A 71298-nucleotide genomic window follows, 5' to 3' on the forward strand; every position below is an offset into this window, starting at 1 on the left:
TATAATGAAAAACATGTTAGAATCATAGAATCATAGAACTGGAAGAGACCTCAGAAGGTCATCAAGTCCAGCCCACACGTTAAGCCAAACGGTGTGACAACATGCCCAGCACCCCTCATTTCAGCAATTATGTGTGTTTTTGTGACTTCTTTGAGTATCTAGGGATAGGCTCTCAGCTTATGTGAAACCATGGAAACACAAATAGCAAAATATGTTTGAATTTTAAAGTTGTACCTGTTTCCCAGGTTCACAGTAGAATGATTGCGGGGGGGAGGGGGGGGAATTATATTAAAAAAAAATCCATCTTTTCAAAATTTGCAATTTTCTTTTCTCTCTACTCCTGTTTTTAAAAACACCAATTAAAGTAAAATGTACAATGAGGTTTAAAAGAACCAGCACGTCTCCCCACCAATTTTCACTGCTGCTCAGTTGAGGAAAACTTTGAAAAAGTTGTAGAGCAGAGAAGAGAAAGGAGTAAGTGGGGAACCCTGGACCTTTTCCATGTCACTAAAGACAGTGCCCCTCCCTGAAAAAGATAAAAAGCAGGAGAGGGTAAAAATACAGAACTTTGAACACATTTTCACTGCTGAAAATAAAACCCAAATAAAAAATTTCAATTCAACATGAATGAAAGTAAAGACATTTGTTTAATTAATTTCAAAGTTCCCTCCCCAATAAAACTGGTGTATTTTGTTGGGTTTTTGTTTTGCTTTGCTTTCTACAAAATCCCATTTTTCTGTGGGGGAAAAGAAATTCAGTCATAAAATGTGGACTATCCCTAGTCATCCTTAATGTGTCCTTTATAGCTTACAAATGAGGACTGGGAAATGTAACTCATACTTCAACTTGCTGCATTGCCACTCCCTGACTCCAATTCTCCAGAGGGTCGTTAGGCAAAAAGAGAGGTGTAATATAATAATAAAAGCAAGGAGAAAAATATACTCAGAAACAAAGTAATTCACTTTTCCGATACCTTGTGAATCCCGAAAGGGTATGAAATAGCACATACAAACTTTCCTCACCCCCAGGGGTTCCTTCCTTGTTCACCTCTATGCTGGTCCAAGTACGGTCCCCCTACCCTTCACTCTAGGTAAGAGAATCTGTTTATCATTTATCATTGCAGCCAAATTCCAAAAGACAAGCCAGGCAATTACACACAGCCATTGACTAAGAGATAGAATTTGACACCATTGCAGCCTACAGAATCAGCCAGCAAACTCCCTGCATGTAATCACTACCTAATCCCAAACCCATTTCCATCAACTTCATGTGCATCACCTGCTGCATGCAATGAACCTGGGATCCCTGAACACAGGAAATGAGAATCCAAAAGTGGCTTGCATTCCAAATCTCTACTTGCATTCACACAGGTGCAAGTCTACTGCATATGTTACTACCGTTACTCCTCGTTTCACTAGGAAGCCTAGTCTGAACTACCTAGTCCGTGCCGCGTGTAGCCGCGCGGCAGGGAGTCCGCACCAGCGGACATTTAAAAATGGCGGCGCCCAGCTTTATGCAAATGAAGCCCAGGAAATTCAAATCCCGGGCTTCATTTGCCACTCCGGTTGCCTACATTACCACCCTAGTTCGAACTAGGGTGGTAGTGTAGACATACCCTCTGTGTGTCTGTCTGAACAAGAACTTCTCCTAAACGGCAAGGGTACATCTACACGGCACGCTTAGTTCGAAATAAGCTATTCCGGAATAGTTATTTCAATATTGCTTATTTCACGATAGCACGTCTACACTGCAGGGAAGCCTCCAAATTAGTCTGAGGCAGTCATGCTGTCTCGATTTAGAGCCCCAGGAGGCACTGGGGAGGAATAACTTAGAATGGCGCTGGTGAGGGGCTATTTCGAAATAGCAACAGTGGAGTGTCTACACAGGCCTTATTTCAAAATAACTATTTTGGAATAGGCGCTATTCCTCATAGAATGAGGTTTACAGATTTCAGAATAAGTCATCCCTTATTTTGAAATTTTTTTGAAATAACAGAATGGCTGTGTAGATGCTTGCATTGTTATTTCAAAATAACGCTGGTGCAGTGTAGATGCACCCAGAGAGCTAGGACCACCAAATTTGGAATACAGCTTCCTCTTATGGGCTGTGTCTAGACTGGCAAGTTTTTCCGCAAAATCATCTGCTTTTGTGGAAAAACTTGCCAGCTGTCTACACTGGCCGCTTGAATTTCCGCAAAAGCACTGACGATCTCATGTAAGATTGTCAGTGCTTTTGCGGAAATACTATGCTGCTCCCGTTCGGGCAAAAGTCTTTTTCCGAAAAACTTTTGCGCAAAACGGCCAGTGTAGACAGCTGAGATTTGTTTTCCGCAAAAAAGCCCCAATCGCGAAAATGGCGATTGGGGCTTTTTTGCGGAAAAGCGCGTCTAGATTGGCAACGGACGCTTTTCCACAAAAAGTGCTTTTGCGGAAAAGCATCCTGCCAATCTAGACGCTCTTTTCCGAAAATCATGCCAATGTAGACGTAGTCATGATGACTGAAAGCAAGGTCAGGGTTTGGTTGTTCCAGGGAAACAGAACGTGCCTGGAATGGGATTGCTTCTCATAAAACTAAACAGAAAAGAGACAGAATCACCATATCAAGTAAAGTCCTCAAAAGTGGCATGACTGAGTGAATATGCAAGAGACTGAACCAGAAAAATATGATGAACCTGGAACACTAGGATTGCTTCTCAATAACATTAACAGAAAGAGATAAAAAAAAGAAATTTGGAGTAGTGCTCTGTTTTGGAACAGCTAAAACAACATGACAGCTACGTCTAGTCTGGCATGATTTTCCGGAAATGCTTTTAACGAAAAAGTGGCCAGCCTTAAGGTTTGAAAACGAGAAGAAAAGATTACTGAAAGCTAAATTGACTATAACCTTTTTTTGTTCAAACATAGTGAACGATAAGAGTTTATAGGGATGAAGAAAAAAATACACTTGATGGAATTCCCGTTTTAGAAAATTACTAAAAAAATTAAATGGAAATAATTAAACGCTTCCTTTTTAAGACATCCAAAATAAAAATTAACTTCATACAAATATCAGCGTATTTTTGAAAAATACATTTAAATGAATCATGTTCATTTTCCTTTTATTTTCCAAAAAAAAAAAAACTTAATTGAGATAAGGACCTGAGCAACTGTTAGTTTTGTATAATTGAGTGAACAAGTGTTTGCAGCGGCAATGTGTGGTGTGTGTATGGAAAGAGCATAGAGAGACTGGACAGGCTCTGGAGGCGAGTGACAAAGCTGATGGAAGGGACGGAACGCAAGCCAGAGAAGCAGAGGCTGAAGGAGCCAACTATTTTTGGCTTGGGTAAGAGGAGATGGGGGGACATGATAGTGATCTCCAAATACTTGAAAGGCTACTGTAAAAAAGATGGAGGAAAGTTGTCCTCTCTTGCCACAAAGGGCAGGACAAGAAGCAGAGGGTTCAAACTATAGCACGGCAGATTGAGATTAAATCGTAGGAACCCGTCCTTACTGTAAGGACAAGGGGGCTATGTCTAGATTGCATCCCTCTGTCGACAGAGAGATGCAAATCAAGCACGTCAAAATTGCTAATGAAGCCAGGATTGAAATATCCCATGCCTCATTAGCATAAATATGGCCGCCGCTTTTTTTCGAAACGGAGTTTTTTTGAAAAAACGTCCGTCTAGATGCAGATCTGTCGAAAATAAAGCCTTTTTCGACAGATCCTGTATTCCTCAAAAAATGAGGTTTACAACTCCGTTTCAAAAAAATGCGGCGGCCATGTTTATGCTAATGAGGCGCAGGATATTTAAATCCCGGCTTCATTAGCAATTTCGACATGCCTAATCTACATCTCTCTGTCGACACTCCCGGGGACAGACACCTAGGGAGTTTGTGGATGCTCCTTCACTGGAGGTTTTCAAAAGGAGACTGGACAACATCTGCCTTGGATGGCTTAGATCGGCGGGTTTCAAACTTTTTTTCTCATGACCCAGTTGAAGAAAATTGTTGATGCCGCGACCCAACATCATGTGTCTGGAGTGTGGGCTGCGGGGTGGGGCTGAGGATGAGCTTTTAAGTGCAGGGGGGGCCCTGGATTGGGGGGAGGGGCTGGGGTGGGAGGTGCTTACCTCGAATGGCTCCAGGGCAGCGGTGCTGCAGGGGGCATCTTCCTGCCTCTCCTGGCACCACAGACCAGGCTGCCCCTAGAAGTAGACGGCAGCAGGTTCCCAGCCAGTGGGAGTGAGGGGCTAGCGATGGGGGCAGAGGCAGTGCATGGAGCCCTGTATGCTCCCCTTCTTCTCTTCTCCCCACCTAGGACCATAGTCTGCAGTGCCAGGACAGGCAGGGAGCTACCTCAGCCCCCCACTGCTCACCTGATCCCCCTGCAGCCACAAGCCCCAGCGCCCGACATTCCTGACTCAGGACTAGGGCGCAACCCGTCGTGTGAAAACCCCTGGTCTGAACTAAGGATGTTCAGGACTAGTTGATCAGTCAACTATCCGATAAGCAAATGCTTATCGGATAGTCTAGTCGACTAGTCGCTTCCCCCTCCCCTGCTGCCTCTATCACAGAGATGGGGGGACGTGTCGGGCGGAGGGGGCGGGGCCTCGGGTGGAAGGGGCGGGGTTCAGAACTACCCTGATGAAGCAGATGAAGCGTTTTAAATTTCTCATGTTAGTTTATCAAACTTCATTTTAAATAAAGTAAAATGTTATGTCCAACACAAAAGGTTTCAATGTTTTCTTATGGAGGGAAGGGGTCGGGGGTCACTCACCCACAAAAAAATCAGTTGGGGACCACACAAGTGAGAAGCAAAAAAACTCCAAAACCCCCCAAAGCTCACTGATGTGGCCCCAACTGAGACACCTCACTCCTCTGGTGCCCCAGCCTCACAGGGTGAGGGGAAGGGAACGGGGGGACTGAGGTTCAGGGCTTCCCAGAGACCAGATTTACTTTTCTGGGGTTCTGGAGTAAGTGGATTGATGGATCTCCTTAGGCTCTGGGGTAGGGGCAAAAATGAGCGGTACAAGTGCGCAAGACAGGGCTGCCAGCAAGTAGGATAGGGATGGGATGCAGGATCTGCAAGGGAGCTGGGGTGCAGAAGCAGGCTGGAAGTAGGGTGTCTGGCCAGGTGAGGGGATCAGGAACAAGGGAGGGTGCAGTGTGTGGCCAGGAGAGAGGTGCAAGAATAAGAGAGGGTGTCGGAGCAAGCTGAGGGTGTTGGGTCTTGGGGGGGAGGGGGAACCTTACCCAGCGTAATGCCCCCTTACAGCAACGGCTGCAGCCATGCTGTCCCGGCCGCCCTGCAGGGAGGCCCTGCTGCCGCGGGGGCCACACAGTCCAGGGCCGGCCCCGGAGGCACCGCTGCTGCACCTGCCTCCAGTCTCCGGGGCCGGCCCCAGACCATGTGGCAGCGGCGCCTCCAGCCTTCAGGGCCAGTCCTGGACCACATGGCCGAGGTGCCACTGAGGAGCCTCAGCCCCAGTGCTGTCTCCCTCACTGCAGCCTCACCTGCTGCAGGAGGAGGATGCGTTCTCCAGCGGCTGCGTGGGGGGAAGAGGGGCAGGGCTGAGCTCCTTCCCCCACAGCACGTGTGCCACAGGTTGGGCACGCACATCAGGGGGCGGGGCCTGGACCTGCCTCATGGGCCGGATCAAAGCCCTAGGTGGGCTGGATCCGGCCTGCTGAAAGGCTTTTGCCCACCCCTGCCCTGTCAGATAGAGACAGCAAAGCGGGGGGGGGGAGGGGCGGAGAAGCTACTTTAAAGTGGCAGCGTCGCATGGAGCCTGGGGTCAGCTGAGGACTCCCTAGCTGGTCCCAGGCTCCGTGTGGCACCACTTTGAAATGCCACATGGAGCCCGGGATCAGCTGGGACCAGTCTCCGCAGGGCATTTCAAAGCGCCCTTTGACAGCTGTCCTTTCACGTCACAAAGCTTTCAGTGGGCTATTTGTGACCAAACACTCCCACCTGCTGGAGGCTTTGAGGAACTACAGATGCCACACAGATGACAAAGGACAATGAAGTATCAGAGGGGTAGCCGTGTCAGTCTGAATCTGCAAAAGCGGCCAGCAGTCCTGTGGCACCTTACAGACTAACCAAAGTGTTGGAGCATAAGCTTTCGTGGGTAAAGACCCACTTCGTCAGATGCATGTCTGGACAATGAAGTGGCTCTTACCCATGAAAGCTCATCGTACTATATATTTTTGTAGGTCTCTAAGGTGCCATAGGACTACTCGTTTTTCAAGAGTGATTGAGATATGCCCAGCAGTATAGTATGCAATCTACTGGTCACTTCAGTGCAACTCATCCAGACGAAGGGCTGGATTAAGACATGCTGATGTCCGACACGCTAGCCACTAGCCACATGTGGCTATTTGGCCAGTTGAGTGTGGCTAGTTCGCAATATTGGTAGCCACTATATTGGTAGCCGCTATGGTGACTAGTGCTTCAGAACTGGCTGGACACCATGGCCCTAGGCTATGTTAAGTTGAAGAGGCACTAGAGCATTACCAAAAATGTGTATTACTGTAACATAAAGGACAATGAAAATAGAAATAATCAAGTTTTACGTTTCCATATTCACTGGTACCTAGAGAGGATGCAACTAAAAACTAGCACTTTTTTTGGTATTTAGAGGCCCTAAGCAGTTGCTTACTTAGCTTGTGCTAAATCTAGCATTGCCCGGATGTAAAAATCCACCCACACTGCTCCTTGGACAGGGCTGTTCCAGACATAGTACGTGATTGTATTATTATTTAATAACCGCTTTGTTCTCTAAGGACTAGAAGGTACCTTGAATTCTAATGCCATGTATGCTTCTGATTTACTCTGTGTTCATGAGCAAGATGCTAAAATCCTCTCTTTACCCATCCATAAAATGGGGATAATAATACTTAGCTACTTCCGATGGCAGGTCCACTGCTTCCCCTTTAATTTTACAAAAATATCGTTTTCAGACAAATGTGGCTCTCCAGCAGAAAGGATGGCACCCTGGATGCAAGAAATCTCCTGAATCCAGTGCACCAACAGCATACATCACAGACCAAAGAGCAGAGGGGAAGCCTTCAGAGATCTCCTAAACAACTCCCCGCCTCCCTGCACAGGTGGGCATGCAACAGATCAGGTTGTGACTCCACACTACAGGACACTGTCCAGTACACACAGCAACCAAAGGACAAGTACTCTCTTCAAACGTGCACTACAGGCATGACCCAGAATTTGCTGTGAAACATGCTTCTCGTCTTACCTGGGAAACTGGGGAAAGAAGAAGATGTAAGGCGCTCTTGTGCAGCAGCTGTGCTGAAGGATGTTGATGTCTCGGCTACACCATGGCCAACAGAGGAAGTTGCAGATTTCTCAATGGGTGCAATACTGCTGCCAGTTGCGCTGGATGGAGAGTGGGGAGCACTTGTTGGAGAATATGCCAGTTCGGATCGAAAGCCATTTGAAACAATGACTATGGTCCCTAGCGATAAAGGAGAAATAAAGAAAATCATTTCAATGGCTTGATACTCATCCATCTCATCTGAACTGCAGATGGGACATGAAGTAACCAAAATAAGACTAAACGAATTGTACAAAAGACGGTACCGTTTTCTGGTGCTGAAGTAGCTGTTGTTGCTCCATTACCAGAGGCTGAAGGACTGAGATTGGTATCAGATGAAGAAAACGCAACTTCTGTAGATACTGGTGCACTGGTGCCTTGTGTTGTGCTCGTCTCGGCTACGGGAGAGATCGTAGGGCTTGGCTCTTCCACCGTGCTGGCGGCTAAGGCGGCTGTGCTCTCAAACGGGGTAGCAGTGAGAGGGGCAGCCGTGGTACGATCTGTCATTGTTTCATATACCACTGTGGAGTTGTCTCCTTTTGTGCCCATAGATACAGTTGTGTTTTGCCCTGTGAAGAATCACAGTTGAGAGTTTTTTACTTCTGGTCTATTAGTGGGTGGTTTAAATTTAATCTATAGAATAATTATATTTGTAATAATTATAATTGGTAAATATTTCCTCTTGGAGCTGTTCGGTCTCTGAAATAATTGTAAAGAAGAAATAACATGGCCCACAGCACTGCATACTTCCTGCATTTTTCAGTTTCTCAATCTTATTTTGTACCTTTGTATTTGGTCCAAAAATCAGAACTATATTAAGCCTCCCTGTCCTCTAGCACTAGAAAAACTTACATTAGGCCAGCTGAAATTCTTTTTGAACTGGTCAGTTCTCGAATGCCTAATTATGAAACTGTGTCTGTTATCAGAACTTTGAAATCCCTGCAAATACTAACTTTACTGGTACCTTCTACTCTTTTCTCTTTCCTTCCCTCTAGTACATGCAGCAAGACCAGGCATCCTCATTTTCTAATTATCTACTTGGAGAGTCGGCCATTCTATGTATCATTATGAAAACTATCCACAGGTTTTAAACTAATAATCTCCATTGATTTTAATGGAATTCTCACTCAGTTGAGGCTTGTTAGTGAATTGTTATTTTATTGTAGGTGCAAATCTTTCAGGTGCAGTTAATATTTTCTTGCCAACTGACAAACCCGTTTTGTCTGCTTAATACTGACGTCTAAAATGTATTCCCCTTCAAAAGAGGAATGTAAATGAAGCCATTCGGAAATTCAAAGGAAGCATGGATTTACAAATCTCGTGCTTCATTTGCATAATTGCATGAAAGCGCTTTTTCGAAAAAGGGTTTTTTGAAAAAGAAACCACAGTGTAGACAGGGTTTTTTCGAAAAAAAAAACCTTTTTCAAAAGAACCCATACTCCTGAAAAAATGAGGTGCATGGGTTCTTTCAAAAAAGGGGTTGTTGTTTTTTAAGAACCCCATTTAGACTGCAGTTTCTTTTTCAAAAACCCTTTTCGAAAAAGTGCTCTCACACAATTATGCAAATGAAGCACAAGATTTGTAAATCTTCATTTGCATTTTTGATGAGCCTCATTTACATTCCTTTCTCAAAAGAGGATTGTAGTTTAGACATAGCTCAAAACGTCTGAACACCATGACCAATTCTCTGAATCACCCAGTGTCCTCTATGCAATAACAGACCTGATTCTATTTACAGTGCTTCCTTAGACAGGGCAAGGGGTTCATACTTTGGACGGCTTAAAGCTGCATTTTACATGCTTTTTCCCCAAGGGGGGCTGAATGTTCACCATGGGCTTCATTTGTTACTTGTGCCTAGAGCGGAGGCCAGCTGGGCTGCAAACTCTTTGAGTTCTAGTTCCGCATAGCTGGAAATAGCTACCGGTCCAGAACTTTAGTCAATCAGCACAGCAGCATTGAAGTCAATGACTCTTTGCCATTCCACTAAATAACTTCACCAGGCCACATAATACACTTGGAATAGATTCCTTTAAGAAACCTCGTCACTGTAACCTAAGTTTGCCATAGACAATGTAAACTCGATTCGTGTCTGCTCAATGTTGTCTGTAATTTTAGCTTCTCGTGTTTGTGTTGTGCAGAACTATATGAGGTCAAGATTACGTGTGTGCTGACTGTAGGGCCGGTTCTGTTCTTGCTGTACTGCACTTCCGAGCATAAGAGGTTTGCCTGCCTGTATGAGGTTAGGGTTGTGAGACTTTTCAAGGTGGAGGACCTGTCTTCTCCCTTTCATTTGTGGACATCGTGAGCAATGCCACTGAAGTCAATGGAGAAACTTTGGCTTACTGAGAAGAGAAAAATGAAACTTTGGGAATACAATAGACTCATTCAGAATGACCGTGACTACACATCACACCAGGGAAAGAGAGAGATGATGATTATGACATAGTGGTTCTGCCATTCACCTCAGATGTGGGAAACCCAGTTTCAAATCACTCCTTCTGCAGAAAGACCCATCGCAGAGTACCCATGGCCCAGACACTATCCCTTCCCCATCTCAGGCAGGGGGAGAGCTAACCCTAGGTCTCCCACGTTCCAGGAGACCAGTCACTGGGGTAAAGATCCTACGGGAGGCTCACCCTCCTCCCTTCCATCGCATCTTATACAACATGCCCAAAGTCCACCCAAACAATCCTTGCAGGGTGGGTCCAAACAAAACCTTTTGTTTCAACTTGACTTGAAATGGTTTTTTTCTTTTTTTTCTTTTCAAGAGCTGAAAGTGTTTGTTTTTGGTCTGACCTGAAAAGTTTTTTATATTTTTAAACCCAACTGCCAGAGAACTAAAAAAATCCATTATTGGCCCAGATTTCCTCTTGAGTTCCAAGCCCAGATCTGCTGCTAGCAGGTCTCTTCACCTTCCCCTGTCTCTGTTTCTCCGTCGATAAATAGAGCTAGTCATCTTTACCTTCTAACCAGGGGGTTATAAGGATTAATTAGCTGCTAATGTCTATAAAATACTTTGAAGACATAAAGCGCTAGTTAAATTGTACACATTGGATTCTGCATCCCATAATTCCCAAGCAATATTTTTAGTATAAATGCTTCCAATAACAGAACTGATAAACCCTGCTTGATCTTTTAAGAATCCTGAAGACAATTTTCAAAAGGTCCTAAGTGACTTAGAAGCCTACATTTCACTAAGGGGACTGATTTTAAAAGGTATTTAGGTGCCAAAAGATGAAGATAAGTGCCTAAGGGTATGTCTACACTACAGCGCTATTTCAAATTAACTTAATTCAAAATAGTTAATTCGAATTAAGCTAATTCGAATTAACGCATCTACACACAAAAACTATTTCAAAATAGCGTTTTGCTATTTTGAAATAGCACGTCCACACTGAGTGGATCCTGAACCGAAGTTAAGGCTGCCCGGAACCAGTGCTGCCAGGGCATCAGGTTAGGACTTAGTGTGTGGGGCTTCTGCCTGAGGCTAACTGAGCTCCGTGCTTAAAGGGACCCTACCCCCACCCCGGACAGACAATTCTCAGGATTCCCTGCTTGCTTGTCTACCTTGATGAGGGACAGCAAATCAGTCCTTTCTTGGAGTGCCCTGAGTACCCGCACTCGGGACACCACAGCACTCGGCCCCATGGAGCCAGAGCTGCCCCTGGGCACGCCGGTGCATCTCATGGAGTCATTGCCATCAGCCCAGCTGCACTTGCTGCAGGCTGCCATCTGGGGGGTGCATCAGGGGGCTGTCAGGATCCAGGAGGCCCTGTGGGAGAGCAACCACCCCTCAGAGCCCTCAGAGCCACCCCAGTCCTCCCCACCGGGGGCTCGTGCCCCATTCCTCCCACGTGCCCCTCCCTAGCCCCACATCCTGATGTCAAACAAAAGATACATATGTTCAAAAATAGAAACTGGGTTTATTGAACAAAACTGGGGGGGGGGGGATGAACCTCTGGGGAGACTGGGAAAAGGAGGTGGGAGAGGGGAAGAGAGAGGGTGGGAGAGGGGAGGGGGAAACCTGGGAGGAGGGAGCTGGAAGAGGGAAGCAAGGGGAAGAAGGGAGAGGGGAAGCTCAGGGCCCAGGGTTGGGGGTCTCGCCGGACCAACTGGATTTTTATGCAAACCTGCTCCTGGGTTCGCATGTGGCCTTTGGTGGCCAGGCTGGCAGCTATCCTGCCATAGATGGCCACATTCCTCCGTCTAGTGTGGAGATCATGGACGTTGGGGGCATCCCCCCCAAACCTGAATAAGGACCATAATCTCCACCCTGGACCAGGAAGGCACCCGCCTTCTCCGGCCCGTCAGGCTCCTGAGAGCTGGCAGACTGCTCCTGGGGAGCGGTGGAGGGCTGGCTGCCAGTGGCTTGCGGGCTTATGTTTTGGGGCCACTGGGTCAGGGGCCCCGGTGGCCACCGCTGGTTCTGGGCTGGCAGGCTTAGAGCTGGCACAGGCACTGTGGCTAGGGTCTGCCCCTTTAATGGCTACGGGGCTGGGGAAGAGGAGAGTAAGCTTTCCTGGCTGTGCCCAGAGTGGCCACCAGGGCTCCCTGGGAAGGGCTGGAGGCCCCCTATTTTGAATTAAGTGTCTGCACAGCACTTCATTCGAAATAGCAATTTCAAATTTGACGTTACTCCTCACAGAATGAGGTTTACCAAATTCAAATTAAGTGCTTCGCTATTTCAATTTAATTTCGAAATAGCGGTTTGCATGTATAGACGCTATTAAAGTTAATTCGAAATAATGGCTGTTATTTAGAATTAACTTTGCAGTGTAGACATACCCTAAGGGGATTTCCTAGGTATCTAGGCCCCTAAAATCTGACCTTCATATTTTTGCAGGTTTTTTTCTTTTTCCAATCCAACAATTGATGTGTTCTGTTCTCACTAATCTTCCACGTCCTGCTACTTCTCACTCTCCATGTGAAAACCACCAGCACCACATGTAACTACCATAGCTTCACCATGTTCATTTGCCAGTTCCTCAACATATTCCTGTGTGTGTGTGTCATAGCCCCTTCCCCTATTCTTTGTCCGCTTTGTGTCCTTTAGATGGTAAGTGCCACTGGTGGAAGGTACTGTCTGCTGTCATGTTCGTAGAAAACCCAGCAAGCATGCTGTGGCCCCGTCCCATTTGGCACTTGTGAGTAGGACTATAACAAAGGTATTTGGGCACCCAATTCCCATTAAAACTAGCAGAAATTACACACCCAGAACCACTAAGCAGCTGTGAAAGTCTCAGGTTCAGTGTTAACTAGGGTCAGTACCATACTGCCACATAGAGCAAAATGGATTTCCTTGTCATTACCGAGAGAACAAACCAGAGAAATTAACAGGAGAGTTTCCTAAAGAAATGCCTGCATTTGTGTGTCAATCTGGCCGTAGACTCATAGACATGTCGGGCTGCAAGGGACCTCCGGAGGCTCTCAGGTCTAGCCCCCTGCACACGTATATCTGGCCCATCCCAGACAAGTGTTCAGGCCTGCTGACAAGGGGTGCAAAGGGAGCAATTGCCCTGGGGAGCGGCAATTCCAAGAGGCCTGGGGCTCCCAGCCACTGCCGCCACTGCTACTGCATCAGCAGCGGTGGCTGGCTCCGGGCCCTTTAAATCACCGCCGGAGCACCATGCTGCATGCTCTGAGTGGTTCTAAAGGCTGAGGCAGCGCTGGGCAGCGATGCAGTGATGGAGGTTTCACAAACTCCCTTGGAAACCCGGCCCTGAGCTTCATGAGCCTTATAAAAGCTTTTCCTGCTATCTAACCTACATCTCCCTTGCTGCAGCGCGAGCCCGTTACTCCTTGCCCTGCCTTCAGTGGGCATAGAGAGCAATCAATCGAGCCCTCTATGTGACAGCCCTTAATATATCTGAAGACTGTTATCGGGTCCACCCTGCAGACTTCTGTTCTCGAGACCAAACCTACCCAGGTTTTTCAACTTTTCCTCATACACACATCAGGTTTTCTAAACCATTTGTATTGCTCTCTGGAATCGCTCCCGTTTGTCTGTACGCCCACTGAGGCCTCACTAGTCCCAAGTAGAGTGTCCTGTGTCCTACATACAACATTTCTCTGATACGCCCCAGGATATTTGCCTTTTCTGGCACATCATCACCTTATTGACTTATATTCAGTTTGAGGTCCATTATGACCTCCAGCTCCTTTTCAGCAGTATGACCACGGGGCCAGTGATTCCCCCCTTCTGTAGTTGTGCATTTGGTAGGTCCTTAAGTGATGTATTTTGTCCTTGTCTTTACTGAATTTCATCTTGCTGAATTCCAATCAGATCCCCAGTTTGTTACGGTCCTATCAAATTCTAATCCTGTCCTCTAAAGTCCTCGCAACCCCTCCCAGCTTAGCACAATTTATAAGCATCCCCTCCACTGCATTATCCGAGTCGTTGTTGAAGACAGTGTACCCATCCAATGATCCATAAATAGCAGGGTTTAGCACACATTACTTGTCACCCACCCACTGGCAAACTTACAGCCTGTCAACAGCCTGAGCCGTTTGACAGTGACAAGGACTATCACTGTCAAAACTGAGATGCTGCTCTATGAAAATCTGTGTTAAGCAAATGGCAGAGAACCCTCCCCCCCTCCCCAGGTACAGTGAATCCCAGGTGAGACAGAGATTAACAGCACCAATGAGGCCTAACTGCCGCACAGGCAGGGGATGTGCAAGCAGCTGTCCCACCTAGCTCTCTTGGGGTACGCCACTTCTGAGACCCCACTCGGCTCTGTCAGTGCAGGCCTGCTGCACGCCGGGCCATCCCTTCCCCAGTCTTCCCCGTGGCATTGCCAATGCACCTCATTCCTGACCAATAGAAACCCCCTCATATTCCCATACTAGGTTCCCCAGTTGACTCTCTCGGTCTGCTCCAACCTGGCCTGCTGGTCCAGGCCTGGGCTCAGTCTAACTCTGACATTAGGTCCCAATCTCAACCTGATTGCAAGCCTCGCTGTTCCAGTGCTAAACCCTTGGCATGGTTCTGCCAATGCCCCTGGGTTCTCGTCACACCATTATCCTAAGCCTGACCCCAAACTGGCCACTGGGCTTAGTTGTGTGTGGTGACTTTGAGATGGGGTGCATGCAGCAAGAGAAATCACCACCATCATCTTGAAGAGTTTTGCCGAAAGTTTTGCTGATTTGCCACCTGATGGTCCTCTATGAAACACGACCCGCAGCATTTTATTTGTACAACTGAATTAAAACATGGAGGAAATCACATTTTTTTCAGCACATAAAGCAGTGGCAATGTACAAAAACTCATCTTTATGCATCCCATACTAGTGGGCATTCAATTTCTGTGACTTGGGCATAATAAACTGAAATCAATGGCTAAGTTAGCAATGTAGCAGACTATTTTTATGTAAATGGAATGAACACCTGTACTAAAAGGATAAGAAGCAATGAGCATAACAATGTATTTAGCTTTGCAGACATCCCCGTTAGCTGGGGCATAGAAAATGGAAAAGGGACAGCATAACACGCTTGGTACCGATGAATAAGCATGCACTGCTTTGATTTATTACTCTATGTGGTTATCCTCTGTTAATGAGACAGTACAAAGCATTGTCCACAGCCCCTTTAGCTTTTCTTTTTCTCCTTCTTTTCTCTCTTCCTCTTCCAATTCCCTTCTATACTAAATGTTTACTAGAAAAGCGCCCGGGCTACTGTGCACCTTGATTCAATAGCTCTATACTGTATGCACATTTATGGGAAAATAAACATTTGGAGACAACGTGAAAAATCACAGCCCACTCCGCCGCCTGCACTTCATATTCCCAACCTTGTTAAAAAACCCTCTTCCAAACTTTAGCGCGCATGTACTGTGTCCCTTTGCAGTTCTACACAGTAAATAATAAAGACTCAGAACCTCCTACCTGTCCCACATGTGTGGAAATAAAGCGCCAAGATTATAAATATGTCCCGCAAAAAATACTGCACAGAGTGAAGTTTCCAGTCCATTTCTGTTGCCTGAGATTGTTTCTCCTAATGAGCTGCTGCTTCAGTCTCCTTGTAACCCTGCTCCTCTGCGAGCAGGTTCCAAATGTTGTGGAATTAACTCAGGTAACACAAGCATGTTGTTCTGTTAGCTTAGAGACTGACACACCTTAATGTGCTGCCTAGTGTAATAAGCCTGGGCAAGAAGCCTGTGGCCCAAAAAGCTTGATTTTATAATATTACAAAAATGCAGTTATGCTTCTGCATCTCTTCCAAACTTCCCACAAGGACCAAATCCCAAAACTATCATCCTGTACATGAAAATACAACAGGAGACGGCAGTGACAGAAGAGCCTGTGGCCCAGCAATAAATAAAGGTGTTTATTTGTTATGGCTGGACTTGATTGCTTAGCACAGGGACCCAGCTAGCCCCCCCACACCCCGTGCAATGTAACCATTGTGTTTCTGCAGTGAAGGGACTGAGGGTTGTCTGGTTCTACATAACCTTGTACATTGGGGAACAGTAGGCAAGTCGGGGCTGGACTGGAACAGAGGTGTAGCTACTGGGTCCGTGGATCTAGTGGTCACAACCTTTTGGACCGGGGTTTGGAGAAGGAGCTGCACAGAGGTTCCTCCACTAAGGCCACACTCCGTGTTACTCCCAGTTATTTTGGCTTTGTGCAAAAGCTCATCGTGGCCACTGAAACATGCTGCAATTTAGGGCAGCCTCGAGGACTGCTCTAGCCTGGACCTGGCATCCCAGGGGGAGTGCAAGCTGCCTTGGCTCTGTCTCTGCACTGGCAGTCAGGGGCGAACCTGGAGGAACAGTCCATGGAACTCAGCAGTGGTTCCAACAGATTTCCAATGCCCCTGCTGGGAAGGGAGTGGATTGCACACAGCACTCAGCGTATTTCTGGGGGGACTGGGGTACCCCCACTGACTGGTCCTGTAGCCTTTCCTGAAGAACTGTTGGTGACCAGTCCTGGAACGCAGGCAATACTGGGCAGTAGTTTGGCAAATGCCAAAGTGTCTCCTAGGGTCTAGAATGAGACGCCCCAAACTCGTTAGGCGATACAACAATACCTTTGATCAAGCACACTGATTAAATAAACTGGAACCTATCAGCCGACACAGCCAACGTTTGAATAGTTCAGAATATGGGCGTATCCTTACACAGATCTCAATAATGATGCTAATCTGGGAAATACCTTCTGTGTTTAGTTTTACAGATGAAAAATATTCCGAATATTTTTAGCAGAGAAGAACATTTGGCACAGAGGTTCAGAAGAATCTGCCCACAGCCCCCGTAGGAAGCACGGCTAAGGCTTCTTTTGGCCACTCTGAGCCCTCGCTACCGTAAGGGCATTCAGGGCAGCATCCAGCCATCGGGAAGCTGCTGCAAATCATGCTGAGAGCTGGCTCAGTGCACTGCTAGTTCACAATCAACAGAGCACAGAGGGAGCTTAAAACTACTTTGCAGCCCCTTCATTCATTCACTGCCTGATCCTCAGCGGCAGCGGGAGATCGAGCCCAGAATCTCTCAGCCTTGCTGACATCAAGATTGTCTGTTTCTGTCCGCCTATACGGCCTTTCAGTGAGCTCCCCAATTGTCTTGCACTGTGCATACAAAGAGCTACAGGAAAGGAGGTGATGGATTTTCTGTTTCTGTTTCCAGCTGACTTGCTAGAGGCCAACCCACACCTCCATAAATGCAGGGCTAGAATAACATGCAACAAAGAATAATCAAGGAGGAATTGAAAGCTGAGAAATGATTGAGGCCATCTGGCTGGTTAATGTGCAGGGGGTTCGTTCTTCAGGACTTCCTCATACGTACCAAATTAACCTGCATCAGACAGAAAAATCGGCACGACTGTGGGACTTCTTGGAGTTTCACTTTATCACAACAGCGTGAGTTTGAGGCAAGGGAGGGGGAATTAGGCTGGGCTTGTGTGACGTAGTGGGGGTACCTGGCTGGTTTCTATGCTGCTGGCTCTGGGGTAACCCCCACTGGCTGCCGTGGGTACCACGACCCAGCAAAACAGGATGAGTCACTATGCAAACCAGTGGCCAGACACCCCCCATGGAGAGGAACAAAGGAAGGTGGAATGCTGCCCTGGCTGGGGGGCAGGGCTGGAAGAGAGTTAGGGAGTTCCTGGCTGGAAGGCAGGGAAGAAGGAGCTGGGGAGGGGGCTGGGACTCCCCTATCTCAAGGGGGCACTGAGGCCTCTTAGCCCCAGTTCCTGTAACCAGATTACATCTGTGCTGCGCTGTGCTGGAGGAACAATAAACAACCTCCATTCTACTGGCTGGTGAAGTCTGTTCATGCCATTTCGGGGGTGCAGGAGATGGGAAAATCCCGACGCGTCGTCACAACTTGCGCATAGCCTGATACACAACCAAGCGCTGTCCATCTCCATGGCTCCTTGTCTCGGGCTGGGCATTGACACCAGCAACATCATTTAGAAGCCCTCTTTTCCAAGACCTCAGAACAAGTTGCCTCAGTACCTGACCAGTGCCAAACGTTATGGGATTGGGGGAAACCGGCCACACCCATGACAAGTGGACATCCGGCTAACTCAATCCTGCTGGACCACGGGTGTTGCTAGACCGGAGATTCACCTGTAGATTCATCGAAGGGCTAGACACACAGGTGGCTGATGTGAACATCCACAGTTAAATTAGCTAGGATTTTATTCCAGAAGTGATGTGAATCCTCTTGTTCCAGGCGGGGATGAGAGTTTTGTGGGGCCCAGGGCAGCACAATATCGCAGGGCCCCCCCCTTTGGAGAAAAAACAGAAAAAAAGGCCCCCCCGTGCCCACTCCTCCAGTAGCCCCACACTGATCATGTGAGCTACCCCCTCCTCGTGCCCTCTCCTAACACCTCCCTCTACACACCTACCCTGCCTCTCTCCTCCTGGTGCTGGTCCTTCCCCTGCGGGTGTCTGCCCTTCTGCTTCATCCCCAGAATCCCCTGGCACCTGCACCCTCCTGGTGCCTCCCCCTTCCCTCACTGCCCCTGCACCCTTTGCCCTCTTTTTCCCTGATGCCCACCCCCTCACCACCCTCTGCCCCCATTCCTCTCATGCCCCTGTGCCCTCACACATGCCTTGCTCCATCCCCGCCTTCCTCACGCCCACCCCTCCTTTCAAGCCTTCTCCCAGCACCTTCCCCTCCCCCCTTTAGCCCCAAATCCCTTACCCTCTCCTCCCCCAGCATCACCAGCTGGACATCTCAAGTGCAATTGTAGAGTTACAGGACCTGATTCTCATTTACACTAACGTCCTGGTACAGCACTCTGGAAGTCCAAAGGGACCTTAATGTAAATGAGAATGAGTCTCCTGTACTGTTAAAGGCTGTTAAAATAATCCGCCTGGTGTTTATATGGATCCTTTCCTCCAGGTGTCCTGAAATACTCTTTATCGACATTCGTTCATTCTTACATGACACCTGTGAGGTAGGGCCAAGACTGCTAGCCCCTTGTGACATAGGAGGACGCTGATAGCCAGTTAGTCAAATGACTAGCCCAAGGCCACACAGTAACTGAATTGGGTGAGAAGGAAGCACAACCTGAAATCTCCTGATTCTTAGCTCTCAGCTTTTACCGCCAATAACCCCCCCACTCAAAGACTCCATTGTCCACATCTCCCGTATAGCATCTTCAAGTAACTTTTCTTTCCCTTGCCTTTGGCCTTGTCATTTCAGAAACCCAGCATGGTGCCTTTTCAATATCCACGAGCAGGGCCAGATTGCGAGGGAGGGGTTAGCCAGGCAGCTGCCCAGGGCGCCAACCTATGGGGAGCGCCTGATGGCAGCTGTAAGGGGCGCCGCACGCCTGGCCATGTGGCACCCCTTAGAGCTGCAATCAGGTGCTGTGCTTTAAGTTAGAATAAGAAGAAGCTGCCTGCCGAATTTGGTGGTCTGGCTCTTTTCGTTTAGGAGGAGTTCTTGACCAAATGGAGTGACAGACAGATGCACATTTCTACAATATATAGTTACATTTTTACGTGATGCTTAGTTCCTCAAAGACACATTAGATTTTTCCGGTATTTTTAGAATTGTCGTATTTTCTTTAACTCAGGATAGGAACTAAAAATTGGCTTTTCTGTTTCACTTTAAGCATGTGCGTAAAACTCACGGATGCTCGGTGAGTCCTTACCTGCTGAATCGGAGGCGTAGGATGGTCTTTGTTATGTGGCTGTGGAGCATGGATACGTGACTGCAGCCCCTCGGTGCAACTGTCATACAAATTAATAACAGCAAATATGAATCTTTTAAACAATTCCATTGGAGCAGATTTTAAAAAGCAAGAAAAACGTTGTGCCCCCAAATTAAGATGCGAGTAGGCCCGTGGAAAGCCGCCTGTTGAAAGCTAGTCCAGCCAGCACTGCCGCCAGCTAGGGAGGAGAGAACTCATGGTTCCATAGTCCTCTGCACCTCCATGCCTTCCCAATTTGTTCAGTGAAGAAAGCATTTGGGAGGTAGACCCAGGTGGTACCTGAAACTGAGATCCAGTTAAACCTTACATTGCTGTGCAAGGGCCGGTGAAATCCTTACTCCCGCCCATTCCCTGCATGGCTGTGCTAATAATTTAGCCCTAAATGAACATGTCTTTTAATGAAGTGCTAAATCCTATAAGCAACTTTTCCTGCTCTCACAGTCGTGGGCCCCCTGGAACAACCCAGTGTAACCAGCTGCAGCCAGACTGGCTAAAGTTTGACTCAGGGTACACTTGCACTAAAGTACAGCCTTGGGCACTTTGTTGAGCACATTAATTTCAATGGGACTTACGAACGCTCTTAAAACCAAGCATGTGTTAAGTGCCTTGCTGAATTGGGGCCCAAATAACTGTATAACAGAGCTGCTCAAAGATACATAGGTATTCACCCAGAAACTGTACATTTAATGATCTTTCCCAGCAGTGAGAAAACTGTTGCATGCAGACAAGAGAGAATGAGTAGGGTTTCTGACTGTACTGTATGACAGAAGAGTACAATAACTCTGTGATAACAGGGTAAAGTTATGGCTTTCGATTTCTACTTGCACCTGGCTGCTGCATATATTAGAAACAATGTGCCAAGGGACAGACTGGGTGACACCGATATTGTGACGTTTGGTAAGTTTCACATGCCCCCCTGGATTAGGTTTTGTGTTTGAAATATTGTTCGAGAATTCTGGGATGTGAAATTAGGTCTTTCTTGAAATTATTTGGATACAATATAACCTGGAAGAGTAACGCTTGAATAATTTGTATGTCATCAATAAAACCTTGAATATAAAATACAGTGTTCTCATAGGGTAAAGTTTGGATATATTCTATTGCTCTTGGCTATTAAAAACCCAGACACCCAATTTAAACTTTTTTGTTAAATCCATCTTATGTTATTAATTTTTCTTTAAGTATTTTTCATTTTCTCCCAACTTGCCTCCTTTTTTACTCTGATTGAAAAATTAACCTTGATGAGATTGGTATAAAAGAGTAAATTAAATGAGTAGCCACAATTTAGAATATTAAACGTGAGGTCACTTTATCTAATGAATTCTCCTTGTATAAATGTCATTTTACAGCTTGTGACATTGTCCTCTGCATTAACCCAGTGGGTCCTTAGTTTGTGGCAACAAATTATAAATGCACAAGGTTATATAAATGTGTGCAATTCCAATTGTATGATTATTCTGCCCTGACAAGGGCACTGTAGAAAATTCAATTCTATTCTGTAATACAATTTGGAAGGAAGATTGAGAGAGTGCAAGCTAGTGAGATAACAGGTGCATAATAATTACACAAAGCAATCTTCTTCACCCAACAGTGCAGCCCCAACTAAGTACAGCCTCAAGCTCTTGGTAGGTGCTATTAGAACATCCTTTAAGAACATTCCTTAAGCTAGACAATGTAATGTAAGATATGTCAATAAATTACTTGGCAACAGAAATCTGAACATTGACATTTAAAATGAAACTTGTTTTAAGCAACCACTCAAGGGACTCAGAAATGATTTGTCAGAGTTGATCTAATTGGGGAGGGGGATAGCTCAGTGGTTTGAGCATTGGTCTGCTAAACCCAGGGTTGTTAGTTCAATCCTTGTGGAGGCCATTTAGGGAAATGGGGCAAAAATTTGTCAGGGATGGTACTTGGTGCTGCTGTGAAGGCAGGGGACTGGACTCAATGACCTTTCAAGGTCCCTTCCAGTTCTAGGAGATAGGCAATCTCCATTAATTAAGAAAAAAATAATTTAATTTACTCAGTGTGTTTGGAGACACTTTTTGGCACACTCTTAAAAGAGAAAGTTGACTAACGAAGGTGGTTTCTTGGACAAGTTTCACTGACCTTGTTTCAGGAGTGGTGTGGCAGAAGCCTCTGTGTAAAGTTTGGGTTGTCATCTTTGATGGGATGAGATATTAATGTCCGGCTTATTAGGCGATTCAGCAACATGAACATGTGTTGGAGAAATGTTGAGAAAAAGGCAAACTTCATGGTGGAACTCACTCTTCCCTACTGAATACTCCTTGGGATCCGTGTTTCCTTTCATAGACAGATCCTCTGGTGTTAACCAGGAGAGATCTGGGAGCCATGGAGTTAGGAGTGTCAGAGGTTTCCTTTTGCCTTTTTCTCTCAGTTTTGTCCCATCCTTGTGAAGTCCCCTCCTGACTAACCAAATAGGGCACCGTGCAATGAGAAGAAAGCCCCCAACACTGCCACTCCTTGCTCGCCTAAGGATCACAGGAATACCTGGAACTTGAGTTTGGAATCTCCATCTGAGAGAAACCACACCTTGATTATCAACGTGATCCTGCACCATTAAAGTGTAGGAAGCTTTACCAGCACTGTAGTGCACATTGGATCAAACCCTATCTATCTGAATATATTTAATAGTTACTATAATGTATATGAAATAAACAACTAATGAGTCACTTACCATTTGCAGAGGTGTCCATTTTACTGCTGTGGGGCTGGTTTCTTTAGCTGAAGATGCAGCAGGTCTGGTTTTTTAAAAGCAGCAGCCATACTAGCGACTCCTGTTGTAATAGGTGATGGACTGACCCTGCTTCCTGTTGTATGTCTGTGTTGTACAGCAGCCGCTGTCAGGTCTTCTCTGCTCAAAGGCACTGTGGCAGGGACTGATTCTTCACTTTCATCCAAACTCCTGATGCCGTAAGGGTGGCTGGCGCTGGGTTTCTGATTTCTGGAATGGCGGGTTGGCAGACTTGCAGGGTGAATTGCTGTATGTTTTTAAGGTTTTAGGAACGTGTTCCTGAGGAGGCTTTGATTTCTTTGCTTCCAGTCTTTCCGCTGAGGGTTGGAATAGTGGGGATGGTTTCTTCAGGCGCGGTCTCACTTGTACTTTGGTCGTTTCCTTCTCGGTGGAGATGGATAAAACCTTTTCGTTGTAGTACTTCTTTGTTCAGCTTGGCTTCCTGTGGAGATGACACTTTTGAGCACTGGTGTAGGGCTGGTATTCCCATGAGGCTGTAGGCACCTGCCTCAGGCAGCCGGCGTTCTAAGAGTGCTGGCAAATTCAGAATGTGCTGGTCCTGGGTCCTAGCGAGGGGAAGGCTGGTTGAGGGTGAGGCAGCCTCAAGCTGGCCTGCAGGAGCACTCCTGCCAGCATGAAGGCGAAGCAGCCCCCTGTGGCAGGGAAGGGCCCAGCAATCCAATGCAAGGGGCCCTGCTGGCCAAGTAGGTCAGAGGGAGCCCGGCCTGGCTAGGTCCTGGTCCTGCTTCACACTGCTCCATTTCCCAGGGAGCCAGAGCGACCCCCAGCCATGCTGCCAGCTCTCTCAGCCAGGCAGAGAGAGGCCTCCCAGTGGGGCTGGGGGCAGAGCACAGGAGAGCAGGTCTCTTGGGAGGAGGCTGGGGGGGGCTCTTGAGGAGCACTGGGGGTTGCTCTGGGCGTGAGAGTGCTGAGGAGAAGGGGAGGCTTGTGTGTGTCAGTGTGAGGAGTCTAAAGGGGCCCGGGGCACATGCAGTGTTGGAGCTGGGTATCGGGGCCAAAACTTTAAGAGTGGAGGTGCCCGTCACTTGTGACCCACAGCCCTTCAGAGCTCCAAGCCACAGCAGCCAACGGAGTATCCTGAAGCTCCCAGCTGCTGCTGGAACCCCCCTCCCCCAACTCCACGGATGATGGTGGGACCCCGCAGCTCCAGCCAGGGAGGCAGTGGCAGGAGCTCAGAGCTGGGCCCTTGCCAGATACCCAGCCAGTCAGGGTGAACCATGCAAGGTGTAAATCTGGCTCTGGGTGTAGCTGGGCCTGCACTTTCTGCAGCTGGTGGTTTTCAATTGCTGCTCGTTTGTGAAGTGATTAGGAGGCCATGACTCAGCACTGGGCGTCAGCTCTTCTGTGCGGCTCTCTCCTTGAGCTGGGACAGCACTAAGGGGTGCTCTCCGCATTGGCGGCCATCAGAGCCTTGGCCCTTCCCTCCTTTCAACTTCTTGGCTGCACGGGACTTCAGAATCTGTGGCAATGAGGAGTAAGGCTGGGCCTGGATGACCTTTCTCTGTTGCAGCGGCTGCGGGGGTTACTGTCGCTCCCAATGGGACTGCTGGGATTAACACAGCTACTTTACAAAGTGCCCCGATAGGTGAGTGGTTTGAGCATTGACCTGCTAAACCCAGGGGTCTGAGTTCAATCCTTGAGGGGATCTGGGGCAAATCTGTCAGGGTATGTCTACACTACCACCCTAGTTCAAACTAGGGTGGTAACGTAGTCAACCGGAGTTGCAAATGAAGCCTGGGATTTGAATTTCTGGGGCTTCATTTGCATGTTGCTGGGCGCCACCATTTTTAAATGTCCGCTAGTTCGGACTCCATGCCCGCGGCTACACACGGCACGAACTAGGTAGTTCGGACTAGGCTTCCTATTCCGAACTACCTGTGCTCCTCGTGGAACTACCTGTACTCCTCGGAGTCCGAACTAGCGGACATTTAAAAATGGCGGCGCCCGGCAACATGCAAATGAAGCCCGGGAAATTCAAATCCTGGGCTTCATTTGCAACTCCGGTTGACTACATTACCACCCTAGTTCAAACTAGGGTGGTAGTGTAGACATACCCTCAGGGATGGCACTGGGTCCTGCTGTTAGAGCAGGGGACTGGACTCAATGACCTTTCAAGGTCCCTTCCAGCTCTATGAGATCAGTATATTTCCATAATCTGATCTAATCTCTGTCACCATTCACTGAAGGGACAGAGATAGTGGAGGGGAGGCAATTCCCTGCTTCAGAAATGAGCAGGGGAGTTGGCCCTCAAGATGACATCTCTGTATGAATTTCAGTGACTGCTGGGAAGTTAGGACAATGTCACTCTCAAGATTCTTTATGTGCTGCTACTTGCTGTCTCCAAAAGCCCCAGAGAAGTAGTTCTGACCTATAGATATGAGTCACCAGGGAGCCCTTGTAGCCAAGAAGGCTAATGGCATATTAGTGTGCATTTAGAGCAGCATTTCCAGCAGATCTTGAGAAGTGATTATTCCCCTTTATTCAGCACTAGTGAGGCCACATCTGGAGTATTGTGTACAGTTCTCCCACACACACGATAGAAAGGATGCGGGTGCATTGGAGAGGGTCCAGCAGAGGGCAACCAAAATGATTAGGGGAGAGGCTGAGGGATTTGGGCTTATTTAGTGTACAGAAGCGAAGAGTGAGGGGGGATTTGATAGCAGCCTTCAACATCCTGAAGGCAGGCTCCAAAGAGGATGGAAAGAGGCTGTTTTCAATGGTCTCAAGTTGTAGTTGGGGAGGTTGGATATTAGGAAAAACGGAGGGCGGGGAAGCGCTAGGATGGGTTCCCTAGGGAGGGGGTGGAATCTCCCTCCCTAGAGGTTTTGAAGTCCCGTTTTGACACTGCCCTGGCTGAGATGATTGAGTTGGGGCTGATCCTGCTTTGGACGGGGGGCTGGATTCGATGACTCAACGACTCCAGAGGCCTCTGCCAGCCCTAGAATTCTATGATTCTATACTTAGGGGAAACTTGAGTAAGTTAATGCTGAGACTGAGAGTGGCTCATTAACATTCTAGCGAAAGGCCACTGGAGCTGGGGGAGGTAGTGACAAGTTATTGCAGAACGCGACTGGAGCTAGGGTGGCTCGGCCCATAGCCAGGTTCTCATCTCTATTGCACACACCAGCAGAGGGTCTGAGCTAGAAACCTGAAGCCAGATTCTGCTCTCAGTAACACCACTTTTGTTTACATCAGGGTGATTTCATGGGTGTAATTGAGGGCAGAGTTTGGCCGGTGTCATGTTATTCTTCATGTTCTATTTACAGAAATAAAGGTTGATCAACTATAATACCAACCTCAGTTTCCTCCTTTTCAGTCACAGACTAAATCTCTTTGTCTTTACCTATCAATTGATGGCTTTTCAGAAGGATGAAAACAAAACCTCTCAGTTCTTTATTGTTCTTGGTTTTGGCTTCTCTAACATCTGTATTTGCACTAAAACTGGTTGTGATAGTCTCGGAGAACAGTAGCATGTCTTACCAGTACATGGAAATTCCCAAAACAATGTAATTAAATGAACAACATTCTGTCTTCCTTATCAGCACAAATTGGTGACTTAAAAATCACCAAACACTAAGCATTTTTTTGGAGAGGAAAGGGAAATTCTTACAGATATTGGCTTAAACTATAATTAGAATTAAATTAGTAGCTTTCTATCTCTTCATCTGAGGGAAGATATGTTTAATACCATGGTATCTGAACACCAGAGCTTGAACAGGTATATATATTTTCCAAATCTCCAGCTCAACAACATATCCAGGAGAATGTAGTAAATAATAGATAAGAACTAATCAAACCATTGTGGCAAAGTCAGCCACTTTAATGAATGTGTTCATATATATTAAACTAGCACACTTATGGGTGTGTGCGTGCGTGTGTGTGTGAGAGAGAGAGAGAGCAAAGAGCACAGCTTGTCTGCCCCTTGCACTCCCCAGCCAGAGTGAGAAATGCAGCAAACTGTGCACTTTCTCTTCACTCCCTGGTGAAGGGGAACAGCTAGCAATGTCCCCATATAAATCTGGGGGAAAAGCTTCAGTCCCCCCCCCACACCATCCCTAAAGGGCACCTGTGGAGGGGGATATGGGAGGCTCCTGGAAAGGGGAGGGGTGGGTTAGGGTTAGCCAGCCCTTTTCACCTGCCTGGTAGTTGGGACTCTTTTAGTGGTTTTATGAGCAACAATTCCATTCCAGGCATGTCCCATTGTCCTGGCCCAACCACAGCCAAACTTTGCTTTAAGTTATAATAAGAGGAAGCTGCCTTCTGTATGTGGTGGTCCTAGCTCTTACAGGTCAGGAGGAGTTCTTGACCAAAAAGACAAACAGACTGACAGACAAACTCTCTCAAATATAAAGTAGATCAATCTTGCAAAATTATATGTACTTGCTCATAAAAGCTATTTGTCCTGTGGGACAGATGAGTTGAATTGTCAAAATTTATAAGTGTGTGTCTGCCTAGCTATCTATTCCTATTACTTTACGTTTTAGAAATATGTGCCTGTCTGCCTGTCCATCCATCTGAGTCCATTTATTCAAGAACTCTTCCTAAAAGGTAAGATCTAGGGTGACCAAGTCTGGTAGGCAGCTTCCTCTTTCCTAACTTAAAGCAAGGTCCAGATTTGGTTGGGCCGGAATAATGGGGTGAGCATGGAATTTGATTGTTTCTCATACAATGGAAAGGGATAAGTCCGGTAGGAGGGAGCTGTACTGCTGAATGACTACAGGGGCCAGAGATGGGGACCAGGAAAGCTATAACCACATTGGGCCAACAGGGAGCAGGGGTGCAGAAAGAGACACCAGTCGATGATAGATTTCAGAGAGTTTGTCTGTGTCTCTGTCTGTCCCCAGCAGCTGCAGCGGCCATGGACAGGTGCTTCTTACGTAGCCCCAAGATGCTGCCGTGAAAGAGGGCTGGACTTCTATCACTTCGGGGCCGAGTTAAGATTGTCTGCCCAACCTAACTGTCCATTTTCATACCTTAACGTGTTGGGATTTTTTAAGAGTTTAACCTGAACTCTGAATTTCCTGATTTTATAATGCTTCCCTTTATTTATCTTTAATTTAATTACTGGTATATATTTTCACATTTAACTTCATTTTAACATAGCTTTTCTCTGGTGATTTTGTGGAGATATAGATACAGGGAGCCATACACTAGACTTATTAGCTTCAAAATTTTACAGTAGAATAGATTTTAATTGTTGCACATTTTTGTCTACTTAGGTCTCTTCAAAGTTCAGGCCTATCTGATGTGCATAAACAAACTGTGACAATGACAGGTTTTTACACATGACTGACACAGCACAAGTTGGAATGTGTTATTAGAATTCGCATTTTAATCCTACTAGTGAGACTTCTTTACCTCTGGAATTTTATCAAGAATCAAGGTCACCATGAGAATTAACATCAATAGTGTTAATAGAGTCTTCGGTCATCTGAAGAAGTGGGTTGTGCTCACGAAAGCTCACAATACCATCTACATGTTTTGTTAGTCTTTAAGGTGCTACTAGACTATTTATTGTTAATAGCGTAGTTACTCAGGTTAGGATACGGTCAAATACTCGACAACAATGCAATAATAACTGATCCATTGGCAGTTAGATATGGCAAAAAAAACCTGTAGGGTTTGGGACAAACAGCAACTCTGAAGTTTGGGGGGTTGCCTCTGGAATTTACCGCCTGAATGACATCGGTGTGCAAAGGGCGGCCACACTGACTGCCCCACTCAAGCAAGTTGCTCTTCTAGACAAAGAAAGTACCTTCCTATAGATGTCCATCAGCTGTTGATTTGGCAATCATTTCCTTCCAAACATTGCACTGACTGCTGGAGTAGTGGAAGAGGATATCATTTCTGACCAGGTTTTCCTTACATGTCCCTGGTGATTAAAGCACCCCTGGTAAGGATTCAGGCATGCAAAACACAGCATAGGGTTTTCTTTGGATAGTTTTATCCCCCACAGCAGACTCTGTTATATTACAGTACTAGGAATAACTGCCCTGCCCTTTGCACAAAACCCCATATACAAAGCCCTTTTCAAAAGCAATGCACATCTTTCCTATTTCTGTAAACAAGAATCATCCATCTCTTGAAACTCTGAATACCTATAAAATAACAATGTTATTGAAAATGATAATCATGTGACTGCACAGGGAAATCTTAGCAGATTCAAATCATTCACTTAGTATTTCTTTGACATAGGTGTATAATATAATGATCTGAATTAAGGTGTTTTTTAAATTAATATTTTAGGGTAGAAGATCTCAATGGTGGTTTATATAATTTAATGAGGTTTCTAAAGTGCTTAAATGTCTATCAAATCTTTACTGTAAGGGTACATCTACACAGCAGCATTCTTTTGCAATGGCTGACATTATTTCGAAATAACAAAGCGCACATCTACACAGCAAGCCATTATTTTAAAATAATATCGAGCTGGAGGACTTCTTACGCCAACTCCTATTTCACAAGGAGTAAGGAAGTCGAAGGGAGAGTTTTCTTCCTTCGACTTCCTGCCGTGTAGACAGTACCAAAAATTGAATTGACGTAGCTGAAATTGCATAGCTTAATTCGACTTTTGCCCTGCAGTGTAGACATACCCTAAGTTAATAAAATGTTTTTTTTAATATGACCAACTTTTTAATGCTTATTGCACTTCTGCAAAAGACTCATGGGTACATTCACACTGCACGGCTATTTTGGGATAACAAAGGTATCCCAAAATAGCTACCTCACCTCTACACAAGCTGCCTGTTATTTTGAAATATTTTTCAAAATAACAGGTGTGCTATTTCGCTATCCTGGTAAACCTTGTTTCACGAGGGATAACGGAGGGCCCAAAATAGTGCATTATTTCGAAATTTGGCGCTGTGTAGACATGCCAAATTTCAAAATAAGCTATTTTGAAATACATTTGAAATAAGAATTGCGTATCTTATTTCAAATTTTAGGTGATGTGTAGACACACCCCTAGTTATGTTTTACGATCCTTATTCATTGATTTCCTGTAAATAGAAAAGCCTTCTTCACTGGTAAGAAATAAAGGATGAAGAAACAAGTCTGAATTGAGTAAGAAGAGACTCAGAACCTGATACAAAATGCTAAATATTTCTGAAGTCCCAAACATTTATTTTAAGTAATTTTTGTCTGCCCCCTTTAAAATTTTCATGTGCCTCTCCACTACTTCCTGGTAATGACCAGGAAGTAAATGTCAAGATGCCATCAAAGAAGAGGTTCTCACTAGGTTTCAGCTCTGGTTTATTGATCGAAGACGTGTGGATAAGCATCTGGAACTTTGAGAATTGTTTGGGGTTTGCCCATTAGTCACTAGTCAGAAGTTAGGGCTATCACTCAATAATGTAATTATGAGGTCTGTTTGGTGCCCGCCTCCATGCAACTACCAGATAAGGACCCATTGTTTGTTCACTCATTCAATCACAAATTTGGGAACAGAGAAAATTTATGACTCTTAAGGAAATTGCTAAGACTGAGAACAAAACTCTATTGTTTTTATGGATGGTTAGGTATGAGGCAGACAAAACTGGCTACCTCTTTTTGATCCAAAATTAAAGGATTCATAATGCAAGATTGCTCAGTTGCTTGGGACACCATTGCGGTTTCAAGCCAGGTTTTCTCACACTCAATAATCTTAATTTCGATAAACTGGATGGAGGACAGATCTTGCAGAGTTTCCAGTGGTCTCCAGGCAGGGGTATGTCCAATGCTCAGAGTGCTAAAAGGTTCACCTCTCTTTCTCTACCAAAACACAGCTCTGTACATGACTCTTATCTGTAATGGGTCTGTGAGCATGTCCTGGGGATGCAAGTAAGGCCTCATAAGGCTCATATTAGTATTGGTATTTCGTATTATATTAGTACTGGCAGATTTACCCGACGTGGCCTGGGTCTATAGCAGCCCCTTGGTGTATAACAGCATGCCCAGGCCCCGTGAGGTGCGGGGAGGGTGGAGGGAATCCCCAGGCCCTGGGTGAAGTGGTGTGAGGCGGAGAGGGCAGTATTCCTAGGCCCTGTGAGGAGCTGTGCAGGGGAGGGAGGGCAAAGGGAACCCCCACGCTCCAGGTGAAGTGGCGGGGGGAGGAAGGGGAAATCACTAGGCCCTGTAGGAGGCTTACAGCAGAGAGGGGAATCTCCATGCACCCACATGGAGGGGAAGGGGAGCGTGCAGGCCCCTGTAGGTGGGGGGGGGATCTCCAGGCCCCATAGCAGGGTGGGGGGACAGGACCTTACATGTAGAAAGTGGCCTGGCCAGCAACATGCAGAGCCCCATCCTTGCTGGTGCGGTGTCCCCAGGGCTCACTCTGCAGTATCCTGACCCCGTCACTGCCCCAGAGATGAGTGTGAGGCTCCGCCCCTCCTCTCTCTGCCCCTCCCTTTCCATGTTGGGGGGGAAAAGCCCCGTTCCCACCACTTCCTGTGTGCCTGGCACAGCCCACCCTGGCCTCTCTTGGGGTCAGGGCAAGAGGAAGCTGCCTACAAAGGATGGTGTCCCTAGTCGCTCCCATTTCGGAGGAAGTCTTGCACAAACAGACGGACAGACAAACATTTCACTTCTAAAATACAGATGTAGATTTAGCATCATGGGGCTTACGCCGTTTCCCTGGCAGAAGAGGTACTAGATCAGCAGAATTTCTAATCAAATCCATTCAGATCAAGAGGGACGAGCGAACTGGACTCGTGCAAAAAACCCTGAGCTGCAAATAAACTTGCCAGAGAAAAACACTGGTTGTGTCACGTGGCCCTAAATCCAGGTGAGAGACAAAAATGTGGCTGGTTGTATGAAGGGTTCTTGGTCTTCTCCAGGGCTGGGGCAAGGAAAGAAAACCATAAAGAACATAGGAATTGCTGTACTGGGTCAGACCAAAGGTTAATATAAGCCAGAAACCCAGTGGCCAATGCCAGGTACCCCAGAGGGAATGAGCAGAACAGGGATTCATCAAGTGATCCACCCTCTGTCACCCATTCCCAGCTTCTGACAAACAGAGGCCAGGGACACCATCCCTGCCCAGCCTGGCTAATGGCCATTGATGGACCTATCCTTCATTAATTTATCTAGTTCTTTTTCAAACCCTGTTAAAGCCCTGGCCTTCACAACATCCTTTGGCAAGGAGTTCCACAGGTTGTGTAAAGAACTACTTTTTGTTTTAAACCTGAAACCCTGGCAGGAGGATGACAGTAGCCATTTGGTGCTGAAGCTCCTCTAGTGTCTGCCTGAGGTTTCATGGACCTGTTACACTACGAGGAACAGCGTTTAAGGATCACAGTGCTCCAGGGAGCATGCCAAGGTGAGGGAAGCCAAGTGACGATTACCTTATTTGCTAAACAACTGGGTACCATGGAGAATTGATAATGGAACCTGGAATCCCTCATCTCTGGGCTGCCAAGTCAACTCCAGATCAGTGTCTTCATCCTCCTTTTACTCGCATTTTATGGACTTCAGTGGAGTTACTCAGCCGTGTTAGAGTTAAAATCTAGCCTGAGGTCAGCGGGCCTATTGTGATGGGGAGTTCGTCATCCTGCTTGTCACAAGAGGTATCTCCGGAGGGTCAGAGCAATTTGGGTGTGAACTTGGGAGTCTTTGGGATACCTTTCTTGAATATGTCAAGTGACTAGACCAGCAAGTAAAACCAAAAAGGTTCTTACCTCCAGCACCACATGGGAGGTTCAGAAAACACAAGTCATTTAATCGGGGCTCAATTTGTTACTTCCTAGTGGTCCCTTTACTCCAGAGCTGCCAACACGAAAGGGCCCATGAAGCCAGCTCCTTTGGCCCTGAAATTCTCCTGTCAACCCCCACGGGGCCGAGGCCATGCCAGAGAGGTGTGGACCTGGAAGTGTTACTGTGGACAGTGAGGTTTTAGGGCCATTTTGGTTCTTTGGCCAATCTAGACGCGCTTTTCCGCAAAAAAGCCCCGATCGTCATTTTCGCGATCGGGGCTTTTTTGTGGAAAACACTACTGTGAACAGTTTTCCGGAAAAAGACTTTTGCCCGAACAGGAGCAGCATAGTTTTTTCGGAAAAGCACTGATGATTTTACATTAGATCATCAGTGCTTTTCCGGAAATTCAAGTGGCCGGTGTAGACAGCTGGCAAGTTTTTCCGGAAAAGCGGCTGATTTTCCGGAATAACTTGCCAGTGTAGACACAGCCTCATTGTTTTGTTTTTCTTCATTTCAATCATTGCTCTGGGGCGGGGCTGGGGAGGAGGAGGTCGGTCTGCAGGCTGCCCTGGGGAGAGAGGACAACCCCGGCCCTCTTTCACCGCAGCAGCTTGGGGCCAGGTGAGAAGCTGGGGGAGGAGAGCACGTCCTCCGGCCAGGGCAGGTCCAGGAGCATCTGCTCCCTGCGTTCCCCAGCCAGAGTGAGGAAGGCAGCACTTTCCCCGGCTCCCTCACGAAGGGGAACAGCCGGCAATGTCCCCTATTTGCTAAAATCAAATCTACCACAGCCACCCCTAGTAGCTTTCTCTACATTCCAAGCACTGATTGGATAATCTGTGCCCTGCTGTGTTAGTTTCCCAACAGCTGGCTGAATAGCTGAAGTCCCTCATCACCACCAAGTCTTGCGCTTTGGATGATTTTGTTAGTTGTTTGAAAAAAAACCCTCCTCTCCGTCTTCCTGGTTAAGTGGTCTTGATAGACACCCTACCATGCCATCCCCCTTGTCTTTTACCCTTTTCTGTCTCCTATGTCCATCTCAACCTCAGTCCCAATACATACGTTTTTAATATAGAAGGCAGCAACTCCTCCCTTCTTTCCTGCCTATCCTTCCTGAGCAAGCTGTGCCTTTCTGTATCAATATTCCAGTCGTGTATTATCCTACCAAGTCTCTGTGATACCAACCATGTCATAGTTGCATTTATTTACTAGCATTTCAAGTTCTTCCTGCTTATTCCCCATACTCCTTGTATTTAAACACAGACAACTAAGATACTGATTTGATTTTGCCCCCCCCCCCCGCCCCAGGTCCCTCTTGTCTCCCCTTTATCCCTGCTATTACCGCCCATGCTCTTCCCAGTTTCTGACCCTTCTCCCAGGTCTTCATGTTTTTCACTAACCTGTGGGCTTTGGTCACCGGCCCTCGTTGAACCTTGTTTAAAGCTGTTGTCATTAGGTTAGTCTGTATCCAAATATTCTCTTCCCCTCCCTTGATAGGTGGACCCCGTCTCTGCTTAGCAACCCTTCTTCATGGAACAGCATCCTGTGGTCAAGGAGGCCAAACCCTTCTGGTGGGATGATCTTCGCAGCCAGGCACTGACCTCCAGGATGCATCTGTCTTTGCCTGGGCCCTTATCTTTGACTGGAAAACCAGAAGAGAACACCATCAGCACCTGCACTCCCTCACCCACAGTCCCTCAGAGCCGTGTAGTCACGTTTGCTCTGCTCAGGGTCACACCTGGCAGTATCATTAGTGCCCTCACAGATGAGCAGCATGGGGTAGCAGTCAGAGACCTGGGTGATCCTCGACAACCACCCCAATGTCTTGATACCTCCTGGGCTGTCATGTCAGGCAACAGATGGTTCACTGTGTCCCCTCAGAAGAGAGTCTTGGCCTTGGGTGGAAGATGTCTGCCTAGTTAGTTGGTTAAAGAAAATAAATGCGGGGAAAAGACATTTAATCTGTCATGTGCAGGGCCACATAAGCTGCTTTTAAGGACCTGGGGCAAACACCTCAAAAAATGACCACTGAGGGGCCACCAGGCCACATTTCAGAGTGGCATTATGACCTGGCATGCGGGGTCACAGTGCCACTCAGATATGGCCATTGACACAAGGGTCACATTTCAGTGAGTGTGTGGCAACCCGGAGAGCGAGTCCACCCCACGCTCACCCCCCAGGGCTGGGCTGGCTTCCCGCTTCAGCCATTGTGACCTGGCCCAGGGCTGCTGGGCACGCACGTTAGGCCCCATCAACCTACCATTGTGGCGAAGGGGCCAAGCTTCAGTGAGTGCTACTGCAACCTGGTGTGCAGGGTCACGGCTTCACTCAGGAGTCAGGCCCCTGGGCAAGTGCAGGGGGGGCTGACTCCGCATTTCCTACAGGAGCGTGGCCTTGGGTGGAAGAGGAAGGGTTGGGAAGCCAGCCCTCAGCGCCCCCAGAACGTGCCACGCCAGACCTCGCAGTAGCCCAGAGCGTGGCGCTCCAGTGGCGATTTAAAGGGCCCTTTTGAAACACCAGGCCCCTTCTGCTCCCCCCTCCCCACCCACACACATCGGTGGGCCTGCAAACAGGTGACACAAAGCAAACTAGCCTTTTGCTCTCTCCCTCCCCCCTTCCGGAGCTTTGGCCATTCAAAGATATTTAAATTCTAACAGCAGCAACAACCACAGAGTCATACAGTCCGAGGGGGGAGGCATCAAGTCCAGCCCCCTGCCCAAGGCAGGACCAACCCCAACTCAATCAGCCCAGCCAGGGCCCTGTCAAACCGGGACTTAAAAACCTCTAGGGATGGAGATTCACCCCGCCCCCAGGGAACCCATCCCAGGGTTTCCCCACCTTCCTAAGGAAAGATTTTGTCCTAATCTCCAGCCTAGACCTCCCCCACAGCAGCTTGAAGACCATCGCTCCTCGTTCTGCCATCTGCCACCCCTGAGAACAGCCTCTCTCCAGCCTCTTTGGAACCCCCCCCCCCCCCCCCGCCCCACACACACACACACACTCTTCTCTTCTGTAGACTAAATAAGCCCAAATCACTCAGCCTCTCATAAGTCACATTTCACAGCCCCCTCATCATTTTAGTTGCCCTCCGCTGGACTCTCTCCAATGCAGACACGTCCTTTCTACAGTGGGGGGCCCAGAACTGGACACAATACTCCAGATCTAGCCTTACTGGAGCCGAATAAAGGGGAATAATCGCTCCTCTGGATCTGCTGGCAATGCTCCTCCTAATGCCCCCTAATATGCCATTCGCCTTCTTGGCTACAGGGGCTCCCTGATAACTCATGTCCAGCTTCTCATCCACTGTCATCCCCAGGTCCTTGTCTGTTGAACTGCCTCTTAGCTAGTCAGTCCCCAACCATTCATTGTGTGGAAATGATAAATCTGCTGCTACAAACGATTTCTTTGAATAGAACAGATCACATTTATACTGGAAATTCATATCTCACAGCCAATCTGTGGTAGCCTTTACTCAACATGACTTATCCTAGTCGAACACAAAAGGATACATGTTTAGTTTGTAGGCCAAAGCTGTTCCATGGACTGTATTTCTCTGCAATCTTGGAAGGCAAAATATTTTTTTACTCTTCACATGAGTCTCTAGAGGGCAAAGCAGAGAACTAGAAGTCCCTAGGGGTATGTCTACACTACCCCCCTAATTCGAACTAGGGGGGTAATGTATGCATACCGAACTTGCTAATGAAGCCCGGGATTTGAATTTCCCTGGCTTCATTAGCATAAAGCCAGCGCCACCATTTTTAAAAGCCGGCTAGTGCGAACCCCGTGCCGCGCGGCTACATGCGGCACGGGGTTCGCACTAGCCGGCTTTTAAAAATGGCGGCGCCGGCTTTATGCTAATGAAGCCCGGGAAATTCAAATCCCGGGCTTCATTAGCAAGTTCGGTATGCATACATTACCCCCCTAGTTCGAACTAGGGGGGTAGTGTAGACATACCCTCTGTTCTTTGCTCTCAACGCGTCCGGACGCCGCCCCCGGCAGTCTGAACAGGGTGATGGCTCTGACGAAGGACAATGTGAGCGAGCCGATGACCAGGGGAGGGAGGAAATTAACAAAAGCGAAGACTGGCTGTTGGATCCCAAATACGCTGCAGTGAGCAGACTGCGATGAGGAGCTGATTTAACCTAACCTGCACTGGAGCGCTGGCAGAGCCAGAACCCTAACGCAAAGCAGGGCCGCTGGGCCTGACACGGTAGAGGACGCGTGGGGAGGCCACACAGATGAAGTTCCCGGCTCTCTGTGTGAAGAGTGAAAGTGGGTTCGGATCTGTGCTTTGCATCTTTTCATGGGTAGTACCGCTACGGTGATGGGCAGCTCGAGACCCCTCCCCCCTTCAGGGAGACTAGTCCTCAGCCTCGTCTCTTCTGCCTGGCCCCACCCCACTGCTTCTGCCTCCTTTGCCTGCGGGGGCCCTGAGGGGGGGCCCACCATATCTAGAGGTGCCCCCGGCTGCCCACCCCCAGCTGTCCCAAGCCCTAGCTGGCCAGCCAGCCCACGCTAAGGATGTTAAGTAGCGTGTATTTCTCTAATCGAATAGTCGATGCATTTTTGCATCGCCTATTCGATTAGTCAATAGGGCAGCACTGCCCCTTTGAATCACCACTACAGCATTTCAAAGGGGCAGCACTGCACGGAGCCTGGGATCAGCTGAGGACTCCCCAGCTGGCTCTGGGCTCCACTCAGCGCTGCCTCTTTGAAACGCCACTGCAGCGTTTCAAAGGGGCAGTGCTGCACAGCTGATCCCAGGCTTAGTGCTGCAGGGGATTCCAGCTGACCCCGAGCTCCCTGCAGCACTGCCCCTTTGAAGTACCCACTCTTTCCCCCCTTGCCACCAGCCAGCTTGAGCTACCTCTGGCTTCCAGCTGGTCCGAGAAGCCCCTAACCTCCAGCCAGTCCAAGCTTCCTCTGCCCAGCCACACCTGGGTGCCAGGCAGCCCAAGCTGCCCCCATCGGCCTACACGACCTTTGAGAGACAGGAAAATGAGGGCTGGACCTTGGGGCAAAGTGTGAGTGGGGCACCAGCCTAAGTTTGGGGAGGTTTAGCCTTCTCTAGCCTGTTATACCCCCTACCCATGGTTACTGTGGAACTCCAGAGAGTTTTCAGATTCCTCAGCAGATCGGTTTACCGGTGGTTTGTATGGTTGAATGTTTTCTCTTTCTTTCTTACTGGGTTTCCCTTAATCCTTAGAGCCTCCTCCATCATTGTTTTCTAGTTGATGTGGCTGTTTTTAAATGTCAGATTTAATTTTCTTTCTCTTGCATAACTCTCCCTGTTGGTTTTGCTAATCACTCCGCCTGGGTTTCTTTATATGTGGACACACAAAGGATGCCTAAGTCACAAACTGGTTTATCCTGGGTTTTTGTTCTTTCTCTTGACAATATCTACATCGCTATCAGTCTTCCTAAAATACCAAACCAGCGACATCCAGTTAGAATCCCCTGACATGGTGGCCACTTCACAGCACTTAGTAATAGCCTGTCCCTTCTACTGCTTGAATGTGAAGGTGGGAGCAGCAGCAACTTTCCTTTTGTGAAATTATCACTTACATGGAGCGAAGAATCAAACCCTCTAGGACTGGTCAGATTTATGTGGAGGACAGTCATCTAATGACCAGCTATTGCCACTTATTACATGACTCAAGAATAGGAATAGTCATAGTCTGTATTCATTTGGGCCACAGTGTTTGCATGTGGACATGAATCAGGATCCTGTTTTGACAGGGTCTCAATCTCATGAGCAATCCTTACGATGGGACCCAGCAAAATCAATATTACCAGAGCCGCAACCCACCTGGAGGGGCTGGTTGGGAAGTGGGGATCTAACCACTGCCTAAAATATTATGCTGTGGAGCTCATACATAGAATTCAAGTAATTATCACAAATTTGGAGAAAATGCCTCCTCTCATGCTAGATAAGCAATGACCTTTAGGGCCCCCAGACCTCATTCTCCACTCTCACCTTCTCACTGCGGTGGCTTTTAAAGGCCTCTGGCATGCCTGATGTGAAGTCAGCTGGCCCCAATCTTCCTGGGCCAGCTCCCTGCCGGATGCAGTCACCCACCTCTAATAAGCAGGACTTTTGCCCTTTTGGAGCTGCCTTTTCTGCACTCTGATGCGTCTACACTGCAGGCTTACCTCAAAATAAGCGACACAATTTGAGCAATGGCAATTGTGTAGCTTATTTCGAAATAAGGAGCATCTACACAGTACCTATTTTGAAACAGAGCGCTCGTCTCTGACTTCCTTTATTTCTCGCACAATGCGGGTGGCAGGAGTCGGAGTAAGAAGTCCTCCAGCTTGAGAGTATTTTGACATTATTTTGAAATAACTGCCTGCTGTGTAGACGTGGATGAAGTTATTTTGGTATAGTTTTGCAGTGTAGATGTACCCGCTGGAGCAGCCCTGGGGCCTGACCTTGTCACGCCTTCCACTCCCAATAGTGTAGAACAGCGTTTCTAAACCTTTTTTTATAAAGCGCCCCTTTTTCAAAAAAAAAAAAAAAAGTACCCCTAATACATACAGTTTTCAAACACACACATTTTTTTTCTACCATTGGAACACATTTGCTTAAACAACTTAATCATAGCCGGGCAGGTAATGAAATTTTTGGGTGTAAAAAGTACAATAATAATAAAACACTGTAAAACTTAAAACAAAAATTCAGTTTTCTCCAAATTTCAGTTGTGTTGATGGACCCCCCCAGACTTCTCTCGGGTACCCTTAAGGGTACCTGTGCCACTGGTTGAGAAACACTGGTGTAGAAGATGTTCACAACACACAAAGTCAAAATCAGACATCACTAAAATTACATTTCAAGCATTATAGAGCAGAGTCATCAAATCCTAACCCTCACATCCACCCATTCAAACATTCAGTGGTAGCAAAATATATTATCTGCTTATTAAAGGTTGCCTAGGCATTGTTCCTTTAAATCAACTCACAGTCGTAGCAGCAGAATAAGCACATGTAATAGTGTGTTGCACAGAATTAAGTTGTGCTCAGGAGAGATGGTTTTGATGAAGAACCATATAAACAAGTTGATGAATATGTGATGGGGGAAATTAATAAAAGCTAACCCTATATGTTGAATACCAAATATGCTGTGATTGACAAAGAGCAGGGAAAAGCTGATTTAACACAATCTGTGCTGTGGACATTTGCCGAGCCAGCAATCCTAATGCAATGCATATTTCAGGATTAAATGACATAGTAGAGACTGAATAAATAACATTTTAATCAGGGAAAATAGATACAAATGAAGTAAAAATGATCATCACATTTGTCATGGAGAGGAATTGCTAGGCACTAGATGTGGCAGAGAACAGAAAACAAGAAATTTTCCATTATTTGGTCAAATATGCCAAAAATGAAATGGTGAGGAGGGTTGAGGAACAAAGGTATGTGTCACAGTCAAAGCCAACACTTCTCAGATCAGTGACTCAGAGAGAGAGAGACCTTGGAGTCATTGTGGATAGTTCTCTGAAAACAGCCACTTAATGTGCAGCAGCAGCCAAAAAAGCAAACTGAGTGTTAGGAATTATTAAAGGGAAGACACAGGATATCTTATTCCCTCTTTATAAATCCATGGTAGACCCACATCTTGAATGCTGCATACAGATGTGGTAACCTCATCTCAAAAACAGACATTTTAGCATTGGAAAAAGTTAAGAAAAGAGCAACAAAAATGATTAGGGGTTTGGAATGGGTCCCATATGAAAAGAGATTAATAAGAATGGGACTTTTCAGCTGAGACAAAGGGGGGATATGATAGAGGCCTATAAAATCATGACTGTGTGAAGTAAGTGAAGAAGAAAAGTTATTTACTTGTTCCCATAACACAAGAACTAGGGGTCACCAAACGAAATTAATAGGCAGCAGGTTTAAAATAGACAAAAGGACGTTTTTTCTTCACACAGCACACAGTCGGCCTGTGGAACTCCTTGCCAGAGGACGTTGTGAAGATTGGGACTTTAACAGAGTTACAAAAAGAACTAGATAGATTCATGGAGGTTAGGTCCCTCAATAGCTATTACCCAGGATAGGTAGGAATAATGTCCCTAGCCTCTATTTGCAGAGGTTGGAAATGGGTGACAGGATAGGGATTGCTTGATGATTCCTTGTTCTGTTCACTCCCTCTGGGACACCTGCCATTGGGCACGGTCAGAAGACAGGACACTGGGCTAGATGGACCTCCGGTCTGGCCGTTCTGGTGTTCTTATCCCTGTTCAGACAGAGTGAGCTACAGAGAAAAATATTTCAGAAGAACAAATAAGTCTAAATATTGATGGCAGAATTGTATCCTTTAAACTAGATAATGGAGCCCAGGACAGTATTTAAGATATAGATAATAAGGATACTTTAAAGAAGTCTGAAGCAAAACTTGTTTCATATTCAGATAATAAAATTCCAGGACAAGGCAAGTAGATAAGAGAAGCCAAGAGTCTACACAGTCGTAGCAGAATCATTCCAGGTCGCAGCCTTGTCAGAGTTAACAAGTGAAGAGTTGCCACAGATAATCAACACTAGACATGCCACCAGTGCAAATAGCAACTGGCTGCAGACACATGCTAATCAGACTGGAGTGGGTTGCGTTACAGCCGAGTGCTGAAATAAGCTATAAATAATAAGTGACTTTGTCAAGAATTTCAGGATTTTATCCATTTAGTTATATGTTATTTTGGACGTAACGTGTTGTTCTACTGGAATTAAGGTCGCTCCAAAACAGTGGTAAGAATAGGAGTAAAGTTTCTATTATGTAATTCTCTGCACTGTGCTAAGCCTGTGTGGCATGAAAAATATGTTCCCAAAAGCTTGGATATTTACAGACCGATTTGAAAGCTTCAGAAACTGCTGGGCTTCCCCTCCGGACAAATCAGATCCTCCATGGCTTGGTAAGCATCGAAAAAGACAGAGGGAAATGTGCAGCAAAGCTACAGTCGCTGCGTGAGCAAGGGGAAGGGCTAGAAGCCAGTGGCCCTTGTAAAGCTTGTTCTGTTTATCAGATAAAACAGAGTGAATGCCGCTCAGCTATCGGTGTGCTCCACAGAACCACTGCCAAGCAGTCGGATTCTTCCTCACGACCTGTGCTGCCTTTCCTGGCCCCTGTGAGATCTCTGACATATTGCCAGCCTAGTTCTCTTCATTAACCTCCCCCCCTCCCCCCCGAACTGTCTCTCCTGCTTGCCCTGTGAAGCTATGACACCCTTTGCTGACAATCTGCCTCCCCTTAATTAACTGCCCCAGGCTTCACAAACTTTCTCTCCCTCCAACGCCCTCAAAATACAGGACTATGTAGCACTTTAAAGACTACCAAGATGGTTTATTAGGTGATGAGCTTTCGTGGGCCAGACCCACTTCCTCAGATCAAATAGTGGAAGAAAATAGTCACAACCATATATACCAAAGGGTACAATTAAAAAAAAAGAACACATATGAAAAGGACAAATCAAGATGCATCCCCCTTCTGTTCTGAAATGTGATTTGTCCTTTTCATATGTGTTCTTTTTTTTTAATTGTACCCTTTGGTATATATGGTTGTGACTATTTTCTTCCACTATTTGATCTGAGGAAGTGGGTCTGGCCCACGAAAGCTCATCATCTAATAAACCATCTTGTTAGTCTTTAAAGTGCTACATAGTCCTGTTTTTTGATTCAGCTACACCAGACTAACACGGCTACATTTCTATCACTATCCAGCTCCCTGTGACTCATTGCTAACCCCTCAACTCGCTAACTGCCCTGCCCATCCACACCGTTACCCTCCCCCACCCCTGCTAACTGTCAACCAGTAACTGCCCAACTGCCACACTCTTCTAGAATCTTCTTTCTCGCTTGCCACACACACTGCACCCCCGCCCCTGCTTTCCTGCATCCCCAACCTTACACTGCTACTAAAACAGGCCCTTAAATTGCTGTCTTATCCTCTCAGCACTGTTTCTCCCTGCTTGCCCCTGCCTGACACAGAGGTTCATGATATGATTTTGTCCTTAATCCAGGCAGGCAGTAGAGACCTTCTTTGTGCTATTCCCACCTATTCCACTGCCTCACTGTGTGGCCTTAAGTAAGAGACCAAAGTTCCCCAAACAACAGTAATATTGTGCTGAATTTCGCTGACTCTTCCCCAGTTCACACCCCGTGTTGTGGGTTCATTGTGTGATTGGGGCAGAGCAGCGTCTTTGAGAGAGTGCCCGTGGGCTTTTATCTGTGTGACTGCACAAGCTGCAGTGTGGCCAGCTTTCGTGATATTGTCAAGTCTTGGGATAATTATTGTTTTCCTTAAAGCTGCAGCTCCGGGTGTTCAGTGGAAAGGCGACATTTCCAGCCTTAGTGCTTAAAAAAAATAAGTTTCTAGCCCTCCCTCCTGTGGAGACAGCTTCAAAATGTGACCCCAGTGCAATGTAAAGGCTCCAAAGGCAGAAGGCAAATAAAAAAGAGCGCCAAATCCATTCCATACTCTCGTGATTTAAAAGCCAGTGATCTTTGGCGAGCGGGATTCATGACTTTCGAGCATTTGAGGTTGGCAATACTGAAACAGCGACTTAGCTCGCCACTCTGCTGTGGTTGGAAGAACAAGGATTAGAAGCTGTGCAGGGTCTTCTGTGAGAGGCAGCTGATCCAATATCCCCCAGTGAGGTGGTAGCGCTTGTCGCAAATATCACCGATTTATCACAAAAGTCCTAAACAAGAGTTCTCATTTTTGGGAAGACCAGAGTAGGCCCAAATGTGCCACAAAACTGAGGTGCAAATTTGAGTGGGGACACATAGAACACACAGAGATCCATTCAGTCACCAAGATGTCTGCTTCTGGGGCCTTGCTCTTGTCTCCCTCAGTAGTAGAAAGAGGCAAATGGCTCACTGCCAGTTTGGTTCCCCTCAGCTAGAGGCCCCACCTTTCCAGAATCTTCTCCCACACTCATAATCTTTCTAAGTGCCCGTCTCTCAATGCCACAATCATCCAGAATCTTCTCTGCAGCGTGCTGCATGCTACCTGCCCCGCATCCTTGCTCTGTTCTGCACCCCTAAACCACTACAAAAACCAGGCCCTTCCTAGCGTTAAATTCTCAGCTCCATTCCCCCTGCTCGTTTACAAACCCCATTCAGGAAATAATGGCCTGACTTGGAGGTTCAGTGCATTGAAAACTCTTCAAAGGAGGGACCATATTTACTGTGAGAGGTTCAAAAATCATATCACCCCTCCCCTTCCTCCCCCTCCTCCCATGATATTGGCTTTAAAAAATCATAAGATTTTTTAAAAATAAAAAATGTGGGAGTTCTTCTGGATTCTAAAGCTTGAAGGATTGCTTATTTCGAAATAACACTGTCATGTAGACATATCCTTAGTTTAGGCTATTCAGTAGAGGCAAGCAGTAGAAATGACCTAAAACTGAACTAAAAAATACAAATAGATGGGCACCTCTGAAAGAGAGTAAATAATTATTTTATTAGCTATTGATCTCTATAAAGTAAAAATTAAAGATCTTGTGTTACAGCAATTTAAGTAGGAAAACATTTACAGCTATCGAAATTCTTTCATTTTAAGATAAATATATATAAGTAAAGTGCAGTCCTTGGACTGTATTGGGTGCCCAAAGATTTTGCCTAAATACAGTAGTTAGTTAGAAAACAGAAACCGTTCGAGTTGTACAATTCATATTTGGGCAATTATGGATTAAGGTAGAGTCCAATGTTCAGTCAGTCTGGAACTCCATGTACCAAAATGTCCCTGTATTTTCCCAAGGGTCATTTATATTTGGAAACTCAAGTTCCAGCCCCTTTGAGGCCCCACCCCTTCAAAGGGAATTGGTTCCTCTCGGCACCTCTCGATTGCTGGGCAGTGACATGGAGCTCGGCATGGGAAAAGACAAGGTGCGTTCATGTGCGTGAAACATTTTCACAATGCTCGTAATCAGTTAATAACTTGGCCCCGCTCCTACTAGAGAAGCACATTCTGAGTTTTAAGAACATTCACAGAAGAACCCTAGTGCTCTGAGTGCAGAGGGGAGATGGCTGTATCAGAGTAAGCACTGCCTCTTTTCCCAGCTTTTCCACCGAGCAGGATCCCATTAGCAAAGGAGTCACTTGGTCCAAAGGCGGGGCCATGAAGAATGTGTGTTATGTACCTCATTCAAAAGACATTGATTGACACCCAGTTTTTCCCATGTAATATACCCTGTGTCCCTTGGACAGGCAAACTATGTGTAAACTTTGCAGAGACGCAAACACTCTAATAAAGGGTATCAGTTTGCTGAATCCCACTTGAGTCATTGATGTTCAAAGGCAGCTACCCGTAAACTATGTGAGTCTGTTCTCACCGAAAGGGCATTTCAGCAGGCTGAGATTTGCACAATACAGTGAGTATGGGTATAATTACATAGCTGCATTACCCAAAGAAGGAACTCTGCATTGTTCAGCTAAGTGCCAGTTCGGTTGTTCTCTTTCTCTTTTTTCCCCCTTCCTCTCAGTTTGCAAATAACAGAAATAAATCCTGGATCTAAGAGTCCAAAGGGCATTTATTTGAAATCAGTAGTAGAAATAAGCCAGAATGTATTTGAAATCAAAATTAGAAATAAGGCAGGGACACAGTTTCACGGATTAAATTAAGGTTGGCAGGTATATTCCATTTCAGTTGGCAGCTGAGGTGAAGGCAAGTCATGCACCATGTATTCTTTGTGCAATGCACTTTTGTGTTATATTTAAAGGGTGTTACCTAGCTGTGACAACACCCTTGAAATCCTTTGGCTTGCTCTAAAACCCCAAGTATGAATCCCCTCAAATGTCCTGCAGGAGGGCGAGTCAAAATCTGCTACTGGCTCCCACTTTTGCAAATGGGCCTTGTCTTGATAATGGGATTAAACCAAATCCCAGATTGAAATGCTGCTGAGTTCTGGAAAAGTTAAGATCCAAGCCCTGCTAGTCAGCTATCAAATGATTAACAAAGGAATGGTGAAGGGAGCCAGGCTCAACACCAATGGGTGTTACAAACAAACCAGTTGACAAGGAGAGACATTAGAGTTCATTGCAATCAAGCAACAATAGACACTAGCGGCATGAGGTTATACAGGATACCTGTAGCCCTTGGGTGTGTTGTGAGGCATTCAAGGGAAGGTCCAAGTGTCTGTAGAACCTGAGACTTGCCGGGATCCCGTCTAGCTGCATTTCTAGAATTATGTTCTCGTAAAAAGCTATTTTTCATTTTTGTAACAATGAATGTTGACTCTGTCGGGTCATTCCAGATGGCTTCAGCAGCAGACCCTTTCATTATGCCTGCTTCATAATTTAAAATAAAATGGAGTCCTTGATTAGCAGATCTGTGGAAGGAAGAACATTAATCTATGACGACTTTTCTATACAATAGTGATAAAGATGTAGCCGTGTTAGTCTGGTCTAACTGAAACAAAAGATAGGATATATAGGGTTTATATGGTATATATGGTTGTGCCAATTTTCTTCCACATATTGATCTGAGGAAGTGGGTCTGGCCCATGAAAGCTCATCACCTAATAAACCATCTTGTTAGACTTTAAAGTGCTGCATAGTCCTGTTTTTCTACACAAGGCACCTATTTGGACTCCATCACTATAGTAGTTGAGCATCTCACTGTCATTATCTTCCATAATGCCCATAATGCAAGACAGTGCTATTTTCTCTATTTTACAGATAGGAAATTGAAGCACGGTAAGGCTAAGTGACTTGACCAAGGTCACGGTGGAAAAGTCTGTGGCAAGGAAAGGAATTAAACACTGGCCTCTCAAGCCCTAGACCAATGTTTTTAACCACTGGACCATCCTACATTTTTGATAAATGCATGTCTTACTATATTTTAATCCATTTACAGTTGCCCTGATAAAATGAAGATGGGATGGTAACGGGGGTTTCTGAGACTTTAGCATTTTAATATTCCTTAGCTGATTCAGGGGCTGTATCATCTAGATCACTGTTATAGATTCATAGAATCCTAGGGCTGGAAGAGACCTCAGGAGTCATTGAAACCAGCCCCCTGCCCAAAGCAGGACCAACCCCAACTGAATCATCCTAGCCAGGGCTTTGTTAAGCAAGGTCTTGATTCCGCCAGCTCCTTAGGAACCCATCCCAGTGTTTCAACACCACCTAGTGAAATAGTTTTTCCTAATATCCAACTTAGACCTCCCCCACTGCAACTTGAGACCATTGCTCCTTCTGTCACCACTGAGAACAGCCTCCCTCCATCCTCTTTGGAACCTCCCTTCAGGGAGTTGAAGGCTGCTCTAAAATCCCCCTTCACTCTCCTTTTCTGCAGACTAAACAAGCCCAAATCCCTCAGCCTCTCCTGGTAGGTCATGTGCTCCAGCCCCTTCATCATTTGGGTTGCCTCCGCTGGACCCTCTCCAATGAGTCCACATCCTTTCTATAGTGGGGGGCCCAGAACTGGAAGCAATACTCCAGATGTGGCCTCACCAGCACCGATTAAAGGGGAATAATCACTTCTCTGGATCTGCTGGCAATGCTCCTCCTAATGCAGCCCAGTATGCAAATAATAAGTGGTGGTTACGGTGCCAAATTTGTTGTTCATATAGGACATAGGATCATGGACTCAGAACTGGAAGGTCATCAAATCCAGTCCCCTGCTTTCACGGCAGGACCAAGCACCAGCTAGATCATCCCTGACAGGTGTCTGTCCAACCTGCTCTTAAATATCTCCAGTGATGGAGATTCCAAGCTAAACCTCCCTTGCTACAATTTAAGCCCATTGCTTCTTGTCCTTCCGTCAGAGATCAGGAAGAACAATTTTTCTCCCTCCTCCTTGTAACACCCTTTTAAGTACTTGAAAACATGTCCTCTCTCAGTCTTCTCTTTTCCAAACTAGACTAGTCCAATTCCTTCAGCCTTCCTGCTTAGCTCATGTTTTCTAGACCTTTAATCATTTTTGTTGCTCTTCTCTGGACTTTCTCCAATTTCTCCACATCTTTCATGAAATATGGTACCCAGATCTGTATCCAAGACTCCAACTGAGGCCTAATCAGTGCAGAGTAGAGCAGAAGAATGACTTCTCCTGTCTTGCTCACAACTCTCCTGTTAATAATATACATTATTAATACCCAGATACTACAATGATGGGCACGGTATAAATGCTTGGATAGGCAATATATTCATTCCTTCAGTACCCTATGGGAATCTGCTTTGCATGGTTTTAATTCAATTCCCAGCAGCAGATGTGCCCATCTGGGACATGCCTAATCACTACCACAAGCAGCGCCATGATTTGGCACCTTCAGAGAAACCAGGAACAACACAGACTTGGAGACTAAACGACCCTCCGAGGCTTGGTTGTAGGATTTAAAAGGCATTGGCCGAGAAGTTCACACTCAGATGGATGGTTTGTGCTGATGTGCATCGCTGCTGGAAGCAGTCAACAGCAAACCTGTTTCACATTGCCATTTTCTCTGCCTGTTCTGTGATTGTAGCGGTTCTATCTAGCATGCTGGGTTTTCTGTACTTTTACAGCAAACAGACTATACCACTGTCATGGAACAAGCTGCTAACATCAGAACAACCCTAGTGGGTCAGACCAAAGGTCCCGCTAGCCCCGCATCCCGTGGAAGAACTGGTCCGATGCATTGCACTGCTTCTTTCAGCGACTGGCATTGTAATCTGGTTTGGATTTACCACAAAGGGCACTCACTGATGTTGCGTTATGTACTTTGCTGGACCCTACTGTTTGAGGCCGCTGTGTCTTTATGCTGTGCTGACAAGTATTACACAGCATGGGGATACACAAGCCGGATGTTAGAATTCTGATTGGAGAGGGACACTTTCAGCCTGGCCGAAAATTCAGATTCTCTACCCAGCGTTTTAGCTGTCTCGTTACTTGGTTCCTCTGTTGCCTAAACTAAACTAAAATGGAATTTGGTCTGAAAAAGCTTCCACTGGCAATAGGATCAGGTCCCTGGGGTATGAATGTCTGCGGGAGAGGCAGAAAGCTACTGTAATCTTACTTCTCATGGGAGTTCTGCAAGGCAATAACACAGTTCAGGAAGTGGGCAGCACTGGCCAGTGACTGTTGGAGGAAATGTACCAATTCAGGCCTGTTTCTCCTGCAGGCTCTTCCATTTCTGTCAGCCTCCTAATGAAAACTGAAGCTGCTCCCTCCACCGCAAGACAAAGGGAGGGCTTCATTCGCTCTTCGCTCTCCCCAGTTTCCTATAGGATGCAGGAAAACAGGTAGTGGCAGGGAGGTGTAATTGACGCCCTCCTGTGCAAAGGATTCTAGTCTGGTGTGTCTTGTCTGAGCTGAGCCAGAGCGACCACTCTTGCATTCCAGATACAGCCATGGCTTTACATACCGGGGGTGTCTGCACAGCAAAGTTACTCTGGAATGATGGCCGTTATTCCAAAATAACTATGTGAGCATCTACACAGCAATTCCATTATTTTGAAATCATTTCAAAATAATGGACGGCTTATTCCGACTTCTGTAAACCTCATTCTGCAAAGAATAACGCCTATTCCGATAGCTATTTCGGAAGAGGGGCTGTGTAGACTTTCCACTACTGCTATTTCAAAATAGCCCCTCACCAGGCCCGTTCTAAGTTATTCCTCCAGGGGCTCTACATCGAAATAGCATGTCTACATTAGGGAAGCCTGCCTCGGACTCATTTTGAGGGTTCCCTGCCGTGTGGACGTGCTATTTCGAAATAAGCTATTAGAATAACGGGGCAGTGTATACATGGCCCATCAGAGTATTTCCTGGTGGATAAAGAGGCAGTCTGCAAGTCCTGTGGAATGCATTGTAAACAGACAGTTTTACATGCCATTTACTGATGTAAATTTCATTTCTGGCCTAGTCTGCTCCCTTTCCCCAGCCTCCTGCCAGCAGCCCTGCACCTTCCACTGCCCACCTTGCCTCCTGCACCCCGACCTCTTGCCTTGAACCCCACCCCAACCTCACCCTACCCTGGCTCCCTGCCCCCGCCCCTGAGCTCCCACACACACCAAACACTGTGCCCTGAAGCCCCCCCATCTTCACTTTAGCACCCTCCACCTCTTGCTCTGAATCCCCCCAGCTCCTCCAAGCCTGCTGCCTGACTCCTGCACTCCCAGCTCCTGCTCTGGGCCTCCCACTCACCCACCTCCTTGTTCTGAGCCCCCCACCTCCCAACCCCCTGCCCTGTACAATCATCTGAATACACCGTGTTTTGATTTAACCCTAAACATGACTACAGTGCAGGACCCGAGAAACACCAGGTACATCTGCTAGGCAGCCCTGAATCCAGCGTCCAAGCTGTGAGTTCCCCGAATCAGCCGGGTTCATGATGCAGCAATCAAAGGCAGCAGGCTAAAAATAGCAAATGTGCCGGCGCGTACCGTGTGGTGTTTCTCCTGGCAAACGGCCATTTGCTGAGTGACAGAAGCTGTGAAACGGTTTGTGTTTTTTCCTGTGACCTAGGAACTATGTATGGCAGGCAGGGTGGGGGGGGAAGCCAGCTGGTGAATCGAAAGTTAGAGGGAGAAAAGGAGGGTGGAGGAGAAAGGGAAAGGGACTAACACCGGCCTGTCTTTTCTCTAGAGAAAGGGCGGGGACCCAGCATAAAGCTGCGGAGAAAACTGCATGGCTCAGGGGCTTCCATGGAATGGGAAATGCACCTCCTGGACAATGGACACAATCGCCATGTGATACAATCTGCAAAGCCCCTGCTACTGCCTTGGCAAAAGACGCCTGTGGTGGAACAGGGCAGCACTAGACACAGGGCACAGCAGAACCTCAGAGTTACGAACCCCCGGGGAATGGAGGTTGTTTGTAACTCTCAATGTTCGTAACTTTGAACAAAATGTTGAAAAGCTTAGAGCTGAATGTTGCCTTAATACAGCTTTGAAACTTGACTGTGCGGTAGGAAAAGGCTGTTTGTAACCATCGTAATGTACATAAAACAAGCTTAGAAAGAGCTTCCTTCCTTTGCCAGAGCTGGCAGGGGGGAGCTCAGCTTTGCCTTTATAAGTTTTAAAACAACCAGGAGTCCTGTAACACCTTAAAGAGTGAGGGTCTGTCTACACTAGCCCCCTAGTTCGAACTAGGGAGGCTAACGTAGGCATTCGAAGTTGCAAATGAAGCCCGGGATTTAAATATCCCGGGCTTCATTTGCATCTTCCCGGGTGCCGCCATTTTTAAATCCCCCTTAGTCAGAACTCCGTGCCCACGGCTGCACGCGGCATGGAGTAGGTAGTTCGAATTAGGATCCTCGTGGAACAAGGTGTACCGGTAGTTTGAATTAGAGATCCTTAGGATCTCTAATTCGAACTACCTATTCTGTGCTGTGTGTAGCTGCGGGCATGGAGTTTGGACTAAGGGGGATTTAAAAATGGCAGTGCCCGGGAAGATGCAAATGAAGCCCAGGATATTTAAATCCCGGGCTTCATTTGCAACTTTGAATGCCTACATTAGCCATCCTAGTTCGAACTAGGGGGCTAGTGTAGACAGACCCTAACAGATTTATTTGGGTGTAAGTTTTGGGAGGTAAAAACCACCGTGTCAGATGCAACCCATGAAAGCTTATGTGCAAATAAGTCTGTTAGAGTATGTCTACACTACCACCCTAGTTCGAACTAGGGTGGTAATGTAGGCAACCCGAGTTGCAAATGAAGCCTGGGATTTGAATTTCCTGGGCTTCATTTGCATATTGCCGGGCGCCGCCATTTTTAAATGTCCGCTAGTGCGGACTCCGTGCTGCGCGGCATGGACTAGGTAGTTCGGACGAGGCTTCCTACTCCACGAGGAGTAACAGTAGTTCGGAATAGGAAGCCTAGTCCGAACTACCTAGTCCGTGCTGCGTGTAGCCACGCGGCACAGAGTCCGCACTAGCCATTTAAAAATGGCAGCGCCCGGCAATATGCAAATGAAGCCCGGGAAATTCAAATCCCGGGCTTCATTTGCAACTCCGGTTGCCTACATTACCATCCTAGTTCGAACTAGGGTGGTAGTGTAGACATACCCTTAGTCTTTAAAGGTGCGAGGACTCCTCATTACTTTTGCAGATACAGACTAACCTGGCCACCTCTCGGAGACTTTGTTTTTTGCTAGGTGGGGTTTTGTTTTGTGGGTTTTTTTGTCTTTGCTATTGCCTGGTTATTTCCAGTTCCGAACGAGGAGCGAGTTGACCAGTGAATTTACAGCTCTGGTGTTTGTAACTCTGAGGTTTAACTGTACCGGGGGAAAGGATGGTAGACTGATTAGTTCTTCAAAAGCATGTTTTCTAAGATCTATGAAATACAACAAACATAGTGGTTTAGTGATACAGTTGGAAGGCAAATTCATTCGTTTCCCTTCTAAAATTACTGTGTGGGTGAATTTAAGGCGTGAAAATTTCACGCATTTGCTTGAGCCAAATCTAGGGCTGGTAAGAGCTTAGTAAATTGCCCATGCAAAAAGCCCCTTTGACACACTTCATCCCTGACCTCTGGCTCTTACTGCTCTCCTAGAATCATAGAATCTTAGGCCTGGAGAGGCCATTTTGTCCAGTTCCCTGGCCTCAGGACTAAGTGTCATCTAGACCACCCCCGACAGGTGTTTGTTTAATCTGCTCTTAAAAATCTCTCTGGTGATGGAGATTCCACAACCTCTCTAGGCAATTTATTCTAGTGCTTAACTAACCTGACATTTCGGAGCTTTTCCTAAACTGCCCTTGCTTCATTTTAAGCCTTTTGCTTCTTGTCCTCACCTCAGAGGTCAAGAAGAACAATTTTTCTTCTTCCGCCTTGTCACAACCTTGTAGGTACTTGAAAGTGGCTCTCCTGTCCCCTCTCAGTCTTCTCTTTTCCAGACTAAACAAACCCAGTTCTTTCAGCCTTCCCTCGTGGCTCATGGTCTCTAGACCTTCCATCGTTTTTGTTGCTCTTCTCTGGACCCTCTCCAATTCCTCCACGTCTTGCCTGAAATGTGGCACCCAGGACTGGACACAAGACTCCAGCTGCGGCCTAATCAGCCTAGAGGAGAGCGGAAGAATCAATTCTCACGTCTTGCTCACCACGCTCCTGCTCATATATCTTAGAACAGGGGTTCTCAGATTTCATTGCACCGTGACAACAAAAACTACTGCATGAGCCCACGATGGGGGGCGGAAGCCTGAGCCTGTCTGAGCCCCATCGCCCAGGATTGTGGGGCCAAAACCTCTAGCCCCACTGCCCTAAGGGCTGTAACCTGAGCCCTGCCACCCACAGCTAAAACCTTTGGCCCTGCACGGTGGGGCCTGGCTCCAGGCCCCAGCAAGTCTACCCCAGCGCTGGTGACCCCGTCCAAACAGGGTTGAGACCCTTGAGAATGGCTCTCCTGGAATGGTATTTGCTATTTTTGCTACTATGTGACTCTGTCGACTCCTGTTTAGGGTGTGATCCATTATGACCCCAGATCCCTCCTTCCTAAGTGGAGCACTTGGCATTTCATGTCATTTCCCTCCAACCGTTTCTCCACTTTGTCCAGATCTTTGAATCCTGTTCTCCAAAGTGTTTGCCACCCCTCCCAGCTTGGTGTGGTCTGAAGATCGGGTGGGTGTTCTCTCCAGGCCATTGGCGAAATCACTGCTTCTAGCCAGGCTGCTGAGGGGGGGCAAAGGGGCCAACTGCCCCGAGGCCTGGTGAGACTAAAAAGCCTGGGACTCCCAGCCACCACTGCCACTACCACCAGAGGAGTGGCACCCAAAGCTCCGGGCCCTTTGATTCGCCACTGGCGCACTGCGCTGTGCACTCCGGGTGGCTCCACGAGCCTGGGAGGGGTGTGCCGCAATCCGGCCAACGCTGACGGCTGGGTGGGGCGGCAGGGCATACTCACTGCCTCAGCCCCACCCCTTCCACCTGAGGCCCCGCCTCTTCCAGGAGCGCAGAGACAGACTCCTTCCCACCATGCTCAGGAGCCCAGTGGGGCTGTCAGCTCCCCTGCTTCCAGTCCAAGATCCCAAGCAATTCTGATACTGCGCCATTGTCCTCCTCTAAAACAGCCTCTCTCATTCTAGTCTCGTGTTTCTCCAACACACCGACTGCCAAATGAGTCTGTGATGGGGGCCAGGTTTGAGCGACGCCCTTTCACATGCAATTCAAATCCATCTCCATGCATGCGCTCCATCTGGTGTAAAGTGTATTCATTAAGAGAGCCGGGTGACCCATTTCACAGGCAACTTGCTCTTGTTGTAAAAACTAGATTAGGCTTAATCACAATATTTTGAGAATTTTGTCTTGAATTCATTGGAATGGCTTTGACATTTTTGAAACAAAAAGTGTTAATTTTTCCAAATAGAAACAGCTTTTTGTTTTGAATTTGACTTCATTTTTTTAAGAGATTCTGAAATGTGCCATATCTTTCACTGGGGAAAGGGGAATCAAAAGATGTCCTTTCAACCGTTTTGAAAATGAAATGATCAAAACAACACTTTGTTCACATTTTACTTCCATTTTAGTTTATTTAAAAAAAAGTTAAACTCAAACTCAACATTTTTGCCAAAAATGCAACCTGGGAGTCAGGTTAACCCAGAACGAATCTTTTCTCCCAAATCTTGGTTCAGTCAAGTGAATGAAGAACTCGATACAGGTTGGACCTCTCTGGTCCAGCACCCTTGGAACCTGACTGGTCCCAGATGAGTGATTTTTCTGGACAAGGGGAGGTCATTTCTGACCCCCTGCCACCAGCCCCTCTTCCTGCCCTGCTGCCCCACCAGGCTTCCCAGCTCCCCCGGCAGCTTCTACACACTGGGCTTCCTACCTGCCACCCCTCCCCACCCTTTACTCAGCCCAGCTGAGCTGTGTGCCAGGCTGCCCCCGCTTGCATTGCAGCCTGCCCGGCCTCCCCTCTGCAGCCTGCCAGGACACTGTGATCCTAGAACATCCGTAGCCCAGCCAGACCACAGATGTGGCCGGGCCAGAGAGTTCCTGTTTATCGAGGTGCAGCCTGTGCAAAGCACTGCTAAGTAAGCTATGTGAATACCTCTGTAAACGCCTTATAAACGGTGCTCTTTGGCCAGCAGGTTTAGAGAGGCCAGTGCATGTCTCAGCCTGAAGACAGAATCAAATGGCCTGATGTGAGCCTGACCACAGCATTTGGGCTGGGTTGGGTTGGGCTGGGCTGGGTTGGGTTGTTTGCTTGGTTTTGAAAGACGAGAGGCGCTTTGATTCATAATCTATTTGCTTTGTTTTATGAGATACATTAACAACAGCTGAGCACCATTAGCACCAACTCCAGTATTGGAGACAAGAATTAGTACGGCTTTGGGGGAATGACGACGGACGCGGTGGCTGTTTCATGGCAGCCAGTGGGAGAGACAAACAAAACTCTGCGTTGCTGACTGCCAAGCCACAAAGCCATTAATCTGCATTTATGGAAGCTTCAGCCGTGAGTCCCTGGTGAACTATTCACCAACATGTGAAAGCGGTTTCAGCCCGGGCCTGTGTGAACATGTAGTCAGATTGCAACAGTCTTTGTGCCTGGCTTGGGGTCTAGCCACCGAAGTGCTCAGTTTCTGATTCACTATTTGAGGGCTAATCTTTAATCGAGTGGTGACTCATCAGGTGCTGGAACCTCAGAAGTAATCAGCAACTCTGATGGATCGAGCCCTAATTACCATTGGAATGTTCGGGGGGGGGGGGGGAGCCATGTGCCAAGTCCTCCTTTTGTTGCATTTGGAGGCTAACTAGTGTTGGTGAAAGTGGCTGCACTAAAAACACAAGTCTGGCTTCCTTCATCTGAAATATTACAGACACAGACACTAATACACACACACACACTCACACACAGTCACACACACACTCACTACTCCATAGTGGTATAAATGACTACGCAGGATGCAGGGCAAGAAAGAATTAGGTGAAACCTTCTTCCAATAACTTGTCCGTGGTTCTTGGCAGCCTGGGAAAGTGGGAAGAACCCAACCATCTGACTTGGGCAGTGCTCTAGAGCCGTGCAGTCCACCCGTGGTGTCTTGTGGGATGGTGTGACAGCGCGTTGGGGTTTCCCCGTCTCCTGCACCCCCGTAGTGGCATGAACAGACTCCACCAGCCAGTAGAATAGAGGGAGTTTATTGCTTCTCCAGGATACAGCACAGCACAGATGTCATCTGGTTACAGGAACTGGGGCTAGGAGGCCTCAGTGCCACCCCTTGAGATGGGGGGTGGCTGGGCCCTATAATCCCAGCCCTGCCTCTCTCTTCCAGCCCTGCCTTCCAGCCAGGGCTCCACTCCACCTTCTTCCCAGTGTTCCGCTCCCTGGGAGATAACTGGTCGGACAGGTTCGGAGCCCCATTGCATAATGACTCATCCCCTGCCCTGCTGGGCCGTGCTACAGCCAGCAGACAGTGGAGGTCACCTACTGCCCACTGCCCAGCATAGCAACCAGCAAGCTACCCCCCACTATGTCACAGATGGGAAGCTCTAGGCTGGTTCTGCTGGGAATATGTCTCTGTGCTGGAGAAGCTGCTCCTCCAGCCATGGAGCACGCTAACAGGGAAGGACTAAAACAGGGATTTGCTGTGGCAGAGAGCTACCTCCAGCTGATGCCCCAGGAGCGAGTTCAATTTGTGGAGCGATGCACCAGCTGATCCTCTTACTGGGTAAGGTGCCCCTGGACCTAGAGGAAGGGCTGTGACAGGGCCATGTCTGGGGCCCAGTGCCCATGTGGAATCTCCAGTCCTTCTCCCTTCAAGTGTGACTCCTGAGAGCCTCGTGTGTCCTGTGATCATTCACCTGTTCCCAACAGCTAGTGGCACCCAGTGGCGGTCCTGTCCGTGACCATTTGCCACGTTTCTGCCTGGTTAGGATGTGGGAGCAGACCTCGGCTTGGGGTCCGAATAACAGAATAACAACTCATGGTCTGTGCTCCCTGCTAGGTGTGCAATGCTTCAAGGTCCAAGCCTGCCCCAGACAGAACCATGATCAGGTCTCCATTAGACTTGGTTTGCATGGTCTGGTGCCTGGCACCCAAACTAATGCCCTGGCCCGTGTTAAGTTCCAGTCTTCACAGCACACGATGCCCAGCATTGCCCCGTGGGTACCACTAGCAGAGGGCAGGGTATGCCAAAGACCCCACTCGGAATATCAGCCAAGGGATTCTGCTCACCAAGCTGCTCAGAGACACGGTGCCTCCCGGTAGCTCTGTAAGAATACAGACAGTCGCCTCTGGACAGCTGTGGGCAAGGCAAAGCATCACACACACAATCACACACACACACCCCGAATAAATATGAGTCAACAGTGTGATGCTGTTGCAAAAATGGCAACCATGAGTCTGGGATGCACAAATGGGAGTGCTGTGAGCAAGACGCACGAAGTCATTCTTCCACCCTACTCTGTGCTGATTAGGCCTTGGTTGGTGGCTTGTGTCCACATCTCCATGTCTCTCCTGATGTGTGGTGCTCAGAAATTGGAGAAGGTTCAGAGAAGAGCTACACAAATTATTCAAGTTCTGGAAAACAAGCCCTGGGAGGGAAGACTGAAAGAACTGCACAACAAATGGTCTGGAAGCACTTTATAGTCTAACAAAACATGTAGATGGGATCGTGGTAGATGATCCCATCGACATGTTTTGTTAGTCTATAAAGTGCTACCAGACCATTTGTTGTTTTTTTCTGTAACAGATTAACTCGGCTACCCCCCGATGCTTCGGGAAGAATTGAGCTTGTTAAATTTAGAAAAGAGATGACTAAGAGCAGTTTTCAAGTACTGAGACAGAGTCAGGCTGGACTACAGCAGATAGAGAGAAAGGCAGCAACAGCCCTGAGCAATTAGGGGCAAAGGAGATGGGGCTGCTGCAAATTAAGCAGAACCAGCTGATCTGACTTGAGGCTGCCATTGAACCTGTTAAAAGGATGCCCTCCTGGCAGGAAGGGGGGAGTTGTGCTGCCCCGCCCCGCCCCGCCCGACCAACCAGACCAGACCAGACCAGACCAGGGTCATTAGGCCCTGCTTCGGCTGGCAGCCTGAGAGCCTAGCTGGAGAGTATTGGGACCCAGGAGTGGGATCACTCTGCCACGGTACCTAAAAGGGTGTTGCAAGGAGGACAGGAAAACTTGTTCTCCCTGGCCTTGAGGACAGGACCAGAAGCAATGGGCTTAAACTGCAGCAAGGAAGGTTTAGGTTGGACATTGGGGAAAAGTTCCCATCTGTCAGGGTGGTTAAACACTGGACTAAATTGCCTAGGGGGGTTGTGGAATCCCCATCCCTGGGGATGTGTGAGAGCGGATTGGACAGACTCCTGCCAGGGATGGTCTCGACGGTGCTGGGTCCCGCCGTGAGGACAGGGGACTGGACTCGATGCCTCTCGAGGTCCCCCCAGTTCCAGTGCTCTGTGATACTGTGATTCTGTAATTCCTTGCCTTAATAATCATGCCTGCTGTTAACTCTGCCTGGCTCTGCTGGGTGACTGTTCCTTTGACTCTGGGCCCTTGCCAGAAAGGGAAGCACACAGCTGTGACAGGGAGATTTACTGCCTATTTACAGCCAATTTAAAGTTCCTCTGGTCCTATTTATGCAGCTAAGTGTGTGTGTACCCAGCCCGAGCCTGGAAGGGTGCCAAGGGCTTGCTGGTTTGTTTCTGTGGCAGGGCTGTGAGCAAGGGGCACTGAATGAGTCTCACTGTGAAATGTGCATTGGGAATCCCTTCCCGTTTCCATCCCATTCCCTGCTTTGGGTTTTAGGTTAGTCTCTACTGTCCTGAGGAGCGTGTCAGCTACTGTGGGCAGCCAGACAGCTCATACTGTACAAGCAAAAGCCCTTGGGTTACAAGAATATTGTTAGGGTTGCAAAGTCAAGCACTCAAGCCTTAGGAAATGCCAGAATTACAGTTGCCTTCTGCAAATACATTACCATGCAGGGTTGACTTGCCTCCTCCCTTACTGCTTTTTCCATAGGCTACTCCACTAGCCCCTGCCCTGATAGCCCCCAACCATCTTTCCACCTCCAGCTCCCAAACCCATGCTCCTTTGCCCATCCTGGTCCCCATCTCCAGACCTAGTTCGTCCCTGTCTCCTCACCACAACCCCGAGTCTCAGTCTCCCACCTCAAGGATTCCTGGTCCCCACCCAGGTCTGGCTTTTGCCCCTTCTGCATCCTCCTCCTCTGTGTAGCCTGGGCCCAGCAGCGAGGACAATGGGAGCATAGGCAAGGCCCTCCCCATGCTTCCCTTTCCAGTGTCTGGCCCCCGACCTGAACAGACCACAGTGAGACGTGGCGGCAACAGCTGGGAAACTCGGCTGGGCTTGGGCACGCTCAGTGCCGGAGAAATCTCCTTTGCAGCTGAGAGCTCAGCTCTAGCAAGTCTCCGCTGAGCACGTGTGAGCCTGGATTGTTTTCCAGAGCCGTAGGACTTAACCAAACATGGGCACGTTTCCCCAGGATGGCAAAGGGCACATGCCTGCCGCAAAGGCCACCCCCCCGCCACATGTCAAGTCCCTGCTCCAACGTAGGGGGCACTAAACAGACGTTACCGAAGTGGCAGAGTAATGCGCTTTGTCCCTAGCCTCCTTCTTGGAATGGCTGATGAGCCTTTGCTGAATTTCCCATCACAGGGCAACATCCGTGTTAGTGGCAAAGGCAGGGGCGGCGGGTAGAAGAGGCGGGGGAAGGCAATGCCTTCCCAAATGACCAGGCCTGGCCCTGCCCACACTCCACCCCCTGGATGCCTACCGCTTCAGCAGGGCACCTGTCGGGAGCCGTACCGAAGCAGCAGACATTCTGGAGGTGGAGTGTTGCTGGCCCCTGGCTTCCGCTACGCTGAGGCTGCAGATGCAAGGGCAGTGTCGTCCCCTCGTGCTCCAGGGCCAGGGAGGCTCAGGCCATGCACCGTCTGCCCTCTCCGTGGGGCTCCGGCCCCGAGGAGTCTCCCATGGGAGGCTGACGGCTTGCCGCTGTGGTGGGGGAGGAGTCTTCACTTCCATGGGGGGCGGGGCCTCAGGCACAAGGGGTGGGGCTGGGGGCTTGCCTCCCCCAGCCCACTGCCCATGGGCAAATGATACCAAAATCTGAACCAACTGAATGTAGGGTGAGTGGAACTTAATGCCCAGCGAGCCGTGCTGATGAGCGCGCCACAGAGGCAGTGGCATCCATCAGTTAGCTGCGAAGAGAGGTGCTGTTGCACAGGCTCTGATCTGGGGGGGGGACTGGTTTGGGGGTTGGATGTGGGGAAAGGTTTCTAAGAGTTGGGGGGGGGTTGTGTGTTTTTGAGAGAGGAGGGTACGTTGGAGGATGCATGAGGGAGAGGTTGGCATGCTCCAAAGCAGGGGAGTTGCTATCATAGAATCATAGAATACTATAACTGTGAGGGACCTTGAGAGATCCCCAAACTCTGCTGAACTCTTGTCCTCGATATCTTGTGGCAATGAACATAAGAACGGCTGTACTGGGTCAGAATAAAGTTCCATCTAGCCCAGTATCCTGTTTGCCAACAGTGGCCAGCACCAGGTGCTCCAGAGAGGGTGGACCGAAGACAATGATCAAGTGATTTGTCTCCTGCCATCCCTTGCCAGCCTCTGACAAACAGGCCAGGGACACCATTTCTATCCCCTGGCTAATAGCCTTTTATGGACCTAACCTCCAGCTGGTGGCTACTGATGGGTTTTTTCTCTTAGCCCCAATATAACAATCTTTTCCCTGGGCCACTTCTCCAAACACTCCCCTAGTACCGTCTCCCAGGTACCTGAGCGTATCTTTCCTGCTTCGGCACAAATATTCCTTCCTTTTTGCAGTTCTCAGCTCTCCAGTTACGCACTTCCTCCTCCCAGTCCTTCACTCTTTTCCCTCTTTCTCCTTTACTTCAGGGGAAACCATTTAAAATAGTGCAGCAGGCCTTAATTGGCAGCAGGTGCCTGATTAGCCTGCTGCATCAGGCAAACTCTTAATTAGCCTCAGGTGCCTGCCTGCCCTGATTATGTGGCAGCAATGCCTGGCGGTTTATTCAGGAAAGAGAAAACTGTTCACCCAGGCCCCAGCATGCCTTCCCTCCATTAGTGTGCGGCAGCCAGCTGGTCTGAGTCTGTCACAATACATACATTTTATCGCCTTTAAATTGTATTTAATTTCCCTTATGCTTGTATAACCAGTGGCCCAGGGCAAATTTGTAAATTTCATTTACCTTCTCTGAACCATTTATTATTTTTACTTATATCATGTCTCACGCTATTAATCTCTTCTCTAAAAATGAAGCATTCCTGGCAATCTCTCCTTGCCTGGACTTCTGCCCCTCCCCCAGCCTGAGCTCCCCACCACCCTCCCCCTGGCCTGAGCGTCCACCCCTGGCCCTGAGCCCCGTCACACCTCCCAGCCCTCTGCCCTAAGCCATCCACCCTCTGCCCCTCCTCACCCCCGAACTCTCACTCCAGCTTGTATTGAAAAATACAATCCTTGAAATCAAGCGTGTACATTCTTCATTTATTTTTCAAACAAAATGACTTCAGCTAAAGAGCGGAGCAATGCCAGGGACATCCGCCAGTTAGTAAATAATCCTGCCACTTGTTCATACCTTTCAGTGCTGAAAATGAACCATTTTCTCCTACTCTTTGCTTTGAAACACTTTGCAAGCTTCTAGTCCTCTCTCTTTGCAGCCACTTAGCCATGCATGCTGCTTTGACTCCAGCGTGCTTATCTAACCCTCTATTTTCACTACCAATCTTCCCTAGCCACAATAAAAAAAATTCACGGGCTTTGTGAGAGCCCGATTTTCATCTTTGTGGCAGCTATTCAAATCATCCTGGGGTGGGACATTTTCTTCATGGTTGTTACCATACAGACACATCTGATAAGTGCGATTCATTCGCCAGGGGCTGATTGATTTATTTTACTGCCGTGGAAGGCTTCTGGCACTGCATAAATTAAAATAACGTTCGAAAAGCAAACACTGTGACTGCCTGGGTTGCATTCTGCTCATACTCCTCCTGCTGCCTAAGAATCTGAGATGAATCCATCAAGTTTGAACTTGCCAGATGGCAGCAGATTACTGCAACTCCAGGGGTGTGCTTGTTGGTGGGATTAGTCAGTGCCAACCTGTATGTATCTTTGGGGTGGCTTCAAGTTCCAAAATCATCCCGACAATAGTCCCCTCTTGTTTTTCTCAGGGAGGAAGAACTGAGTTCATGGCAGGTTTAAAGGTGGCAAAAAGATCAGATGGCAAGTGAAGGTGAAATCTGACTTGAGTCAGAAGGGAAGTTGCATATGGTGTCCTCCATGGTAGATACGTCTCGTGAAATCATGCAGCATGATTAGCTTGGGGCTGGCATGGAAAGGCAGGCAAAGAGCCAAGAAGCAAGGGAATCAGCAGATCTTTGTGGGATCCAGCACAGGAACAGCAGGGTGCAGAAGGCCCGGATTCACCTGTTTTGGCAGAAGGGGGAAGAAACGAGGGCAAGTCTAGTTACCACAGGGTGCTGCAGCTCAACCCTGAGCTATAGAAACAGCAGGGGAAAGCTGTTCTCTTGTGCCCCCCAGGGAAGGATGAGAGGCCCTGGGGGCAAAGTACCGTCTGGCAGATTTAAATTAAGACCAGCCGGACAATGGAAGAAAAGCAGGACAATGGCACGGGCACCTCAGGATGTCCCAGAAGCTGTTTCACTGGAAGTTTCCAAAGGAGGCTGGCGAGTCATCCAGCGTGGATGGTTTGGATAATACAAATTTTGTGTCTGGGCAGGGGGGTAGACTACATGCCCCTGCCAGCCCCTGTCACCTGTGTCTTGGCAGAGCAGAAAGCCCGGTAAACAGAACTACACACTACAGCAGCCGCTTGCAAATGTTTCTTCTCATGACCCAGCTGAAGAAAATTGTTGGTGCTGCAACCCAGCAGAATGTGACTGGAGTGTGGGCTCCGGGGTGGGGCTGAGGATGGAGCTCTCAGGTGTGGGAGGGGGCTCTGGCTTTGGGGGGGGTCAGGGTTGGGGCAGGAGGGACTGTCCTTGAGCAGTTCCCGCTCAGCAGTGCAGTGGGGAGGCTAAGACCGCTACCTGCTTCTCCTGGCAACACAGACCCTGCTGCCCCCAGAATCAGCCACCGCAGCAGGTTCCCAGCCAGTGGGAGTGCGGAGCTAGTGCTCAGGGCAGGGGCCCTGTGAGCTCTCCCCTGCCCCCCCACTTAGGAGTTGGGTCTGCTGCGGCTGCTTCTGGGGTGCAGCACAGTCTGCAGTACAGGAGAGGCAGGGAGCTGCCTTAGCACCCCCGCTGCTCACCTGATCCCCCTGCAGCAGCAACACCCAGGCCCCACCATTCCCAATCCAGTACTAGGGCACAATCCGTCGTGTGAAAATCCCCGCACTACAATGTCCACTTTCAGAAACCCATCTTGTCAGTGGGCCTGTGGTGTCTGCCTTTAGACATATGTGTTTCTAAATCAGGGGGTGGGATTGCAGCAGTTAACTGTTAAATTGCAGAGACTGATCTATCCAGCCCCTTGTAATGGACCATGAACCTTTGTTAAATTCGCAGGAGAACATAGACTGGAAGTATCAGAAAATAATTGGGCAAAGAGAGGAGTGGAGACAGTCATATGGGGCATTGTGTGTATTCCTTTGCGCCCCTTCCTGCCTCTGCCAGCCATGAGTGGGACATGTCTCTTAAACCTAAATCTGCTCCAATTTCCACTTTGATCACCTTGATCAATTGGTCCTTCAGCCTTCATATAGATTGTGTTGATCACAACGCATCCTCCATCCTTCTTCTATCTTGGCCTTCCTTCTCCATGTGCAACCAAGCCTTTTCACAATAAAGTCTTCCCATCTCTTTGGAGGTCAGCCAAGTGGACATTTCAGTTCTCATGGGTACCACTCAGTGTGAGCTATAGTCCATTGATTGTCACTGAGCCTAGCTATATGCTTGGCCCATCTCATATTACTGTACCTGCTCTCAACAGCAACATCCTGCACTCCACTCTGCTATCTGACCACTTCATTGGGGACTTGGTCATGGCTTGAAATCCCCAGATTTCTTCTTTCTATTGCCCTCTCTGACAGGCAATTGTTGCTCACCTATCTTTGTCAATGCCCATGTTTCACTGCAAGAAACATTGCTGGCAGCACTATTAAGTTGAAGAGCTTAGCACGTATTACCTGGTTGATTTTTCCTCGGAGAACATGCTTGATAGACTTGAATGATCACCAACCAGCTTTCTTTCTTCATGAGAGTTCACCTTTCCAATCGTGGCATATGTTCATTTCTTAGCCCAAATAGACATATTGTTCTCCCTTGACTATTATTTGGAGTTTTGGCAAGTCATCAGACAGCATACATTTCATTTTAGAATAGTTCACTTTCAGTCTGACTTGGCTGTCTTTTGTGTCAAGTTCTTGCAGCGTTTTTTGTAGTTTGACAGTGTTTTCATTAATCAGCATGATATCATCTGCAGATTTGAGGTGTTGTAACTGTTCTCTGTTGATGTTAATTCTACCCTTCCAATTCATCCAACTCACTACCTTTTGAGGCAGGCTGTGAACAGTTCTGATGAAACCATGTCTCTTTGCTTCATACTTTTTTTGACTAGGACGTAAAAGGTCGTATCAAACAAAGTTAGATCCATAGTGCAGTCAGAGTTTGCTTCCTTTAGTAGTTTGATGCAGTTTTTGATGATGCCCTGCTCTGGGAGAACTTGCAGCACTTCACTGATCTCGACCCTGTCAAATGCTTTTTCTTAGATGACAAAGTTGGTGCATAAAGGGAACTTGTATTGCCTTGAGTGCTCCAATAGTGAAGAGATGGTCCAATGTGCTGAAATTCTTCAAAAACCTGCCTGCTGTCTCAGTGCTCCTCATACAGACTCTGTGAGTGTTGATTTGTTGCAGGCATGCTGGATGGTAGTTTTTAATTCGGCTGCAAAATCCTACCTCAACACCTCAAGGTGGCACAGTGATGACCCTGGCTGGTCTGACGGTGATGATTGCAGAGTGTATTCTCCAGTAAGTCCTACCATGCTATCAAGGCATCAGACTGCCAACCCAGGGAGAGGACAGTTTTCCTCCCGTTTGAGGTTCAGCACTAGCTAAATGGATGACAGAAGAGCCAGTGGGTGGCTGACGAAATGTCTGAAACAACAGGAATAAATGGGTCCCAGTTCCTTGTGTGTCCCTTGATCAATTCAAAGATGCAAGAACTGTGGGAGGAATCATTTTATCATCATCAAGGAACGGTCTTCAAAAAGCATCTTCTGCGAGTTCAAGTCATCATGCACTGGAGTCTTGTACCTTTAAGTGGAAAAGAACAGCAGCCTCAAAATTATTCAGATCTGCTCTCCTGCAAGCACAAGTGAAGATGATGATGTGGAAGAATTCTATCAGGAACCTTAAGAAACCCTCGCTCAAAAAATCCATATATACAATTGCAATGGGAAACATCAGTGCCAAGGTAGGAAGAGGGACAGAAGGTGACAAGTTCATTGGAAGATATAGCAAATGGAATTCACTAGGAAAGCAACTGGCAGCTTTGGCAGAGACAAAAGAAATGTTCCTTGGTAACATCTATTTTAAGAAAAAGACCAGGAGAAGGTGGACATGGATCACACCCAATGCAAGAATCAAGAACAAGGTTGACCATATTCTGATCGATAACCGTGCATTGTACAAGACAGCTCAGTAGCGTCATCATTCAACATGAGCAGTGACCATTGCTTGCTCAGAGCAGGGCTCAACTTCAATGTAAAAGTGGAAAAGAAAGCGTATAATTGGCCAATAGGAGACAGCGATATCAACAGAAAAGGAATGGAAAGGATCTGCAAAGGTTTCTACAGCAAACTGTTCTTATCTCAAATATATGTCCCACTACCAACACTTCAACAGACCAACAAGCGCATACACCCCCTGCTTACCCTCCAACCCTGACTCCTGCCCCCTCCCACACTCCCTGCCCCCTACCATGAAGGATCCGAGCAATGCCAGGGAAATCTTATAGAATCATAGAATCCTAGGCTTGGAAGAGACCTCAGGAGGCATCAAGTCCAGCCCCCTGCCCATAGCAGGACCAACCCAACTCAATCATCCCAGCCAGGGTTGTGTCAAGCTGGGACTTAAAACATTCTAGGGATGGAATTTCCACCATCTCCACCCAGCCCAGTGCTTCATCCCCTTCCTAGTGAAATAGTTTTTCCTAATATCCAACCTAGACCTTCCCCACTACAGCTTGAAGACCATTGCTCCTTCTTCTGCCATCTGCCACCACTGAGAACAGCCTCTATCCAGCCTCTTGGGAACCCCCCTTCAGGGAGTTGCAGGCTGCTACCAATTCCCCCCTCACTCTTCTCTTCTGCAGACTGAACAAGCCCAAATCCTTCAGCCTCTTCTTTTACATCATGTGCTCCAGCCCCCGAATCATTTTGGTTGCTCACCACTGGACCCTCTCCAATGCGTCCACATCCTGTGAATTGGATGAAAATAAGATTCCATCATGTGACTCTCTGCTTCCAGTTTAGCCAAAAATATCACAAAACCCTCTCTTTGCCAGCAAAACCACCCTATACTTCAGTCGGGATAAATGACTTTGTTCTGATTGTTATCAGGCTAAGAGGTTTCCTCATTCAAAATTACCCACCCACGAATAACAATGGCCAAGTTCATCCATGGTGTAAAGCCAATTGCTTTCAAGGCTTGACACCAAAGAAGAATTTGGCAGCCCAGGGCGTTTTCTGGATAAAAGAGCATTAAGGGTTCTAGTTTGCTTGAGTCTAAATAATTGAGCCTGATATGATTAGATCATATAATTTCATTATGTGTGTTTAGAAAAGCTTTTTTGGGCTGCTTATGACGTGTATATTTCTGATGCGTCAGGCATGTGACAGTACAGAGATAGACAGTAGCGTTTTTATCTCATTTAATATTTACTTTAATCAGACTCTGAATAGACTAGACAGAATAATTTTTAATTAAGCATTTTCTTCTATTTTTAGTTCTGTATTTTCACAGTGGTGGGCAGTTCTGGGTAGGATCACAACAGTCGGGGGGCAGACAATAATTGAATGCTAGTAAGGTTGAGATTCAAAACTTTCTCACCATTAAAACCCAAATGGTCGGCAGCCCATGCAACATCTCCAGAGTAAATATCTCTAAGCCACACTCGAAAGTTCTCGAGCAGCATCTTTCTTTCCTTGCCGTTCTGTACATTTAGCTGGTGTGTGTGGGGGGGGGCATGAAATTGGCATTGTACATACCAACAGCTAACCCCTCCCAGCCTGAGTTCATTAAGAATATTTCTGCTGGTTGTAGGGGCATGTGCAGGAATAAAAATGCGACCACCTGAGACCAGGACTAGAGGAGCTGGCTGAACTCCTGCCCCTACTTCATGGCCCCAGGGCCAGAGGAGCTGGCTCTCCCACCATGGCCCATGGGGGCCAGAGGAGTTCTTTGCCTCCTCAGATTTTGGGGAGCTAAGCCCCTGTTTGCCTCCCTCTAGTGCACACCCCTGATGGTCATGAGCTCATCTCATTCTCTCCCTAACTGAAGACCTATTCTGAACCCAACATTGCTGTGGTGAAGTGGGAAGGGTTTAGGGCTTCGCTGTATGTACAGACATTATCCACTTGTTCCATGTGGAGCTTTTGAACAGGTGAGCTCTGCGTCTTGTCATCTCCAGATCCGGGCTAGTTTCTAATTCCCCCAGCGGCTGTGAGTTGTCAGAGAACTTCCTGAGGAGCAGACCCTGGGTCATTCAGCCCCTTGAAGTCCTCCATGATGTTGAACACAGCTTTCTGTAGACCCATGAGCAGGGCCAGCCTGGAGGACTCCTGTTCTGAAGCGGAGCCTGTTCCTTCCTTTTGGTACAAAGAATGTCTTCATCGGAAAAATACCAGGGGTGAAAGTTTTCGGGAGGGACCATATAGTAATCCCAGGGGAATGGCACTGCAAGCGGCAGAACTGGAGGTGTTTTGAAACCATTGCTGCGGTTTGGGAGCTTATTTCACATTGGTTGTCAGAGCCCAAAGCCCGAGGCTGGGGAAACCGTTGCTATTTTATAAATCGTTATTGTTGTATGAACTTTGGGCCTTTGGTTGCTTTTGAAAGGGGGAGATTGACAGACTTTCAGTGGACTCAGGCACAGAGCCATCATCTCCTCCACCCAGCCTGCGGCACCTCCATCCTGACCAGCAACATTCCTTCGTCCTGCCCGGGGCCCCTCCTCAGTAGACAGGCAAATTGAGCCAAATTGCACCTTGGTTAAACTGCAAGAATTGCCATCTGAGATCACAGCTCCAGTACAGCTAACCTCAGAGCCTGCAACTGCTTAGCATTGGTCAGCTCAGAGTGGTCATCCATCCAGTCCAGTGCTCTGTCTCCAAGCAAAGAGACTGGAAGCATCTATAATTTGCCTAAGAGACAAGGTGGGGAGGCAATAGCTTCTATTGGACCCACATCTATAGGGGTGAGAGACAAGCTTTTGAGTTTTGCGAAGTTCCTTCTTCTTAAGTGTCCCAGCGAAATACAAGGATGAACAATTTAGTTTAGTCTGTAACTCTAAAAACAACGAGGAGTCCTGTAGCACCTTAGGGCATGGCCACACTAGCCAACCTAGTTTGAACTAGGATGGCTAATATAGTCATTCAAACTTGCAAATGAAGCCCAGGATTTCAATATCTAGGGGTCATAGTGGACCACAAGTTGAATATGAGTCAACAGTGTGATGCTGTTGCAAAAAAAGCAAATATGATTCTAGGTTGTATCAACAGGTGTGTTGTAAGCAAAACTCGTGAAGTCATTCTGCCGCTCTACTCTGCACTAGTTAGGCCTCAGCTGGAGTACTCTGTCCAGTTCTGGGCGCCACATTTCAAGGAAGATGTGGAGAAATTGGAAAGGGTACAGAGAAGAGCGACGAGAATGATTAAAGGTTTAGAGAACATGACCTATGAAGCCAGGCTTCATGAACTGGGCTTGTTTAGTTTGGAAAAAAGAAGATTAAGGGGGGACATGATAGCGGTTTTCAAATATCTAAAAGGGTGTCACAAGGAGGAAGGAGAAAATTTGTTCCTCTTGGTTTCTGAGGACAGGACAAGGAGTAATGGGCTTAAAGTGCAGCAAGGGAGGTTTAGATTGGACATTAGGAAAAAATTCCTAACTGTCAGGGTGGTCAAATATTGGAATAAATTGCCAAGGGAGGTGGTGGAATCTCCCTCTCTGGAGATATTTAAGAACAGGTTAGATAGACATCTGTCAGGGACGGTGTAGACGGAGCTTGGTCCTGCCTTGAGGGCGGGGGCCTAGACTCGATGACCTCTTGAGGTCCCTTCCAGGCCTATTATTCTATGATTCTATGATTCTATGTTCCCAGGCACCGCCATTTTTAAATGCCCGGTAGCTCGAACTACCTGCCCGTGGCTACACGCAGCACGGGCTAGGTAGTTTGAATTAACACTCTTAATTCGAATGACCATTACTCCTCCTGCAATGAGTTCGAACTAGGGTGGCTAGTGTAGCCATACCCTTAGAGACTAACAAATATAGAGGATCATGAGCTTTCATGTATAACCCACTTCTTCAGGTGAGTTGGAGTGGAAATACCAGAATTCAAGGTATATATAATAGCAGAAGGAGTTACCTGTCAATTGTAGGACCCGTGTTAATGAAGCTAATTAAGTGGACCGGATGTGCCCCATTCATAGCTTTGGATGTGAAAAACGTGAATTTCAAAGGCAGAGGAAATTGCCTTTGTAAACTATTAGCCATTTAATGTCTTTATTCAACTCCAGGTCAACAGTATCAAATTTGTAAATAAACTCCAGTTCAGCAGTCTCCTTCTGTGATTGGGTGGTAAAATTCCTTTGTAGAAGGATGGCTACTTTTAAATCCGCTATTGAGTGTTCAGGGAGGTTAAAATGTTCCCCGACAGGTTTGTGTGTGTTACCATTTCTAATATCTGACTTGTGTCCTTTGTCATAGAGACTGTCCAGTCTGGCCAATATCCACGGCAGAGGGGCATTGCTGGCACTTGCTGGCATAGATCATGTTAGTGGATGTGCAGTTGTATGAGCCCCTGATGTTGTGGGTTATGTGGTTAGGGCCTGTGATGATGTGTGGACAGAGTTGGCCACAGGGTTTATTGCAGGGGTAGGTTCCTAAGTGAGTGTGTCTGAGGAGTGGTGCATGGCTGCGAGTGTTTGTTTCAGGTTGGGGGCTCTCTGTGGGCGAGGACTGGCCTGTTCCCCGAGGCCTGTGAAGGGGAGGGTTGGTTTTCCAGGGCAGGTTGCAGATTGTAAATGATGCGCTGGAGGGTTTAAGCTGGGGGCTGGAGGTGATGTCCAGTTATGCTCTGTTATTTTCCTTGGCGGGCCAGTCCTGAAGTAGGTAACTTCTGGGAACTCATCTGTTTCCTCACTTCCCCGGGCGGGTGTGTTCGTTTCAAGAACTGAGTTTTGTGTGAGCTGTTCAGCTTTGTATTTAGCTGGGACGCGCCGCGACCCTTTCCCAGGCCTGTGGAGGAGCTTGGGGATGCTCGAAAGCTCTTCTCTCACCAACAGAGGTTGGCCCAATAAAAGATCTTGCCTCAGACAACATGGCTCTCGCTGCTACATGGACACTGCCTATTGCTTGCTTGATCAGTCATGCAATGCTACGTTGGGGAGAAACAATTCCTTGCGAACGCCTGCTAGGGATCATCTTACAGCCTGAAATATGGCACCTGAGCACCCTCGCTGAACCCTGCATGATTCTAAATGTCATTAGAGTTCAGGACATTTCTATTTCCACGTGGATTATTTACACTAACGTCATAGCAGAGGTGAGGTTAGATCCCAATATGGATCCAGATTTTCCCCCAAATCAGTGGGGTTCTGCTGCACATGTAAATGTGGGTGCAGACATCTGCAGAGAGGGCTACAGGTACCAATGTTGTATCGAGAGCCCTGCGCATTTGCAGGTATTCACTTTATAGCCACAGGGAGCCGTGGATGTGGGTGCAGATATCTGCAGATCATTTCGCAGATGCCAATTTTGTACCTGTGAAGGGCTCTACTCCTAAAATGTCATAATAGCTTGAGTGGTGATATGCAAATAAGCTGATTAACATTCAGAGGGGCCTGTTTCTGCTGATGATTCTGGAAAGTTCTCCCTGAACTCAGGGAGGCGCCTATGCCCACAGGAGACGCTGTTTCGTCAGTGTAGGTAGTGTCTCCGCTAAGCAATACAATGGCACAGCTGCTCCGGTGCAGCATGTAAGTACAGACAAATCCTCAGACAGTGAGCGAATTGCTTGGGGGGATAACAAATGCTTCTCCCATTAAATCTGACACCTGAGTGTTTATAAAACATCAGAGTCTATACAAGGGTCTGGCCTTCCCGGAGTAAAACCTGTAGGGAGCAGGCCTGGCCTCCCTCAGAGGCAGAGGGAACGCTGCAAGCAGTGGTGCGGGAACATCTGTAAGAGTGGGGGTGCTGGAATCCCCCTTATCCTTGTCCTGACCCCCATCCCGCTGATGCTGGGAGCAAAGTCCTGGTGTGTGGGGCCACAGCTGGGACCCAGGGCATGGGGCTGGCAGCAGAGCCCTCGGTGCACAGAGCCAAAGCAGAGTCCCCAGCGCACAGGGCCAGCAGCTTGGACCCCAGGGCCAGGGCTAGCAGCAGAATCCGCAGCACGCAGGGCCAGCAGCAGAGCCCAACCCGTGCAGGGTAGCAGCTGGGATCCTGGGTATGGAACCAGAAGCAGAATCCGCAGCATGCAGGGCCAGCAGCAGAGCCCAACCCGTGCAGATTAGCAGCCGGGATCCTAGGTGTGAAGCCAGCACCAGAGCCCAACCCATGCAGGGTAGCAGCTGGGATCCTGAGTATGGAACCAGCAGCAGAGCCCCCAGAGAGCAGGGCCAGGGAGACTGAGAGCCACCCTGGGCAGAGGGACACCCGAGAGGAAGAGCCAAAGGAGCCAGGCCACAGTCAGACTGAGAGCTGGCCTGAGACAGTGGCAGACCACTCCACACTGCTAGGGCCTGGGCTGGGATGCAGTGGAGGTGGACGGCCTACATCTCCCCCCTGGTGGCCACTGAGCCCCATGGACTGTGGGTGGTTCTCTGCCCCCCTCCACCCCCCCCCCCCCCCCCCCCCGCTGCTGGCCTGCCAAGCCTCCATCAGGACTCTCTGGTCCTGGGACATCCATGGTATTGCTGGACCACGTTGCTGGACCAGAGAGTCCCGGTTTAGAGGTTCAACGTGTAAATCAACTTAGAGCACAACAAAATAACCAAAGTCGACTTTGAAAGGCCTCTCCTCCAGCGAGGTGCAAGCATTCTCCCTCGGCAAATGATGAGCTTCGTGGGGCTATTTCCCTGGGTGAATGGAAGGAATGAAACTGTCCTAAAAACTCCCAGGAACTCAGTGGTGGCTGGGAACTTGATGCTTCAGATGTAGTGTTAGCATTTAAGATCAAAAGGCCTCGTCAATGCCCTGAACAGCGGTAAACAAACAAAGCTATGTCTCACAAGCACTCACGTTC

General features: G+C 47.7%; 1 protein-coding gene across 3 annotated transcripts; it reads right to left on the reverse strand.

Moving 5' to 3' along the window:
• Nucleotides 1-364: 364 nt before the first annotated feature.
• LOC102462611 (uncharacterized) lies at nucleotides 365-34015 on the reverse strand. Of its 3 annotated transcripts, XM_075901589.1 has the most exons (6): nucleotides 33648-34015; nucleotides 33310-33551; nucleotides 19408-19486; nucleotides 7573-7875; nucleotides 7229-7447; nucleotides 365-526 (listed from the first exon to the last, which is right to left on the reverse strand). In XM_075901589.1, exons 4-6 carry the CDS (start codon nucleotides 7853-7855, stop codon nucleotides 426-428), a joined length of 603 nt encoding a protein of 200 aa, XP_075757704.1. In that variant the 5' UTR covers nucleotides 7856-7875; nucleotides 19408-19486; nucleotides 33310-33551; nucleotides 33648-34015; the 3' UTR covers nucleotides 365-425. The 3 variants fall into 3 exon arrangements, with proteins under 3 accessions (XP_075757704.1, XP_075757703.1, XP_025043497.2); XM_075901588.1 differs by lacking the exons at nucleotides 19408-19486; nucleotides 33310-33551; nucleotides 33648-34015 and adding an exon at nucleotides 15190-15543; XM_025187712.2 differs by lacking the exons at nucleotides 365-526; nucleotides 19408-19486; nucleotides 33310-33551; nucleotides 33648-34015 and adding an exon at nucleotides 15190-15543 and having other exon boundaries at nucleotides 6890-7447.
• Nucleotides 34016-71298: the final 37283 nt, after the last annotated feature.

This window comes from Pelodiscus sinensis, chromosome 19, assembly GCF_049634645.1.
Source record: "Pelodiscus sinensis isolate JC-2024 chromosome 19, ASM4963464v1, whole genome shotgun sequence".
NCBI classification, from domain to species: Eukaryota; Metazoa; Chordata; order Testudines; family Trionychidae; genus Pelodiscus; species Pelodiscus sinensis.

What these genes read in the sequence shown, in the direction of transcription:
- LOC102462611 (XM_075901588.1), bottom strand. Translation starts at nt 15,274, where the DNA reads ATGGACTGGAAACTTCACTCTGTGCAGTATTTTTTGCGGGACATATTT. An exon ending in TTTCCACACATGTGGGACAG is followed by an intron (nt 7,876 to 15,189) that starts GTAGGAGGTTCT and finishes GATTCTTCACAG; the next exon opens with GGCAAAACACAACTGTATCT. An exon ending in TTCTTTCCCCAGTTTCCCAG is followed by an intron (nt 527 to 7,228) that starts GTAAGACGAGAA and finishes TATCTTTTTCAG; the next exon opens with GGAGGGGCACTGTCTTTAGT.